Source organism: Sesamum indicum, linkage group LG5 (genome assembly GCF_000512975.1).
Source record: "Sesamum indicum cultivar Zhongzhi No. 13 linkage group LG5, S_indicum_v1.0, whole genome shotgun sequence".
NCBI lineage: Eukaryota > Viridiplantae > Streptophyta > Magnoliopsida > Lamiales > Pedaliaceae > Sesamum > Sesamum indicum.
The window spans coordinates 18,304,513-18,367,909 of NC_026149.1; the positions used below are offsets into that span (position 1 = coordinate 18,304,513).

Sequence of the window (63,397 nt, forward strand, 5' to 3'; positions counted from 1 at the left end):
AAAAAAAAAAAAAAACAATTGCAGGCCTCGCTAAACCAGTAACCTTGCCCCCTCAAAACTATTTGCATTGCAGTCGCCACACCCAAACCACCATTCCTTCCACTCCCTCTCGCTATGCCTTAACCCCTTTCCCCAACTCTCCGATATCACACCTCCCTCCCCCGGCCCTTTTTCCGTAGTCGCCACACCCAAACCCCCTCCCCAACTTGTGCCATCACCCCTTTACTCTTTTGCTCTCTCTCTCTATATATATATATATATGTATATCCATATATATAATGGTAATTATATAACATTCACTACATATAACATATTTTAAATCAATATCAATATTTAAATAAATATATATAAGGTAAATTTATAGTTGTAAATCTAGACCGTTGATTTTGAATTAAGTAAGGTTTAAGCCATTGATCTTAAATTGAATTTGGAGCTTGGTTTCAAATTAGATCCAACGATTCTTAAATGATTCAAATTAAAAACTAAAAATAATATAAAAGGCGCCTGTAAATTGCTCTTTTTTCACAAACACGGGGAGGTAATTTGGTATTTTTTCATAGGGGGTAATTTACTCATTTCTAATATTACCGGTGGTAATTTGCATTAAACCCTATATACATGCATATAACTTAAAATTATATTTTTTTTATATTATATTTTTAACGGTAAATGCTATATTTGATTCCTAAAGTTTTTGTTTAAAATATTTTTAGTCTCTTAAGTTCATTTCTTGATTTTAACATTCTTAAATTTTAAGTTTTGTCTCTGTTTTGTCACTTTGACAATTCTTTGGTGAAAATATGATTGGAGTTTGACTTTTTTGAGGGCAACTGGTCGGTTTAAGTTTTATTTTATCACTTTAGTTCCTTAAATTTTTAAAATTATCGAATTAGTCACTTTTGTTTTTGTAAAGGAAACCATTTTTTTTTTATATCTTTATATGGTATGATGTAATTATCTTGTATGAAAAATGAGAACTTTGAACTTTTCTGGACATAATATTAACATATTGCTTAACTTAAAATAAAATAGTCTCTTTTTTTAATTTTCGAAAGGGACAAAAAATATCAAAATTATAAATAAAATTATAAAGTTTATCTAATCTAAAAATATAATAAAAAAATTGATGTTGGTTCTTTAATCTTAGGAGTTAAAGATATATCTAATAAAAATAAACATTAACATCTACAATTTTGAAGAAGAAATTGGTTAAATATACTTTTAATTAGATTATTAAGTGGATTTCAAATATATATATAATTTATTTTAAGAGGGTTTTTAAATTTATTTTATAGATCTTTTTCTATATTAAGGAATGATTTTGGAGCTACTTTAGGAACGGTTAATTTTATCTTCATGTTAGGAATGGATTGTTTATACATTTAGGCATAGTTTTCTTTAAATTCATTTTAGGAACGGTCAAATATTTAAAAATTATTTCTATAGTTGATTTTCCTTCCACTTTTCATTTGGCGCGAAATTAAATTTGTTTGGAACTGATTTAGGAACAGTCAATATAAATTGCCGTTCCTATATTTTGATTTTCCTCATTTTTTCTGTAGGATATTGTAATATATTTACGCACGTTCTTTTTTACTGTTTCTGTTTGAAATTTAATATTTTTCTCAAATATTAAAGAACAGTTATATTTAGGAACGATTTTAAATGTGACTGTTCCTAGTAGGAATGGTTTCGGAACGGTTTTTTCTATCAATGATCATTCCTAAATAGAACAAATACTTTATAAAAATACATAATTAATCATTAATTTATACAAAGGTTATCTGGAGATGTCTGATTACAGAAATGCTTAACTGTCATTCATAATTATTAGCTTCTTCAGTCTAGTAATCCTCATCAAAGCTATCTTTGTCAGACTCGTCATCAGATTCACAATTCCCTGATCAGGATGCACCTGCTCCTTGTTGATTAGCAACAAAAAGCTCAACGACTAATTGATACAATTTAGGTCATGCAAGTCATAATTATAATTGTCCGTCACAATTTATGGAATAGGCATTGTTTCATCCTCTTGAAATGCAACTTCAGTCCATTGAAAGTCATCAATGACTCTTTTGGCTTTTGTTTTGCAGACAGACATCTACTCCACTTCATCTTTGTTCATGCAAGGGTATTCCGTGTAGTAGACTTGTACTGCTTGTTATGCCAGGCTGAAAGATTTGTTTTTTTGGTATACTTTTTTGAAGTTAACATCAACGATGTGATAATGAGGATGTACCTTCATACCTCCCACGAGATCGACCCAACGGCATTTAAACAGAACGATCTACATGTTTGGAATAAGTGGGTAATCTAACTGAATTATCTCTTCGAAAATCCCATAAAAATCACAATCTGTGTCTTTATATGATGAGCTTTTGACACACACCCCATAGAAGTTCTGTTCCTAATGTGTTTTTTGAAACGAGTTTTGAAACGATCTTATGATCCTTGCTAAATTCCACCTTTTTTTTTGTAATGATGATTTCATTGAATTGTTAGACATATTTGCATGCTTAATTTTGGAGGTGTTAGTTCGATAAAATTGAACAGATGAACCAAATCGAGCTGAAATATCGATATGCAAAAATATTATATGAAATGCTTGCCGCAAAGGAAAGATCTTCTATGATTGATTGCACGGTCCTCCAGTAGTTATATGCAGGAAGACAACTCAAACGAGAGAGAGAGAGAGAGAGTTCTTCAACTAAAAACATAGAAATCACCACAAATTCCTTGTGGTCAAGATCCATCAAACTGTTTACGAAGCCAAATTACAACTAAAATTAAAGCTATAAAAATTCGTTAAATCCCAGAAAATCATTCTATGAACAAGTAAAAAAAGAAAAAAATAGATCGAACAAAGTTTTCTTTAAACCAAATCTACCTTAATCTATCTATTTATTCTAAAATTTCCTTGGAACCAAAGTTGCTCCCGACTCCACAATGTAATCGTAACGCCCGGGATCCGATTTAATGAAGAAGTCAGCACGACAGGAAGGACATTGAAACTGAAACCTGTAAATCTCTACGCCAAAACACGAGTCCTTTCCAGCTTTCTCTTTCAAACCCCAAAATCTGTCACCTTTGTACGTTTGCCGCCCACACTCGTTGCAGCAAAGCTCAAACGGAATACGCATATTCACAGGTGCTGCGGCAGTGCTCTTCACCGATTTCTCCATTTCGAATTTTGCTACGTAGTCAAAATACTTGCTGAAGGTAAAAGGATAGATATGTTTTCTGTCTGTAGATGGTATTGGTGTATATATATATAGATACGTATATGGGCACCAGCGGAGAGGAGAATTTCATGTTGACTCAGATTCTAACTCTGCTGGAGTTGTCCTATTTGAATTGCAGTCTCCTCCGTCCGAAGAGTATTAGGATTAGGAATACATGATTACAAGAAACATGTAGTCCACTGTAGTAGTAGGCTTAGAAGACATAAATTATGATGAAATATTATTTTTTTGAATGAAAGCTCTGAGTTTCTTGTTTCATGATACTAGTAAATACACGTGTGTTTGCGTGGGACGTAATTTTTTATTTTTCATTATATGTAAAATAGATTTTGTATAAAATAAGATTTATGTCAGTATTTCATTCTTTTTTCCAATCTATTATATAAATTGTATTCTACAAAAATTAAATATTCAAGAAATTAACTTATGGCTTCTCTCGTTAAATAGTTATCCCACATGAATTATGGAATAATACTAATGATTGAATTAAAAACCCATTCCGTATTTATGTTTTGTTTTGATTTATAGACTAGTCAAGATAAAATAGAAAACGGTTAGCCTGATTTTTGGACAACTTTTAACTACTCATGAAATTCTCGAAAGTCAAAAATAGTCCTACAACTTGTAAAAAAAGTCTTTTTTTGGACCTTTCTACCAACTTCACTAGAAAATTAACGGAAAAATCATGTGTAAGTTAGGTGGTTGTTATCTTTTAAAGTGGATGGGAACAACCACATTTTCAGAACAAAAGGAAATGGCCACAAGACTTACGCGATTTTTTCAGTCAATTTTCTAATGATAGTTGATAGAAATACTGAAAGTAAGAATCCTTTAAAATTGTGAGAATAATAGAACTGAAAGTGTGTAGAGCATAAACTATAAGATGAAAAGTGAAATTTATCCTTCAATTTCTCTTCCTCTTTACTCTTAAAGGTAAAAGTTATACTTCGTAAGGTGAAGCAAACTTGGGGAATATATCTGCGTGATGAAAACATGGATAGTGCAACATGCTTTATTAAAATCTCCTATTGTATCAAAAGGAGAAATCATATTTTTTGTACCATAATTTTTAAAAGAAACATTTTTGGTCCCATAATAAATTTTTGTAAAAATTTTAATGAAAAATGCTACGTGCTTAGCACGTGTATATTAGGGCCTTTACTTAAAAAAGTAACATTCTATACACTTAACAGCCAGTGAACTGAATCATTATTTAAGACATGATGCATGAATATAAACCCAATTTTATCACTTTAGTTATTATCAAATTTTATTGAAGTCCTAATTCCAGCAATACAAACCATTACCCTCTGGCCGTTACCAAGGGAAACGACTACATGACTTATACGTTGTTTTTTTGGTCAATTTTCTGATAAAAGTTGATAGAAATACTGAAACTGAGAATTTTTAAAAAATTTTGTGAGATTTTTTTCAGATTTTCTGTAAATAATAGAACTCAAAGTATAATCCGACAATCAATAAGATCAAAAGTAAAAAAGTCCTAAGTTACGTGACGAAAAATACTATTTGCCCGAAATCCAAATATTCTTAAATTCATATATGCATGTAATAATTGTAACAACATTACTTGAGTTTAATATTCGAGCAGGATAATTATTGGTACAAGCTGCCAAGCGAAAATGTCTAATTAGTATGGATTAAAATATTGGTTTAATGATGACAAGATGCATTAGCGTAATTAAGGTTTGGTGTCACTTTCCATTTCCGTAATTAAATATTAAAATTTTAATAATTTTGAAAAAGAAAGAAATAAAAACATATGTACTACGATATTGCTCCTATATAAATAGGTCTAGAAATGAGCTAGTGAGCACCACATCAGTACACTAGCAATAAGAGAAAATCCTTAATTGTGTACTTAAGTTGGTAATTCCCTTCGACTTATAATGGGAATTCCAGTTGTTGATTTTTCAAAGGTTGATGGGAAGGAAAGAGCTGATACTCTGGCTCTAATTGATCATTACTGCCAAGAGTGGGGATTTTTTCAGGTACTCAAATGACGATAGTATGGCTTACTCTATTACTGTATGGTATGTTAATTGATTCGTTTCTTGATTTTCGCAGTTAATCAATCATGGCATCTCTGAGGACCTCCTGGACAGGGTGAAGAAGGTGGCCACTGAATGCTATAAGCTAGAAAGGGAGGCATGTTTCAAGAACTCAAAACCAGTCCAGTTGCTAAATGAACTGCTAGGAAAGAATAGTGATGAGAAAATAGAGAATGTGGATTGGGAGGATGTTTTTCTGCTCTCGGATGAGAATAATGCCGAGTGGCCATCAAAAACCCCTGGTTTCATGTAAGCACAACTTTATTTTAATTATGTTCCATAAGATTTACTTTAACTATAGTTTTCGTTTACATATGAATAGCTATGTTTTGGTTGATATGAAAATATATGGAACCAAGATAACATATGCATACAATAAACTAAATTTTTCTTAGAGTAGGAACTAGTCCATGCATACATCAAATGAAATTTTTTTTCTAATTGTTTAACTAATTATGTTCCTTACAATAGAGAAACCATGAAGGAATACAGAACTGAGCTGAAGAAATTAGGACACAAAGTCATGGAAATAATGGATGAAAATTTAGGTTTGCCAAAAGGCTATATTAAGAACACTTTTGATGGTGGAGTAGAGAATACTGCATTTTTTGGTACCAAGGTGAGCCACTATCCACCATGCCCCCACCCAGAGAAGGTTAATGCTCTCCGAGCCCACACTGATGCTGGGGGCGTCGTCTTGCTCTTCCAAGATGACGAGGTGAAAGGCCTTCAAATGTTGAAAGATGGGGTTTGGACTGATGTGCAACCTATGAAAAATTCTATAGTGATCAACACTGGTGATCAGATTGAAGTTTTGAGCAATGGGAGGTACAACAGTATTTTACATCGTGTTGTGCCCCAAACGGATGGACAAAGGAGGTCAATTGCTTCATTCTACAATCCGTCTCTCAAGGCAACCATAGCACCTGCTCCACAACTACTCGGTCCCAAAGTGGAGAATAAGGTGAGCGAAGTTGCCAAGTACCCTAAGTTTGTGTTTGGAGACTACATGTCTGTTTATCTTGAACAAAAATTTCAACCTAAAGAACCAAGATTCCAAGCTGTAAAAGCTGTGTCAGAGTCTTAAACAATTGATGGAATGTTGCATGGGACTTTAGGAATGTGTATTGAGAAATGATGCAGTGTGTGTGTGTGTGTGCACGTGTGTGTTTGTGTTATGAAGATGGGTGCAGGGTTTGTCCTTATAGCAAAATAATTTATTTGAGCATATGCTTGTACGTTTATGAATGATGTGGTAATAAATAAAGTTCCTATCTTATCTTTTATCTGGAATAGTTCAATTGTTAATGTTCAATTGTTGCTATATTTTCTCAATAAAACCTAGTAGTCCTTATTCAGAACTTATTCGTATGTCAAAAGTTCTTCAGGCATGGACTCCTCCAGCAATATCCGAGATAGAGATTTATTCAGAACATAAGTTTGGTTCTCGAAATCGATGACTATCCTCAAATTTCTCAACCAATAAGAATAGTTTGTTCCATCAAAATTATTTACCTCAAGTATGAAATTAAGTGGATTCTTAGACATCTACAATATACAGAAAAATCATAATAGAATATCATAATATTGTGTTCTAGTTAAGGACTTGGACTTCCGTCATTAACTCTTCAAATATTCCTACAAAAGCCAATTACTCTCAAATGGGGTTTCGAAAAATCTTTTCCTAGTGGGCTTGAAATTCTACATACTCCGATTTTACAATTTATATGGAAATAGCCTCATGGGAGGTATCCATTTTTATTCTCGATCTATGAGATCCCAACATATTTTGCCTCACTTTTTTTATGCGATTCTTAGGACTCCAAGCTAATCAAGATACCTGGTGTTAGACTCAATCCATCAATCAAATCATAGCGCAAACTATCCCCCATGACTCATGAGACAGAGAAATAAAAGTGTATCATCTTTGTTCACAATAATAGTACAACTTAATTTCAATGCAGACGTGCTAGGATTCGTGAGACCACATATGAATGAAATCAACTTTCTCACTACATTACTGTGGGTACAAGGAATGGAAATTACATTACTTGGCATTTGATCTAATCCATCAACAAAATTATAGCGTAAACTATCGGCCTCCACGACTCATGGGATAGGGAAATAGAAGTGTATTCTCTTTGTTTACAATAATAGTGCAACTTCATTTTAGTCCAACCATGCCATGAGATCACGTATAGGTGAAATTAGCTTCCTTACTACATTATTGCAGATGGAAGGCATGGAATAATAAGCCTTTATTTATTTTCATTTTTACTGTCTAATATTTAACTTGGTTTAATCAAGTGAGAGTTATTTATTTATATGATCGAGACCTCATCCAATTTTAGTATTTTGCATGCATAATATTCTAAATACTAAAAGCATTAATAGAAATGCATCCCACGCAAAAATAAAAACGTAGCACATCCCTGTTGGATGATCACAAATCCAAATACCTGTGCGACCCACTAAGCCCGCAGTGGATCTATGGTTAGTCTAAGTGTGAGCATACACTATTACAAGCTTTTTAACCCATTAACATGCAATGATCCTTGTAACACCTTTTTATTTTTTCGTCTCCATCGTGGGCTCCATCCTTTAGACCTCTTCTCCGAAGATCTCATTGGCCAAACCATGGCCCTCTCCATATGCCTTCACGTTTGAATTTGCTCTTTATCATTATTATAAAAAATAAGAAAATCTCTCTATAACCTATTACACTCATTACAATTTAAAAAAAAATTCGAATCAGCAGTTTAGGGGAGTACATAAATAGGGATAAATCAAGCCTTAAAAATTTTAGGCTGAAAACAAAGAGATAAGAAATAAGAGGCGCACATGCTCCAACCCAACAGAAAATAAACCATCAAAAAAGTCCAATGGACTTCATGATCATCCATGTTAATCCAATTAACATATAAGCATGAAATATTTCAAATAATCACACCAACATATAACGCAAACCATACAGTACATAATAATTAAGCATGAAATATTTCAAATAATCACACCAACATATAACGCAAACCATACAGTACATAATAATATCTAATATCTTATATTAATTACACATCCAATCTAAGAAATATATAAAATAATGCAACTTAATTATGGACATACGTGCAACCTATGCAAATACTAATCTTATTTGAAAAATCAATTCAAATTAATTTTAGTAATTTAATTTTGAAAAATACCAAATCTCAACCAAAATTAACTATTTTAAAAAAATAAGCAAAATATCAAAAAAAATAAAAATTTTGAAAAAATAGAGAAAATCGGTCAAGGCCGGCCGATAGCCAGGCATGAGTGTGCATAGGTGGATGAGCATGCATGATTCTTGCCATGCCCACGCTCTAGCCACTGCCCGCGTGCCAGCCACCCGGCAGGTAGCGACTGTTTTATGTGTTTTTCGAGTTTTTTTTTTCCTGCAAATTCTGAAACAACAAAAAACAATAAAATTTCAAAAATTTCAAATTTTAAAAAATTTCTCATGCCCCGAATTAAATGAAAAATTAAAACATATAAACCCTAGATTTAAATATGAAATTAAGCACACGAATCATGCTTCCAGAGTTGATAAAAACATCTAAAAATGCCGATTCATGCAATACATGTTAAGTTTTAGGCCTAGACACCAAACCAGGCTCTGATACAACTTGAAGGGAGCAGGTCGACCCAGGAACTGCTGAAAAAGAGCGAAAAATTAAAAATTAAGGATTTATCCATATAAAATCTTAATCAAGGGTTGTACCCTTGATCTTTCCTCGCATCCAGTGTACAATATAAAATAAAACACGACGTTAGAACCCTAAGAAAAAAAGAGATGCAAAAATATAAATAGAAATTTACCCTCATCATTTTTCTTGTACGGCTGCAAGAGTTGACTCCTCTCCTTCTCTGAACCCGTTCACTTAGAGGGTTGAAGTGTAGAGCCCTTCAAAAGATAGTCCACATCAGATCGTGAGAAGATGGATCTAACCCTCTTGCTAGAAAGTATTAGATCCGGCGGAAGAAATCAAAACCATTTTGCATAATAGATTAGTGTAAACGATTTCTTCTTGTTCCCAACTTGAATCTAATTCAAGGAGAACTCAAAGTCCATAGAAATGGGGAAAATTTGCATAAGCTTATGTTGCAAAAAGAGAGAGAGAAAGAGCCTTTGTTGACATGGTGTTATGGTGTGCTTAAAAGACCAAGTCTTTAATACTCCCACACACCTAATATTTGGATTGGGCTTGTTTTAAATTGTCCAACAAATTACATCATGCCTAATAATAATCTATTGGGTTTATTATTTAATCTAATTAAATAAAATACCAAATAAAAAACCCAAGTGAAAATTTAATTAGTCCAACTAATTTAATTAAGCTATCTCCATTATTTAATGAGTTCAATTGGTTAATTAAACAAGCCCATCTAGCAATTAATTAATGAGTCCAATCCAAAAATTAATAGCTCAAGCATATTTTAAATTAATCCTAATTTAAAAAGTTGAGCCCAAAAATTTAATTAATCCAATCAATTAATTTGTTGGGTTATCCATTCAATGGATTATCCCAAATAGATGATCCAATCATTTATTTTCTCCATAAATTAATTTAATTAATTTCCTCCTTCCCACCTCACAAAGCCCTTTTCACTTAGTTTTCGACTTTTCGGTAATATCTTAGTGGATGAATTAGTAGTTGTTGTTCTTTTTTCATTAGTACCTTCAGTAGTTCCTATCCATGTCATGTTTCTTGGGTTATTTACAATTATCAGTACCCAACCAAAGAGCGACTGCGGTTATCCCTATCCCATAGGTACAGAATCAATAGAAAATATTTTGTTCTATATGAATCAATCTTATAACATTCGTTTCCGATACCTCCCAAGGAAAATGTCGAATTGGATCCCAAATTGATGGGTTAGTGTGAGCTTATCCATGCAGTTATGCACTCTTCGAGTAGGAATCCATTTTCTGAAAGTTGATATCTATCTACTGTGATGTATGTAAAATATGACAAATGTGGAGTGTTTCTATTGATCGGTCATATAGGCCAAGTTGGACATCCAATTGCTTCGATTTGAATTATTTGGAGAATGCCTTATACATATATCAAAAAGATGGCCAGTCAAACATATTTTATTTCTCAATTCAATAGAAGCAAATAGCAACAAATAAAAAACAGCGAAATGAAGAAGAAAAGGAACCCACAATTGGAAGAAATCTTGGCCGTGTGCCAGCATATTTTGAAAACTCCGGCATTTTTCACTTTTTTGGGATCACCACATCCAAGCCACATGGCTGCTGCGCCCGGAGTAGAACATTTGCTGATTCTAGGGCTTTAAGCCTGGTTTCCAAAATTACATCGAGCCTCACGTTTTCCATTAAGCGTGCATCAGTTTAGCGGCGGGGGATTACTAAGTTTTCTCCAAAGTATTGTAATTTCCTCGATCTTCCAAAAGACGACTTTCTAAGTTTCAGTATGAGTAATCAAACGGGATCTAAATAGAACACCTTTCAGGAGTATCAATACCGTGACATGAATCGTAAATGCATGGATTTGATGTACCAAAAAATCAATGGTTCCTAACGGAATAGGTAATAAAGCCACTTTGTCGCCCGTTGCTACAAAATCACCACCCACAGGTAAAGCACTGTTTTGGTGTGGGCCGCGAGAGCAGTACCAAATCAAGGCAAACTCTGAATACTAGATATGACCTCAAAATAATAAGGGTCAAAGTCGGTCAGTGAGACGATGGGGGATAAGCTTTATCGTCGAGAGGGAAAGAACCCGGGCTAGAACAGAACTCGGGTGAAAAGAAACTTTTTACAAATAGTTGGAGTCCGGACACGAGGTCAAATATTAAGAATGAATCATAGTTCAAATATTTCTTAATCTAGTTCATATAGTTTGTGTTCCGGCAAAGTAGAACCATCTCTATCGTGGTGACAGACCTATTCTCTATACTATCAATAGAATCAATTATAACACACCCTTCATGGGCGAAATTATAGAAGATATCCTTTAAGATCAAACAATTCCATTGAATTGAGTATGATTGTATGTGTGATAGTGTTTTCAAGGATAGAGGCTAAGTCATAAAGCTATAAGTAATACAAGGGGCGTAGCATGTAAGTTTCAGTAAGAAATAAGAAATTACTAGATTCGAGCATCCCCGTTTTGGTCAGAACAAATGTACTAATTCTTTGATTCCAGTTAATAAGAGGAATCTTGAACTAAAAGATAGACCTTAGAAGCTAAAAAAGGGTATCCTGAGCAATTGCAATAATTGAGTTCATTGATATTCCTGGTAAGCCCGTCAGCAACTTCCTTTAGTGGAACTGGTGGCTATCTAGGTCAATTGAATCTTAACCAGTTTCTTATTTGTTCAAAGCTAGTCCCACTCGACTATCAAGCAAAGTGCTAAAGCTTTTTTTCTCTGCCTTTGGACACGAATGGATCTAACTTTTACTCAAGAGTGACTCGCTATAAATAATGATGGAATTTTCCAACTCTTGTCTTTAAACATCAGCATAAAAGAATGACATTCATAATAAATTCTCCTCATGCTAATAAAACTGAGTATCCGTGCTTTCCTATTTTACACTTGTGAAGATTATTTGCTTTTCCTCATTGTCCTTTGATCATAAATCGGTACGTACTTTCTCCATTTTAACTTTCAGTGATGCCACAAGACTTTACTCATACATGTTTGTGGGCTTATTCATGAGAGTAGTCTCTTACTTTTTGTCACATAACACGTTCTCATGCACATGCATAGGTACACATTCTCTTGACTTCTAGCTTTTTTGTGCTTTGTTTAATTCTTTTTCCTCAAAGATGGACTTCGAGGATCGTACCGAACCGTTCCAAGCGTTGTTATCCGAAATGGCGAGGACAATATCAAGGTAAAAGGCACCACCTAATGCATTCATGAGCTGGCCAGCGCCATCCATCTTTCCATGTCTCAATATTTCTCCAAATCTTTGCACATCCACGAGTGGTCTGAAGAGGTGAGAGAGACACGCTTCACCCTTGTTCAACGCTTCTTCTCAAACTAATGTATTGTTGTTGAAAGTCTTCCATACACGGCATCAAGGCCGATACCGAATTATCTCTTTCAAATTGTCACATTGCTACTACCGAGACTTCATGGAGGACTCTGCAATCCAACTATAGCGAAGTATCCTTTTACACTAATTATTAGGAGTGGCCGAAGACATGCTAGGCCACCATGCAAACATCCTTCATGCCACTAAGATCCATGCAGTTGCGCATGCATCTCTTTTAACATACGTCTGCAACAAACATGCTTGAAACCTTCTTTTAGGACTTTGCGGGACATCCGTAGACTTTGCGGCCTGCTTGTACGTAAGGAGTTTTACGATGAGGCCATCCCTTCCTCCAAGGACTTGCTAGGCGGCGAAACATGTAAGCCTTACGTTCTATGAAGCTGCAAATATTTGCTCTTCGCTTACCACTATCTTCCCAAAGACTCAGGTGAAGCCCTCATTTCTTATTAGGTCGCCTTTTGGTTCAAGGGACCTCTCCACTATGCAACACCTCTCTAATTCTAGTGGTGATGTTGATACTTCCAATCTACCTCGCTGCAAGGACCGTGACGAGCTTTTTACTATACTGTAAATCCCCAACAGCATACTAGACGAGATCTATGTGGCAACTTTTCTCTTGTGTTGGTTATGTAGTTTGTCCTTCGACACAACAAAGCTGCCAAGGTACTTGCTTCGACTTTCAAAGTTGCAACTAGAATGGCTTATGGTGAATGTTTTTCTTTGGCTATCCCATTTTGGCGAATATTTACAAGGCTTTAGGAACATGTATACTTCATCCGACTTGTTCGAGTCTTTAGCCGTCTTCCCTATCCACTATGTGTATGGCTAGATTAAACAGTATTTCGAAACTCACTTTTCCCTCAAACTTGAACCTATCAGAGCTCAAATGGTGATGCAGGGGAGAACGTGGCCAGACATTTTGAACCAACCGAGGTGCGTGATCCATTTCAATGCATCAACCCTTCAAGACTTTTGAATGTTCATTTTCATCATCTAGGCACGAGTTTGGTGGTAGACAACACAAACATATCTTGAGGTAACTTTTCATAGTTTTGCACTCCAGCTACCTAACGCTTCGGATCGGAGTGGAATCCATTATTAAAGCTTACAATCTCCACCACTTTAGTCTTTAGTTTTGTTTCTGCCAAGACGTCCTTGGGAGTTTGAAGAAGGAGATTTTGACTTGCAGCTTGGAGGAATTTGGACGACTTAGGCAATCCTGCATTTTATCAAGTACCTCATCTAAATTCTTAATACCGAACAACGTTTCTTCATTTCCCCAAGTCATGAAGGAGTATGTGGATTGGTGGGCCAAGTGCAATAGGACTCCTTTAGAGAACAATAAAGGAGTCTTTTTTAAACTCAATCATCCTCCGGATTTGGAGAATGGATCTAAAGATAATCGAGCGGTATCGATTTTTTAGGCTGGTACGACAAAACCTATTGGACCCACTTCCAAAAGGAGATATAATGTGGTTGTAGACACTCTTGTTACCACTTTGTCAAAAATAATGGAGTAAATTAATACTTGATTTTCTCGTGCAATGAAGACAACACCTGCTCCCGCTCTGGCGGATCTTGCCGCCCCGTCAAAGAACATTGTCCATGTCAGAAGGATTTCAACAGAAAACACTTCATCGTCTAGAAAGTCATCGGATATCTCCTATTCAGCTGGCATAGGGTGGTCAACTAAGAAGTTGGATTGAACGCAATGAACCACTTTGCCAATATTCTTCCAAAGAGCACAAGTCTTGACATCACAAACTTGACTAGATCAACCTAAGATATAAGTCCTATGACGTAACCCATGAAATAATGCCTCAACTTCTTGATGATATAGAACATAGCCAAGCAAACACTCCAAATGGATGAGTACTTCAACTCATTTTCAGTCAAAGTTCTTATGACGTCCATAGAATTTTCTATATAATTGAGAGACTAACTGTTAATTATTAAAATAATTTAAATTTAGGTATAAATAAATCATAGGTTCAAATTTTAATATACTAAAACTTGAACGGAGAAAATTTGAGCTCACTATAATATTTGAGAGCAAACTATATTAATTAAGAAATTAGATGGGATGTAATTAAAACTTTTATAAAAGTTTAAATTTAAAAAAATAATAATAATCAAAAAGGGGGAAATTGGCAAGTGGGTTGCCAACCCACCGCTCACACCACCTTTCAATATAAATATATATATATATATATATATATTACTGATAGGGCTGGCCCAATGAATTACGGTCCAAGAACAAGTTAAAGAGCCCAATGCGCCACCCCCTGTGCATGGCCATGATAATAGAAAAAGCCCATTGCATACAGCCCAGCGCGTTCATCCCAAACACGCATAGCTGGCCCAGTCCTCATACACACTTCACTGCTTGAGGCTTGCATGGCACACACATGGGCCCTCTATGTAGGCTCTCCTGGCTGTCAAACAGTACACGTGGCAGGAAGGCCTGGCATTCAGCAAACTCCTTGCGCACTAGGTGTCCGTCCCCGCCTTGGACACACCTTCTCACGCAAATAATCCTATCCATTTGCCACAGGAATATGGAGCATTATTAGTTCCATGGTAGAGAAGGATACTCTTCTATAAATAGGGGATTCATCCCTAGGCGGAGGGATACCTTCACCCAACAGAAATTTGCTTGCTACTCTACCACGCTTCTACTGCATTCATATACATGATTTATTTTTATTGCTCTATCATTACATCTTATTCTTTTAATGCTTATCATTATTTTGAATTATTATTCTTCAAACTCAGTACTAATTTGGGCGTCACAGTGCTAACGTTTTATTTTGTAGGTCTCGTTCTTTCGAATTCTGCTTTAAGCAATCCAGGCCCCACGCTTAAGTCGGAGTTTGCTGGACTCGTGTTGAAATGGCACGCATCAACTGGCGCTCCATGAAGACCCCCAACAATCCTACTAACAAGCAGAAGACCGTGGAGACACACGGCAGCAATCAACCTTTGCAGGTTGTTCGGACACCTCTTTGACACCAGTAGGAGGGTCCATCCCATCCTTTCCAGCTCTGATACTGCCTCCCAAGGCGACGAAACCGTTGGTCGACCTTCCAAGGCAAAGTACCTCATCGGATATTACATCAGGCGAGCTTTCTCCATCCTTGTTGGGTTCAATCCATCAAGTAGTCGCAGCGATTGTTCGGGAACAAATGGCGATAATGGTACCTGCTCACTTAGCCCCTGCGCTGGGAGTTGGTACCATACAAGGAGGATTAGAAGGACGCCCCCTAAAAGAAGGAGTCGTTGTAACGAGGGCCCCACCTACTAAGGTATAAGGGCTCCCTCCAGCAATTCCCCCAGATGTTCCCCAACAGTGGTTGGCTCGATTGGTGTCCTTCAAAAGGGCCTCCAGGATGTGCAGCATCAGATAGTAGGAATTCCAGGAGAAGAACAATAGGGTGTCCCATTCACAGACACCGTGATAGCGGACGAGTTTCCTGCAAATTGTCGTACCGCCACTATCGTTGAGTATCATGGGTCGACTGACCCCTAAGAACATCTTTTGTGTTTTGAGAACTCAACTCTAGTGCACAGGTATATGGACGGGATCAAATGTCGAGTTTTCGCAACTACCTTCGCCCGAGCCATTTAGCAATGGTTTTACCAGCAATAGGGAGCTTCCAGGAGTTTAGATCTCTATTCCTGCACCAGTTCGCTAGTAGTTAGAAACTTAGGAAAACGGAGCTTAGCCTCTTCGCCTTGCGCCAAAGGGATAACGAGCCATTGAGGGAGTACCTTCGAAGGTTCAACTCTGCGATATTGGAAGTACCCTCAGCCACACAAGAAGTGAAGGCCAGCGCTTTCTCGCAAGGCCTCTTGGATGGGGACTTTTTCAAATTCTTGGCCAAGAAACCTGTTTCAAAATTTGATATCCTCTTGGTTTGAGAAGCCAAGTATATTAACATGGAAAAGAAAGAAAGCCGGGGAGAAAAGAGGAAGGAGGCTAGGAAGGAGACCCTCTTCAAGAAATAATTCACTGAATTTAAGGACAAGAAGACACCCATCCACAGGATCCATGCTGTTTACACTCGTCTCACAGTGCCTATTACTCAAGGCCTCATGGAAATTGAAGGAAAAAGCCTGCTCTCCCGCCCCCGATTGTGAAGTGAGAAACCTCAACGTCCTAAATCCGACAAGTTTTGTCGATTTCACAATGATTACGGTCATACTACTGAAGAATGCGGGTACTTAAAAAGGAAGGCTCATCCAAACGGGTACCTCTTGGAGTACGTCTATTGGGAAAAAGCCTGGAAAACAGGACCCTATATAAAACAAGAGGCGAACCAAGGAAAAGAAGTGAAGATCTTACCTTCGGAGTCTTCACTCAATAAAGAGCTTACAAATATCTTTGCAGGAAAACCTTAAGCCAACGACCCTCTCACGAAGGGGGTCATACAAATGATCGTAGGACGACTGCATGGAGACGATTCCCAATATGCTAGAAAAAACACAAGTCAGAGAAGTGCATAGCACAACCACAAAGGAAGTTTGGGATATCGGTGCTATGGAGGATGCCCCCCTCATTCAGTTTGAAAGGGCGGAACGTTAGGTTCCTAAAACCCCACAACGATGCTCTAGTCATCACCGCGTTATTAGCCAATTACGAAGTGGGACACATCTTCATATATTTGGGAAGTTCTGTGGACATATTATTTGGAGGGACATACAACCAAATGCAGCTAGAAGACACCCCTCTACAAATATTGAACACCTCCCTTCACGGATTTGCAGGGGAGGTAGTCCACCCAAGAATCATAGACTCACTCCCTCTGACTTTAGGCACTAGTGCTACTAGGAGAACGTGTCTGTTAAAATTCCTGGTGGTGGATACCCCTTCGGCCAATAATGTCATTCTAGGAAGGCTCACCTCAACACCTTCCAAGCCGTGATATCCACCTACCACACGAAAATCAAATTCCCTACGTCAAGACGAGTGGGAGAAGTATAAGGGGACCCTCTCCAATCTCGTAAATGCTATGCGGAAGCTGTACGCAGGGGACAAAAGAGGAGTATGGATGAAGATCCTAAGGAGGCACCCTCCACCCAACGCGATAAAGGGGTACCTCCCAGCAAACGTGAAAAAAGAGACAGTGAAATGAGTGAAAATGAGAAGAAACCCTCCAAGGTCCAGCCAATCAAAGAACTGATGAATATCAAGATTATACTTAAAGCTCCAGAAAAAGTCACACCTATTGGTTCTCAATTAAAAAAAGCAACACGCAAAGAGATAATCAAATGCCTACATCGTAACACAGACATTTTCTCATGGTCTCCTCAAGACTTAGTAGGGATCGACCATAATGTCATAGCCCACCATCTTAACATTGATGCTCGTATGAAGCCAGTAAAACAAAAGAAGAGGCATTTGGACCTAAGAAAGACAAGGTTATCCAGCCAGAAGTAGACAAACAACTGGCAGTTCACCATATCGAGGAAATACAATTCCCGAACCTATTCAACATGGTGTTAGTACCTAAGCCTAGAGGGAAATGGCGAATGTGCATCGACTTCAAAGACCTCAACAAGGTCTGCCCTAAACATTTTTATCGTCTTCCTCGAATTGACCATTTCGTGGACTCCACGTCTGGATGTGGACTCTTAAGCATGATAGACGCCTCACAATGGTACATCAAATAATGTTGGCTCATGAAGACCTAAAAAGAGTAGTTTCATTACATCCGCTGGGACCTTTTGCTACGTGGCCATGCCATTTGGCCTAAAGAATGCCGGAGCCACTTACCAACACTTGGTGGACAAAATATTCCTTCCTCAACTCAAAAGAAACATGAAAGTGTATGTAGATGACATACTTGTAAAAAATAAAGAAACCTAGGATCACGCGGCAGACCTGGAGAGACGTTTACCGTCTTAAGAAATACTGGTGAAGCTCAACCCCAGTAAATGCGCATTTGTAGCGAAAGGAGGGTGCTTCTTGGGATTCTTACCCAGAAGGGATTGAAGCCAATCCCCTTAAAATCAAAGTTATTTTGACATGAAGGCTCCTTCCAACATCAACGAGATACAAAGACTAAGAGGGAGGGTGGCTGCATTAAGCTCTTTTATCTCTAAATCGGCAGAAAAAAGCCTGTCTTTCGTCAAAGTTTTCTGAAAGGCGAAAGATTTCAACTGGGATGACTCCTGCGAACAATCCTTTGAGGGTTTCAAGCAATACCTATCAGAGAGCTCCTCCTATTGGTGAAGCCTTCCCTAGAAGACACTCTTTATGTATACCTGTCAACCACTCCTTAAGCAATCAGTTCTGTACTGATTCGAGAAGAGGAAGGAAAATAAATGTTGATCTATTACAGCTTAAGAAACCGGTCAACAATTTCCATTGAGGTTCGCTTCTTCGAGTAAAGTGGGCTTCTCACAGCGAATAATTGATTGTGAGAAGACTACTCTCTTCGAACAATGGAGATGGCTTCTTCTAGTATAGGCAAGTATGAAATTTAGGACTTAGGGTTAATTTGTCTCAAAAAACTAAGATAGTTTTTTGAGTTTTTTTTCATTTCTATTTGGGGGGAAGAAATTTTAATTTTGGAGTCTATTTTATCCTTTTACTACAATTAAAAAATATTATTAGAAAAATCTCAGAAAACAATATAGTTTGATTCACCTTCTTTTTTATTATACAAAATGATTTTTTTAGTATCAAAATACAATCATAGCAAAGAATTGAAACGACAATTGTTTTAATTAAAATTATTGTTGTGTATCGAAATCCATAGTAAAAAGCAAAATTTTTGTTACGGGATATTTCTCCATGGTTGATGGAGAGGAGACGGTTGATGGTTTGGCCCAAATTGATCGTTGTTGTGAAGAGTGGGGTTTCTTTCAAGTATTTGTAGTAATAACAACGACTTCTTATTATACTGAAAAATTATTTTAAAAGAATGGTGTAGGTTTGATATTAGGATTTGAGAGACAAAAATCACTGTTTATTGTCAAATTATATCTAGTTTATACATAACTATGAATATATATATATAAATATCGTATGTTTAATGTTATATTTTTAAAAGATAAAAAACACTGTTCATTATCAAATAATGTCTCTTTTATATTATATTTATATATATAAGTGCGTGTATATATATCATATATAGAAAGTTGAAAAATAAAAAATGCACAGTTAAGGTATAAAAAATAAAAAAATAAAAATATTGGGTATATTTTGTCTTGTCTGTGGAAATGCTCAAAAACGAAGCCAAACATGAGGAGGGTATTTATATTTTTATGCTATTTGTATTATTCTATTTGTTAAACCCTCAACAAATCAGAGTGGCGCAGCGGAAGCGTGGTGGGCCCATAACCCACAGGTCCCAGGATCGAAACCTGGCTCTGATACGGAGCGGCTTCCTTACTAATTCTTCTTTTCATTTTGGCATATTTCCAGAAAAGTTTTCAGCAACCCTTTGTGGCAACTGGGGAAGTAGCTCAAATGGTAGAGTTTCAATTTTAAGTTGTGTGATTGAGAATCTCCGAGGAGTAGTGTACTAAAATTGCAAAATTTTGAAAATACGATGGAGTATATATCTTTGCCATCTTGATCTTTGGATGTCCTGAAAATGCCATTCTTGCTAAATTGTAGGACCAAAAGTTCAATTTGACCAATTCAATGATCTATTTAGAGCATTTTTTAACCAAATAAATATGTACATATATTCAACTCTTGAATAATATTACACGAACAAGAACCAACATTTGACCATCACTCCAACATCCAATAAGGGATTTAAATTATTTTTGTTAAATAAATCAATCACGACTATATTAGAGATATCAATCATTAACAATTAGTATAAATTGCGGTGACATCCTCTAAGGGGTGTTAGCATAATATTTTTTAGGGTGTGTTTCTGTATAATCTTAGAGAAATGGGCACATGGCCTTGTTAACCAAGGCACTTGCTAACCTCATTAACCCCCAAACAAGAGGTTTCGGATGGGTACATGGTCTTGTTCCCAAATATAACACCAATTGATGTGGTTTGCGAGATATTGTCCGCTCTGATATCTTGAAAAATCATAGTTTTGTATAGAAAAGATGCCTTGCTAACGAAAAGACACTTTTGGGACATATAAATCACTCAAATTTCTCGTCTACAACTGATGTGGGATGCATGCCTACATAATCAACCCCAAGACAAAGGCCCCAAATGATGTGGCTTGCATCTTAATCGAGTGTTTTTGTATTTCTATTTTTGAAACTTCTTAAATTAAGTGGATTTAAGCGAAAAGTTGTAAACAACTCCCTACCAACTTGTGCAATTTATAGGTAAAATTGTGAATGTTAAGTTGTTTTTCCAACCTCAACTTTTTTTGACTTTTAATCTTTATTTTCAAATTAACACTCCCAACTTTTATTACTACTTGACTTATAAATTCTTTTATAACTTATTTTCATTACAAAAATAAAAGCAATTGCAAATACCCTTGACATTATTTCTACTTAAACTTTAAATATTGTGGATTATGAGAACAACGTCCATTGGTGCAAAGTAATGCAATTTACTTTGGACCTTTTGCAATGGGCGAATGGCAATACCCCGTAATATTGAAAATGAGCACATTATCCCCTTATAAAAAAAATATTATAATTTACCCCCCTATACTTCTTAAAATGAAGCAATTTACCTCTTTATATAAGGAGGTAAATTGCTTCATTTTAAAAATTATAGGGGGATAAATTATTGTATTTTAAAAAATATAGGGAAGTAAATCGCTATTTATTTTTTTATAAGAGAGTAATTTGCTCATTTGCGATATCGTAAGGGGATTGATTGCATTTTTTTCCCTTTTGCAATCATTGAAAGTCCACATTAATTCAAAATTTACTGCAACATTTGAGTGTAATAGAACAGAACTCAAATCCATGTTCAGCCATCCTGGACATTATCTCTTGTATTATATTTCTCAAGTAAATTAATGCATTGAGAGTACGTAGAGTATCTGTGTCAGCATTAAGCACTTGTGTTGGATAGGAATTGAATCATATTTTTTAAGGCAAGATGCATGAATATCAACCAAATTTGCACAACTTTATTGAAAATCAAATTCGATTGTCAAAAGTATCTTAATTTAAACTTACGAACTCGAGTTTAAAGAAATTAAAAATGAATATATATATGAGATTATAATATGTATTTGTCATAAATAATTATTATAAATTATTTATAAATAATTCAATAGCCATTGTAATTAATCTTCAAATACAACAACGTATTTCATCTGTTCGCTCAAAAACATAAAATAAAATAAAAACTCATCAAACGAATAACGAATTCAGTGGCTTCTACAAATCATCACTATTTATGATTTTTCTTGTTTATTATGGTAGGCCAAATAGGTACACAGGAGTGGCACCCCACAGACCTATTAGGAAGGAATGCAGCCCTGTAGCTGACTTCCTATCACTATGAGACAAGATTTAAATTTATGAAATCAATACACAAGTCAGGACGTATGTTTAATTCTATCTTCAATTATAACTATGATAATGCTCGACCCTAACCGTTAAATCATAATGATGGGTCGTTATTAAATTTACGGATAGGGCCAAGGAAAGTGATAATAATAATAGTAATAATGACCCATTTTACTAGCACCAAGGAGAAAAAGATTTTTGGTCTCAATCATGCAAGATGACATAATATATGACAGTAAGATGTATTTATTACCTTAATTAAGGTTTTGTGTCACAGTCCATTTCCTTGAGGTTTAAAATTTATAATTTTGAAGGAAAAATATATAAGTATATATAAAATTTAATGAATTTACTTCCAAGATGACGGAAAATATACTATATTGCTTCTATATAAATAGGCCTCGAGACGAGCTATTGAGCACCATATCAGCACACTAGCAATAAGTGGAAAGGGTTTAATAGTGTACTTAAAATTGGTTAATTTTCTTTGATTTATAATTAATGGAGATTCCAGTTGTTGATTTCTCAAAGATTGATGGAAAAGAGAGGGCCGACACTCTGGCTTTGATTGACCATTACAGTAAAGAGTGGGGATTCTTTCACGTATTCATTGTGATTAAATGGCTTATTATTTTACTGAACGTCATATTTTTTAATTGATTTTTTATAATGGCAGCTAATCAACCACGACATCTCTGAGGAGCTCCTGGACAAAGTGAAGAAGGTGGCGACTGAATGCTACAAGCGGGAAAGGGAGGCTGGTTTCAAGAACTCAAAACCAGTACAATTGTTGAATGAACTGGCGGACAAGAAGAGTGATGAGAAAATAGAGAATGTGGATTGAGAGGATGTGTTCCTACTTTCAGATGAAAATGATGATGAGTGGCCGTCAAAAACTGTTTGTTTCAAGTTATAAAAAAATTTGTTCTAATTATTTTCTATGAGTTTTACTTTCATAATAACTTTTGTTTAACAAATGAATGTTTCTATATATTTTAGTCACTTACAGATGGAAACTTCTGGAAAAAATTTAATTAGTCCATTGTAGTCCACATAAATGTTTGACAACCGGAATGAAGCATTGTAGAAACTTGTATTCAAATATTCTATTTTGGATGCAACCAAATATCCATAAAATAAATTTATTTTTTAAAAAACGTGAACATCTTCATGCAAACATGAAATTGAAGCATAAGTTAAGTACTTAACTAATTATATTTGTTTACGACAAGGAAACTATGAAAGAATACAGAGGTGAACTAAAAAAACTAGGGCACAAAGTTATGGAAGTAATGGACGAGAATTTAGGCTTGCCAAAACGCTACATTAAGAATGCTTTTGATGATTGAGTAGACAATGCAGCCTTTTTTGGCACTAAGGTCAGCCATTATCCACCATATACTTGGTTGCTCGAACCAAGAGGGCATTAGATTTTGAAACGGGGCCTTGTGAGAAGGTGTTGGCCTTCACTTTTTGTGTGGCGAAGGGTTACTCCAGGGCCGCAGAGTGGAACCTTTGAAGGTACTCCCTTTATGGCTTATTATCCCTTTGGCACATGACGAAGAGGCTGAGCTTCGTTTTCCTATTTTTCCAGCTACTAGTGAACTGGTGCAGGAACAAAGATCTAAACTCCTGGAAGCTTCCTATTGCTCCCGGGGCAGCTGGCTAAACCACTACTGCGAGGCTCGAGGGAAGGTAGTTATGAAAACTCGACATTTGATCCCATCTGTATACCTGTGCAGCAAAGCTGCATTTTTAGAACTCGAAAGATGTTTTTGGGTGTCAGTAGACCCATCATACTCAACGATACCAAGGGTACGACAATTCGTAGGAAGCTCATCCTCCATCACAGCGTCTCTGAAGGGGACACCCTATTGTTCTTCTCCTGGAATTCCTGCTATCTGATGTTGCACATCCTAGAGGCCCTTTGAAGACGTTGCAATCAAGCCAGCCAATGTTGGGGAACCTCTGTACTGCAGTAGGCCGACCCCCTGTTACAGTAACTCCTTTTGGGGGACTTCCTTCTAATCCTCCTTGTAGGGTACCTGCTTCCAGCGCAGGGGCTGAGCGAGCAGGTACCATTATCGCCATTTGTGCCTAAATGGTCGCTGCAATTGCTTGTTGGATTGCACCCAGCAAGGTTGGGAAAAGTTCACCTAATGTAGTATCCAAGGAGGTGTTTCGCCTTTGAGGGTCGAACATGGTTCAGTCACCCTGGGAGGCAGTATCGGAGCTGGAAAGGATGGGGCGGACCCTCCTATTGGTGTCAGAGAGGCTCCCATAACAACCTGCAAAGGCTGATTGCTGTCGGATGTCTCCACGGTATTCTACTTGTTAGCAGGATTGTTGGGGTTCTCCATGGTATCTCACGCCTTTAATTAATGTCGGCTCTTTAACTTGTTCTTGGGCTGTAATTCGTTGGGCCACCCACATTAGTAATATATATATTAAAAGTTGTGGTGAGGCTGTGGGTTGGGTACCTGCTTGCCAATTTCCCCCTTTCTATATTATTATTATTATTTTTTTAAATTCAAACTTTTTTAAAAATTTTCATTATAATGAGCTCCAATTTACTCCTTTCAAGTTTTAATATATTATAATTTGAACCTATGATTTATTTATAATTAAATCTAAATTTTTTTAATAATTAACAATTAGTCTCTCAATTATATATAAAATTCTATGGACGTTACAAGAACTTAACTGAAAATGAGTTGCAATACTCACCAGTTGAAAGAGTCTGCTTGGCGATGTTTTATGTCATCTAGAAGTTGAGGCATTATTTCAAAGGGTGGACATATATCTTGGGCTGATCTAGTCAAGTTTATGATCTCAAGACTAGTGCTCTTATTGGCAAAGTGTTCCATCGTGTTTGATATAGGGTCCATTGTGTTCAAACAATATGAGATAGAATATATACCCCAAAAGATGGTCAAATAACAAGCTCGCACCAACTTCTTAGTTGACCACCCTATGCTAGTTGAATGGGAGATATCCCACGAATTTTTAGATGATGACGTGTTTTCTGTTGAAATCTTTCTGACATGGACAATGTTCTTTGACGGGGTGGCGTGATCTAACGGAGCGGGAACAGGTGTTGTCGTCATTGCATGAGAAAAGCAAGTATTAACTTACTCCATCATTTTCGTAGGACAAAGTAGTAACAAGAGTATCTACAACCACATTATGTTTCCTTTTGGAAGTGGTTGCAACAGAGTTTGTTGCACCAGTCTCAACAGCCTGCATCACTCGATTATCTTTAAATCCATTCTCCAAATCCAGAGGATAATTGAGTTTAAAAAAGACTCTTGTATTGTTCTATAAAGGAGTGCTATTGCTCTTGGCCCACCAATCCACATACTCCTTCATAACTAGGGGAAATGAAGAAACGTTGTTGGGTATGAAGAGTTTACATGAGGAACCTGATAAAATGCAGGATTGCCTAAGCGTTAGGTAGTTGAAGTGCAAAACTACGATAAGGTACTTGAAGATATGTTTGTGTCGTTTACCACCAAACTCTTGCCTTGATGATAAAAATGAACATTTAGAAGTCTCGAAAAGTTAATGCATTGAAATGGATCATGCAGCTTGGTTGGTTCAAAATGTCTGGCCATGTTCTCGAAGCATGATTCATGTGCTTAATTTCATATCTAGATTTAAGGTTTATATGTTTTAATTTTTGTATTTAATTATGTGCATGAGAATTTTTTTAAAATTTGAAATTTTTGAAATTTAATTGTTTTTTATTGTTCTAGAATTTGCAAAAAAACAAAACAAAACAAAAAGTCGAAAAACACATTAGACAGTCACTACCTATCGGGTGGCTGGCACGCGGCGGCAGCTAGAGCGTGGGTGTGGCAAGCATCACGTGCGCATCCACCTAAGCGCACTCACACCTGGCTGTCGGTCGACCCTGACCGATGTTTCCTATTTTTTCAAATTTTTTATTTTTGTCTGAATATTCTGCTTATTTTTCCAAAATAATTAATTTTGGTCGAGATTTGGTATTTTTCAAAATTAAATTACTAAAATTAATTTGAATTGATTTTTCAAGTAAGAATTAATTTTTGAATAGGTCGCATATGTCCATAATTAAGTTGCATTATTTTACATATTTCTTGGATTGGATGTGTAATTAATTTAATATATTAGATATTATTATCTAACGTATGGTTTGCGTTATATGTTGGTGCATGATTATTTGAAATATTTTATGTTTATATGTTAATTGGATTAACATGGATGATCACAAAGCCTTTTAGACTTTTTGGATGGTTTATTTTTTGTTGGGTTCGGGCATGCGTGCCTGTTATTTCTTATCTTTTCATTTTTAGCCTAAAATATTTAAGGCTTGATTCATCCCTATTTATGTACTCCCCTCAACTGTTGATTGGGATTTCTTTTTACGTTGTAATGAGTGTAACATATTAGAGGTAGGTTTTCTTTTATTTTTTGTAATAATGGTAAAGAGCAAACCCAGAAGATGAAGGCGCATGGAGCAGGCCATGGGTTGGCCAACAGAGATCCATGAAGAACAGGTGTGAAGGATGGAGCCCACGAAGAAAATGAAAAAATAAAGAGGTGTTACTAATGACAAGATATAGAAATATTAAATGAAGGATAAAATTGAAAGTTATATATTTTCTTTTATTAACATCAATATTTTCTATCCAAACTCTGATGTAAAAATGAATTCGTATTTTTAGAGAAAGTTTACGTGTAATTGACCCTTTAATGTAAATAGTAGTGATTAGTCATGTTCTACTTTCTTAATTAATAATAATGATCTCCTTGTCTCGATTTGTGGCTTTTTTTTTTTCTTTTTCCTATAGTGAAAATAAGGATCAAATATATTATTAATGTATCTTAATGTTAATAGATCATGAATTAATAATTATCTATATATAATTTATAATATTCAACTGTTAATAATTAATCACTACAATAAATCAGTGTACTGATGACAAGATATCAAATGAAATTAAAATTTTAAATTGTTACTAAAATTATATATTATATCTATTGATAATAATTTTGATCTTGTCATAATATAATCATTATGGTGAAGAATTTTGCATTAAATTATTGCCATTGACAATTTATAGTAACGACTTAGTGAAAACAACAAGGGTATCGATATTCCTAAACTCATTCAAAATACATATTTGATACAATTTAGAATTACGAATACCAATTCAGTCACAATTTAATATTCATGTACATATGTAGCTATAACTCCTGACTCAAAATGACACTGCTGACCCGCCTACAAGTCTTACAACTGCATACGATCTAACATCAATATAATAAATGAGTCGCTGCGATCAATCCCTTGAAAAAAAAAACGTGGCAAAGAATGAGCTGTCAACTCAGTAAGTATAGCTAACTAACTTCTATATATATTTATATACACATATGCCACGTACAATAAAAGACCAATTACATGCAATGATTCTAATCAACCAATATTTGTTATGTAATTACAAAGCACTCAATGCCCATAGTCATGCAAAACCAATACGAGAATTGAACATCAACCACAACATAATATTTGATGTTATCGTTATTTTCTTAGGGCCCTACTTAACCAAATTAGAGTGTATCACTCAATGGCATTTGCCGGCAATCACACAGCACATAGCTTGTGACCATATCACCACTGATACCACACAACACACAGCTCGTATGGTATCTCACCATTTGATATCTCATCATCAATCATACCACACAGCTCGTATTATAATACATACCATATATCGTTGTATTATTTATTGTCGATATTATGCTAAAGTATGTGAATAATAAATTAAGAAAAATAAATATATAAAAATATTCAACAACATATATTATAGAATTATAACTAATTTAACATTTTAAAATCATAAATTATAGAACTAAAATTGTCAGTGCGTTACTTACAGAATCACGGGTTATTTGCTACATTAATAGCCATTATAAAAATATTTCGTGGCTTTTAGCCTCAACAAATGGTTTAAACATCCTGGCAAAACCTACAACAATTCACGAGTTGATAATTTTTGCAGCCTATTGGAATCTTATTATTATTTATATTACTTTTCTTTAGTGTTACTTATTGTTTAATACAGAGTATTTTAGTCATATATAATTAAATTAAAATGATGAAAATTTTCTAATTATATGCCCTTTTACAAGATATAAATATAGATTGATACATAGGAAAACATAATAATGTTAATGATGGTAATAGAACAAATAATATAATAGATATTATGAAAATAACATAAATAACTTTATGTGTATGACATATTAATGTTCGAAGAGAAAATATTAATACTCAATAATTAGTTAGCTATAAGAATTTTTCGAATTGGTTGATATAAATATAAATAGATCTTTTAGAAGCTAATTAATAATAATTTTAATTTACTTTTTTCTTAAAACAATTAATGAATTCTACGAATTATGTCATTCAAGAAAATATAGCAATAATTCAAATTACATCCAAGAAAAAAAAAAGATTAGGCACTTTATTTATTTCGATATCATTCATAGACGTACAACCGAAGAAGCATACGCTCAAATAAAGCATTTTGCTACAAGGACAAACCCAAACACATCTCATAACACAAACACACACAAGTGCGCACACACACACATTGCATCATTTCTCAACACACATGCCTAAAGTCTCATGCAACATCCCATCAATTGTTTTAGACTCTTACACAGCTTTTACAGCTTGGAACCTTGGTTCTTTAGGTTGGAATTTTTGTTTAAGATAAACGGACATGTAGTCCCCAAATACAAACTTTGGATACTTGGCAGCGTCGCTCGTCTTGTTGTCCACTTTGGGACCGAGCAGTTGTGGAGCAGGTGCTATGGTTGCCTTGAGTGATGGATTGTAGAATGAAGCAATTGACCTTCTTTGTCCATCCGTTTGGGGCACAACCCGATGTAAAATACTCTTGTACCTCCCATTGCTCAAAACTTCAATCTGATCACCTGTATTAATGACTATAGAATTTTTCAAAGGTTGCACATCAGTCCAAACCCCATCTTTCAACATTTGAAGGCCTTTCACCTCATCATCTTGGAAGAGCAAGACGACGCCCCCAGCATCAGTGTGGGCTCGGAGAGCATTTACTTTCTCTGGGTGGGGGCACGGTGGATAGTGGCTCACCTTGGTGCCAAAAAATGCAGTATTGTTTACTCCACCATCAAAAGCATTCTTGATGTAGCCTTTTGGCAAGCCTAAATTCTCATCCATTATTTCCATGACTTTATGTCCTAATTTCTTCAGCTCAGTTCTGTATTCCTTCATGGTTTCTCTATTGTAAGAAACATAATTAGTTAAACAATTAGCAAAAAATTTCATTTGATGAATGCATGGACTTGTTCCTACTCTGAAAACATTCAGTTTATTGTTTGCATATGTTATCTTGGTTCCATATATTTTCATATCAACCAAAACTAAGTTATTCAAAATTATTCATATGTAAACAAAAACTATTATTAAAGTAATCTCATGGAGCATAATTAAAATAAAGTTGTGCTTACATGAAACCAGGGGTTTTTGATGGCCACTCAGCATCATTCTCATCCGAGAGCAGAAAAACATCCTCCCAATCCACATTCTCTATTTTCTCATCACTATTCTTTCCTAGCAGTTCATTTAGCAACTGGACTGGTTTTGAGTTCTTGAAACCTGCCTCCCTTTCTAGCTTATAGCATTCAGTGGCCACCTTCTTCACCCTGTCCAGGAGGTCCTCAGAGATCCCGTGATTGATTAACTGTGAAAATCAAGAAACAATTTAGTCAGCATACCATATAGTAAAATAGCAAGCTACTATTGTCATTTGAGTACCTGAAAGAATCCCCACTCTTGACAATAATGATCAATTAGAGCCAGAGTATCGGCTCTCTCCTTTCCATCAACCTTTGAAAAATCAACAACTGGAATCCCCATTATTTATAATTCAAAGAAAATTACTAACTTAAGTACACAATTAAGGACTTTCTCTTATTGCCAGTGTACTGATGTGGTGCTCAATAGCAAATCTCTGGACCTATTTATATATGAGCGATTTCGAATTACAAATGTTTTTATTTGTTTCTTCCTCAAAATTATGAAAATTTTAATCCTTAAATACGGATATGGAAAGTGACACCAAACGTTAATTAAGCTAATGCATCTTATCATCATTAAACCAATTGTTTAATCCATACTAATTACGCATTTTAAAGGATTCTTATTGGGTTCATATTCATGCATCATGTCTTAAATAATGATTCAATTCCCATCCAACAGAATTTCGTAATGCTGACACAGATGATGTATACATACTCTCAATGAGAATTAAAGACAAACATGTCCAGAGTGGCTGAACATAGATTTGATATTATGCTCTTCTTCTTTCTCTTTTTGGATTGTCTTTGCACTAAAATAAAATTGCTTTAGTTTGGACCAATGGATTTGATTCTTACACCCAATTTTATGTTTTATTTAGAAAAAGAATGGTCCCAATTTATTGGACCGTACAATCAATCATAGAAGGGAAGAAAGATCATTTCGGTCCTTTAAGTTTTTATGCGATTAATTTTAGTTCTTTAAGTATACGCATTTTCAATTTAATCCTATAACTTTTAAAATGGCTTAAATCGGGACCACAGATGGATGTTTGGACATTTTTACCCTTGAGCAGATTTTAAAGTGCTATTTTAGTCCATTTACGTTAAAATTTTAATTTTCACACATGCTCACCTACAATGGTATCAAAGCCTAGATTTATTTAAAAAATATATGATTATATTATATTTTAATATTATTTATCCACTAATGGAGGAGACTCTTTGAGAGAAAATGGAACCGAACGAAAGTTCGAGTTACTCTGAAAACAGGGAATATTTCCAAATTTTGGAAATACAAAGAAGAGAATTTCTCATGGAAATTCTTGACAAGTGTTACCACGGTCCCAAGAGGATTGATCCAAGACTTCTCATGCCAGAAGATGAACAAGAATGGCTAAGAAATTTTAAAGTTCGACAAATACTATAAGGGAACGCAGTGAGGTGTTTACTCTCCACTGAACACCATGGTAGAATCCCAGCCAGGAGAAACGGAACGGGTAAATTCCTACATAATTTCAGTTCTAAAAATTATGATTAAAGGAACTAACTGAAAAGAACTTGGACGGGGTACATCAAAGATCTCCCAAGATTTGAGGGAGATACAAAAGACAGTTCAAAACTATGGACATAGGTTAATTCACATACTTATGAAAATATAATCTTTGAACGAGAAGGTGGACGAAGTTTTTAAGATCCTTACCGATCTAAAGAAGAACCTTACAGATCTGAAGGCAGAAACTGCAGATCTAAAGAAGAACCAAAGAGAGAACCCTGAGACATCAAAATCCACAAAAGAGCGAATTAGGGGCGCCCTTGGAACAATACCTCTTCTACACCAGAAGGGGAAGGCCACAGAGATTTCAAAGCCAAAGTCCAAAGAAGATCTGATTATTGCATCTATCAGATCTATAAAATAATGGAGGTAAAGAGAGAAGATCTATCATATCTACAAGAATTGGCGGAATCCTTCTCCCAACTCGGGATTGTGTAATTAGTCAATATCCAAATAAATGAAATCACTCCAGCACTACCACCACCGGAGGGAAGAAAATGTTCTAATGATCCTCCACAGGATCAACCGATGAGATAAAGTGCGGATTTTCACACTAATGTCACTCCAACATGTGTGGGAACCAGGCTAAAGGAAAATCCAAAGAGAGTGCCTGAAAATACACCTTGGGCAAGGACCATGCTCCAGCCCTTACATCCATATGGCGCTATACTGAACCTGGATATTATCAATTTTCGAAATACCGAGAAATTGATAGACGAATGAGTTGTAGACATCAAGATAGCAGCAACTACCCAAGAGCTCGACAAGGAAAACTTCATAAAGTTTGTGGAATTGAGCATGGAGGGATTTGTGAAGATCGGAAGGGATAATACCCCAAAAGATACCAAAGCCAGCACCCTTGCCATTAAATATATCTTATTTTTTATATTTTAAAAAAGATAAAAATATCTCTTGAAAAGAGTCCCAAAAATATTAAATACGTGCACCATTAGTTAATTTCTTGCATATTTAATTTTTGTAGAATACAATTTATATAATAGATTGGAAAAAAGAATGAAATACTGACATAAATCTTATTTTATACAAAATCTATTTTACATATAATGAAAAATAAAAAATTTCGTGCCACGCACCACACACGTGTATTTTACTAGTGTCAAGAAACAAGAAACTCAGAGCTTTTATTCAAAAAAATAATATTTCATTATTATTTATGTCTTCTAAGCCTAATACTACAGTGGACTACATGTTTCTTGCAATTATGTATTCCTAATCCTAATACTCCTCGGACGGAGGAGACTGCAATTCAAATAGGACAACTCCAGCAGAGTCAGAATCTGAGTCAACATGAAATTCTCCTCTCCGCTGGTGTCCATATATGTATCTATATATATATACACCAATACCATCTACAGACAGAAAACATATCTATCCTTTACTTTCAGCAAGTATTTTGACTACGTAGGAAAATTCGAAATGGAGAAATCGGTGAAGAGCGCTGCCGCAGCACCTGTGAATATGCGTATTCCGTTTGAGCTTTGCTGCAACGAGTGTGGGCGGCAAACGTACAAAGGTGACAGATTTTGGGGTTTGAAAGAGAAAGCTGGAAAGGACTCGTGTTTTGGCGTAGAGATTTACAGGTTTCAGTTCCAATGTCCTTCCTGTCGTGCTGACTTCTTCATTAAATCGGATCCCGGGCGTTACGATTACATTGTGGAGTCGGGAGCAACTTTGGTTCCGAGGAAATTTTAGTATAAATAGATAGAGTAAGGTAGATTGGTTTTAGAGAAAAGATGCCATTTTTCTTTTGAGAATCACTGAAATCTTTGTTCGATCTATTTTTTTTTTACTTGTTCATAGACTGATTTTCTGGGATTTAATGAATTTTTATAGCTTTAATTTTAGTTGCAATTTTGCTTCGTAAACATGACGATAAGGAATTTGTGGTGACTTCTATGGTTTTAGTTGAAGAACTCTCCCTCTCTCTGGTTTGAGGTGTCTTCCTGCAAAAGACTATCACCCCTAAAGAACTACTGCAAAAGATTTTGCTGGAATTACGACTTCAATTTGACAACAACTAAAGTGATAAAATTGGGTTCTTAAATAATGATTCAATTCCCATCCAACAGAATTTCGTAATGGTGACACAGATGATGTATACATACTCTCAATGCATTAATATTAATGAGAATTAAAGAGAAACATGTCCAGAGCTAAAATAAAATTGCTTTAGTTTGGACCAATGCATTTATAAGAGCCCTGGACGAACAACTGAATCAAGAGTCTGCTCCTGTCAAGTAAATAAAGCTCTGCTTGGTCCACCTTCTGGGGGGATTCTAGCGGGCCTCTCAGTATGGAGCTAAGCTGTTTCCCCCGAGTCTGAAAGCTAGACGGGAATGTCCAGCCGTTGGGGTTATTGTTAAAGGCAGATTTATTTAGACTAATGGTTCCAATTTATATTGGACTGTACAATAAGAAGGTTGAAATTAAGACCTTTTACAAGTTATAGGACTATTTTCGACTTTTGAGAATTTCATGAGTAATTAACTGAAACTATACGAGGTCTAAATTATGGAATAAAAGTATAATTTTTCCAAAAATCAAGCTAACAGTTTTCTATTTTATGCTTGACTAGTCGATAAATCAAAACAAAACATAAATACGGAATGAGTTTTTAATTCAACCATTCGTTTTATTCCATAAAAAATTGTGTTTCATGTGGGATAACTATTTAACGAGGGAAGCCATGTGGTATGCTAACTTTTGGAGCTGGAGGGTACACTACAAAAAAAAGTGAGATTTGGAGTGGGTTTATGAATGATTTTTTGTGTGTTTGGAACAGTTTGCAGGACAATGGACTTATTTGGAGCGGTTGAAAATCCGTCCTTACAAATGGCGTTACAAAATTTTAGGAACAATTCAGGCCAAACCATTTTTATTTGGGACAGGAACTGTAACACTTTACGAAAATCGTTCCTAATATTAAATTTGTCAAAACAATTTACTTTTTTTAATTGGAACTGTATTAGGAATGATCAGTCTTACTTAGGAACACTTGTATAAAACTGTTCTAGTAATGGTATTAGAAATGATTTTTTTGAGTTTGGAACGCATACTTAAAACTGAAATAGCAATGGTATAGGTACGGTCAGCAACTATTTACAAATATATTTTTAATTAATTATGTTTATGAATTTAATTAATTAAATAAATATGAAATAATGGAATGTAATAAACAATATGAAACATGAATAATTAAGAAAAAATATTATATTAATATGAAAAATTATCTAATTACAAAAATAAAAAAAAATTAGAACCTAATCTAACCCCTCCTCGTCAGTGACATCCATATCGTCTTGGTTCGAGGCCTAGGCATATGTCGGAGGCGGTTCTGGAATGTCCCCTGCAAAACAAATAAAACTATTAGTACTTTTAATCAAGAATTATTTTTTTCTAAAACAAATAATATAAATAGTCTACTTACCTCCACCTCAGCCGCCCTGGGCCCACTTCAGCCGCCGTCCTTTTTCTTGTAGCATTTTTCAAATAACTCCATATACTAGGGCGCTCGACTGAGCTTTGTCTCCTATAGAAGAAAAAAACAATTGTCATCTTATTTATCAATATTGTCTTTTGTTGATAGATGAAGATGGATAAACCTAACTAGTTCTACTGAAAAATTCACTTGATGGTCTAAACAAGCTTAAAGGTATGCATCATCTGTTTGTATGTAGTTATAAAAGAGCTATACATTTTTAAACAATTATTAATTATTGAAAATATTGTCCTCAATTTGTTTTCTATTTTTGATGATTATGTAATTGTATTTTAATATGAAATATTACCTTAATATTGTTATTGTTGATATTATTTTATATTATTAGGAGTATTGATCTAATTTTGTGATTATTGACATTATTATATAAAAATATTATTACTGAGAATATTTTTTAATTTTGTGATTATAGACATTGTTATGTAAATCATGTTATTATTGGGAATATTTGCCTATTTTTTGTGATTATTGACATTGTAACGTAAATAATATTATTATTGGGAATATTAGCCTAATTTTTGCGATTATTAACATTATTATCTAAGAATATTATTATTTGAAATATTGGCCTTAATGGGTATAGCCGAACACATTTCGGCCCAAGAACAAGTTAAAAAGCCCAAACACTCCACCCCTTGTGCATGGCCACGACAATGGAGGAAGCTCACTACGCACGGCCCAAACGCGCTCAACCCAAATACTCGTAGTTGGCTCACTCCTCATACACACGTCAGTCCTTGAGGTTTGCGTGGCACACACAAGTGGTTGGACTTTTAATTTCAACTGCACCATGAGGAAAAATATGAGTCACAACAAAAGGTCCAATCCAACGAGAACATAGTTTACCCGGAAAAAGTTTAAGTTTGGAATGAAAAAGCAACACTTTTTTTCCAATAACAATGACTTTTCTTGAGAAGACTTGATCATGGAAAACTTTAGTCTTGTCTTTATAGATCCTTGAGTTTTCATAAGCATCATTTCAAATTTCCTCAAGCTCTTGGAGTTGCAATTTTCATTGACACCCCATCTCATCCATCGTCATGTTAAGTTGTTTGATTGCCCAAAAAGCCCTATTTTCAAGCTGAACAGGAAGATGACAAGGCTTACAAAATATCAAACGGTATGGGGACATACCTATTGGGGTCTTGTATGCCATGTGGAAGGCCCATAACGCATCATCCAAGTGAATGCTCCAATCCTTGTGATTGGGATTAACTGTCTTTTCAAGTATGGCCTTGATCTTACAATTGGAGACTTCGGCTTGACCATTTGTTTGAATGTGGTAGGCAGTGGAGACTCGATGAGTTAAATTATACTTTTTGAACAAAGCACTTACCATCTTATTGCAAAAGTAGGTCCCTCGTTCACTAATGATAGCTCTAGGCATTCCATACAGAAAAGATGTTAGTCTTCATAAAATCTATGACAGTTTTAGCATCATCTGTACGTGTGGCTTTTGCTTCAATCCACTTAGATACATAATCTACCCCAAGAATGATGTAAGATTTACCAAAAGATGAAGGAAATGGTCCCATGAAATCAATTCCCCATACATAAAAAAATTCACACAAAAGTATAGAGGTTAGGGGCAGTTGACCACGGGGATCGAGATTTCCCGTCATTTGACAATTCTTTCAAGATTTGCAGAATAGACAAGAATCCTTAAACGAACTTGGCCAAAATAAACCATATTCCAATACTTTCAATGCTGTTCGTTTAGGCCGAAAATGCCACCCACAAGCATGAGAGTGACAAAATTCAAGAATAGATGTAACTTCGGATTTGGATACGCACCTCTTTATGATTTGATCTGAGCAATACTTCCAGAAATATGGATCATCCCACACAGAGTATTTTGCATCACTTCTAATTTTTTCTCTCTTTGCTCTAGACAAATCATTAGACAAAGTGTTAGTAGCGAGAAAATTTACTATATCAGCGTGCCATGGGATTGCCCCTTGTGTGGCGAGGAGATGTTCGTACGGGAATTCATCTTTCAAGGGGAGTGAATCTCCTTCAACTATCAATCGGCTGAGATGGTTGGCAACGAGATTTTCCAACCCCTTTTTGTCCCTTGATGGTTAAGTCAAACTCTTGAAGAGTATCCACCATGCCTTGGCTTTGCGTCCTTTTTTTACAAGAGATACTTCAGTCCTGCATGATCAGAATAAATAATCACTTTTGTACCAAGCTAATAAGAACGAAATATTTCTAATGCAAAATAGCCAATAGTTCTTTTTCCGTGGTGGTGTAATTGCTTTGAGTGTTGTCTAATATCCTTGAGGCGTAGTAGATTACATGAGGGTCCTTTCCAACTCGTTGGCCTAGAATGGCGCCAATAGCATGTTAGTTGCATCACACATGACCTCAAATGATAGTTCCCAATTTGGAGGATGAATTATTGGTGCGTAGGTCAAAGAATCTTTCAACTTACCGAATGCTAGTTTGCACTAATCTATAGTGCAAAACTGTTTTGATTTCTTCCACCAGATCTAATACTTTCTAGCAAGATGGTTAGATCCATCTCTCCACGATCTGATGTGGACTATATTTAGAGGGGTTCCACACATGAACCCTCTAAGTGAATGGGTTCCAAGAAGGAAAGCCATACAAAAAAAATGATGAGGGTAAATTTCTATTTATATTTCTACATCTTTGTTTTTCTTATGGTTCTAAGGTCGTGCTTTATTTTATATTGTACACCGGACGCGAGGAAAGAATCAAGGATACAACCTTTGATTGAGATTTTATATGCCTTAATCCTTAATTTTCAATTTTTCGTGCTTTCGCCGCAGTTCCTGGGCCAATCCTCTCCGTTCAAGTGGTTTCAAAGCCCGATTCACTATCTAGGCCTAGAATCTAGCATGTATTGCATGAATTAGCATGTTTAGATATTTTTATCAGCTCTGGAAGCATGATTCGTTAGCTTAATTTCATATCAAAAACTAGGATTTATACGTTTCAATTTTGCATTTAATTTTGAGCATGAGAATTTTTTTAAAAATTTGAAATTTTTGAAATTCTTTTTTTTTGATGTTTCAGAATATGTAGAAAAAAAATTAAAAATTTGAAAAACACAATAGACAGTTGCTGTGGCTAGCACGGGCGCGGCAAGCATCATGAGTGTTCATCCACCTACGTGTACTCATGCTTGGCTGCTGGCCGGCACTGATAGACTTTTTCTATTTTTTCAAAATTTTTATTTTTCTGAATATTCTGCTTATTTTTCCAAAGCAGTTAATTTTGATTGAGATTTAGTATTTTTTAAAATTAAACTACTAAAATTAATTTGAAATGATTACTTAAATAAGAAATAATTTTTGCATAGGTTGCACATATGTCCAAAATTAAGTTGCATTATTTTACATATTTTAGATAGTTAGTGTAATTAATTTAAGATATTAGATATTACTATATAATGCATGATTTACTTTATATGTTAGTGCATGATTATTTGAAATATTTCATGCTTATATGTTAATTGGATTAACATGGATGATCACGAAGACCATTGAACTTTTTGGATGGTTTATTTTATGTTGGGTTGGGGCATGCATGCCTCTTATTTCTTATCTCTTCGTTTTTAGACTAAAATATTTAAGACTTGATTTATCCCTATTTATGTACTGCCCTCAACTGCTGATTGGGATTTCTTTTTAAGTTGTAATGAGTGTAATAGGTTGGAGAGGTTTATTTTTATTTTCTGTAATAATTGTAAAGAGCATACCTAGATGATGAAGGCCCATGGAGGAGGCCATGGGCTGGCTCGCAGAGATCCATGGAGAAGAGGTATGAAGGATGAGCCCTCAAAGGAGATGAAAAAATAAAGAGGTGTTATAATGCCCATATCATGTTAATGGGTTAAAAAGCTTGTAATAGTGTAGGCTCACCCTTAGACCAATCATAGATCATTGTAGGATCAGTGGGTCGCACAGGTATTTGAGTTTGTGATCATCCAACAGGGGTGTGCTAGGCTTTTATTTTTGTGCACGATGCATTTTTATTAATGATTTTTGTATTTAGAATATTATGCATGCAAAATACGAAAATGTGATACGGTCTCGATCATATAAATAAATAACTCTCACTTGGTTGGACCAAGTTAAATATTAGACCCTAAAAATAACATAAATAAAGGCTTGTTATTCGATGCCTTCCATCCGTAGTAATGTAGTAAGGAAGCTAATTTCACCTATACGTGGTCTCATAGGTCGAGAATATCTTGGGAGGCAAAATATCTTGGGATCTCATAGGTCGAGAATGATAATGGATACCTCCCACAAGGCTTTTTCTATGTAAATTATAAAAGTGGAGTATGGAGAATTTCGCTTGTGGACTTCAAGCACACTAGAAAAAGATTTTTCGCCATTTGATAGTAATGGACTTTTTTAGAAATAGTGCAAGAGTTAATGACTAAAATCCAAGTCCTTAACTAGAACACAATATTATGATAATCTACTATGATTTTTCTGTTTATTGTAGATGTCTAAGAGTCCACTTAATTTCATACTTCAGGCAAATAATTTTGATAGAACAAACTATTCTTATTGCCTGAGAAATTTGAGGATAGTTATCAATTTTGAGAACCAAACTTATGTTCTGAATAAGTCTCTACCTTGAATATTTCTGGAAGGGTCCATGCCTGGAGAACTTTTGATATACGAGAAGTGGCATGAGGACAACCGGAAAGTACACAGTATTGTACTGGGCTTGATGAGTAATGAGATCTAAAAACAGTACGAAGTGTACGAAGACTTTTGAACGATAATGCACAGCATGAAAGAACTTTATGAGGTAGCAAACCGACATATCAAACATATCGTGAGGAAGGCATTCTTCAGTGCTAGAATGATTACATCCATCCATTTATATTACAAACAATGCCTTTCATTATGATCCATCCGTTTTTACATAGTATATATTGTATCTATTGATAATAATATTGATCTTGTCACACTATAACCATTATGGTAAAAGAATTCTGCATAAAGTTATTGTCGTCGGCAATTAATGCCATTTATAGTAAAGACTTAGTCAAACAATAAGGTATAGGTTTCCTAACTCATTCCAATTACATATTTGATACAATTTAGGATTACGAAAATCAATTCAGTTACAGTTTAATATTCTTGTAAATATGTAACTACAACTCCTAACTCAAAAAGACATTGTTGACCCATCTACAAGTCTTACGATTGGCATACGATCGAGGTAGATGAGTCATTCCGATCTATCTGTTGAAAAAATACATGGCAAAGAGTGAGTTGCCAATTATACATATATATATACACATATGGCACGTACAATAGAAGACCAATTACATGCAATGACACCAATGAACCAATATTTGTTATGTAATCACAAAGTACTCAATGCCCATAGTCATGCAAAACACGAAATAATATTTGACGTTATCTTTTATTTTCTTAGGGTCCTACTTAACTAAACTGGAGTGCATCACTGAATATCCTTTCCCAGCTATCATCATCATTATCTCAATCATAATACTCCTTTTATTTTTTTCCCTTCAAGATCACACAACACATAGTTTTGTATGACCCCATACCTCTGATAGCACACAACACATAGCTCGTGTGGTATCCCACCATCTAATATCTCATCATCTATCATATCACACAGCTCGTATGATAATACATACCATATATTGTTGTATTATCTATTTTTGATATAAATGCTAAAGAAGGTATAATAAATTAAAAAATAAATATATAAAAATATTCAACAATATATATTACTATTTAAAATTGACCATATAATTAAAATTATTTAATCAATATTATATATTTTATTTGGATAATAATAAATTATGGTACTTTTATTTATACATTTAATCTTTATACAAAAATAAATTTAATAAACAACTTAGTAAATATAATATTTTTGTAATTAAAATTATTATTTAATATGACATATATAAACTTTATGTTATATTATAATATATAATTGTATTATGTTATACTTTTTTTAAATTGACAAGTAATTCACTTATAATTTTTTATGTATTTTTGAGTTTTATATTTATATTAGGATACATACTATGCATTATGCAATCTATTTTATTATTTATATGTCAAAATTTAGTGATTCCTATGAATTAATCTAGAAATAATGATATGATAATAATAGTGATGGTTGAATATTTTTAATTATTTTAATTATTATTTTATTATATATAATGAGATAAAAAAATTTAATCTACAATTACGATTTCTTAGAATCTGGCATTCGATTCACACCAAATTTAAATATATATAAGACCGTGTCCATAAGATTATATCGGACTGTTTGATTTAAAATCACGTGGCCTGATTCTACGATACACCGACTTGAATGATTATTCTTATGTTCCGAGTACGATATCTTGACATCCGTATATCCAATAAGTCTAAAACTTTACCAAGTGTATTTTTCTGTAAGTTTGATCATTTCTAATGGTTTGATGTGAATTTTAATCGTACGATTAACCCATGTTGTTCAACAATGTAAAATGATAGTTACATCAATGTAATACTAACATTTATAAATATATAAATTTACTGCAGATTGTGAACATATATTAATCTCAACTATCAAATATTTCTATGTATTTCAATTGTATTATTTCAGATAATTAATACTTTTCTATAACTTTAAACTGTTCATTATGATTTTTTTTTGTATATTTTACTAATTATATTACTACTAAACTAATCGGTAGTTTATATTTATAACAATAAATTAGAATTTTATACTATATTTTCGTATATTTATTATATAGTATACATTATACAATCTATTTCATTACTTATGAATTATGTAAAAAATTGGTGCTTCCCATTATTTAATCTAATAATAATAATAATAATATAGTATGCATCATACAATCTATTTTATTACTTATAAATTTATGTAAAAATTTGGTGATTCCCATAAGTGCAAAAAGAGAATTTGTGAAATGGGTGTAAGAAAATGAATTCGCATTTAGAGGAGGTTTACTTGTAATTAATGTTTTAATGTAAATAGTAGTGATCAGTCATGTTCTACTTTCTTAATTAAAAATAATGATCTCCTTGTCTCCATTTGTGGCTTCTTTTTTTCTTTTTCCCATAAAATTTTAAATTGTTATTTAAACTATATATTATATCTACAAGAAGGTTAATGCCATTTATAGTATTTTGTGGTGAAGAATTTTGCATAAAATTATTGCCGCAGACAATTAATGCCATTTATAGTAACGACTTAATGACAACAAGAAGGTTATAGGTATTCGTAAACTCATTCCAATCATATTTGATAAAATTCTTATATAATTTTTTCGTTCGTATCACACAGCACACAGCTTGTATGACCCCATCACCACTGATACCACACAACACATAGCTCGTATGATAATACATACCATATATTGTTGTATTATCTATTTTTGATATATATGCTAAAGTATGTAAATAATAAATTAAAAAATTAAATATATAAGAATATTCAACAATATATATTATAGAATTATAATTAATTTCACATTTCAAAATCGTAAATTATAGAACTAAAATTGTCAGTCCATTACTTACAGAATGACGGATTATTTGCCACAGTTATAATAGCTCTTAGCCATAACAAATGGTTTGGACATCCTGGAAAAACTACAACAATCATTGCATACTCGTGGTCTATGATGATTTGTTACTATTATTTATTATTAATTATAGCATTTAGCCATAATTATATGTTATATTTCTTGTACTAAAATTATTGCATTTATTTTCACGAGTTGCTAATTTTTGCAGGCTATTGGAATCTTATTATTATTTATATTACTTTTTTTTTACTGTTATTTGAGGTTTAATACGGAGTATTTCAATCATATATAATTAAATTAAAATAATGAAAACTTTCTAATTATATGCCCTTTTACAAGAGTTTTAGCTAGTACAGATATAAATATAGATTGATACATATATAATAAATAATAATAATGTTAATGATAGTAATAGAACATATAATCTAATATATATTATTGAGAAAATATAGCAACAATTCAAATTGCATTCAAAAAAAGAAAAAAAAAAAGAACAATTGAACTATTCCAGATAGAAGACAAGATGGACACTTTATTTATTTCCATACCATTCATAGACGTACAAGGGAAGAAGCATATGCTCAAATAAAGCATTTTGCTACAAGGACAAACCCGAACCCATCTTCATAACACAAACACACAAGCGCAAACACACACACACATTGCATAATTTCTCAACACACATCCCTAAAGTCTCATGCAACATCCCCAGCAATTGTTTTAGATTCTTACACGGCTTTTACAGCCTGAAATCTTGGTTCTTTAGGTTGGAATTTTTGTTCGAGATAAACGGACATGTAGTCCCCAAATACAAACTTGGGGTACTTGGCTGGGTCGCTCGCCTTGTTCTCCACTTCGGGACCGAGCAGTGGTGGAGCGGGTGCTATGGTTGCCTTGAGTGATGGATTATAGAATGAAGCAATTGACCTCCTTTGTCCATCTGTTTGTGGCACAACTCGATGTAAAATACTCTTGTACCTCCCATTGCTCAAAACTTCAATCTGATCACCTGTATTGATGACTATAGAATTTTTCAAAGGTTGCACATCAGTCCAAACCCCATCTTTCAACATTTGAAGGCCTTTCACCTCATCATCTTGGAAGAGCAAGACGACGCCCCCAGCATCGGTGTGGGCTCGAAGAGCATTTACCTTCTCTGGGTGGGGGCACGGTGGATAGTGGCTCACCTTGGTGCCAAAAAATGCAGTATTCTCTACTCCACCATCAAAAGTGTTCTTAATATAGCCTTTTGGCAAACCTAAATTTTCATCCATTATTTCCATGACTTTATGTCCTAATTTCTTCAGCTCAGTTCTGTATTCCTTCATGGTTTCTCTATTGTAAGGAACATAATTAGTTAAACAATTAGCAAAAAATTCCATTTGATGTATGCATGGACTTGTTCCTTCTCTCAAAAAAATCAGTTTATTGTTTGCATATGTTATCTTGGTTTCATATATTTTCATATCAACCAAAACTAAGTTATTCCAAATTATTCATATGTAAACGAAAACTATTATTAAAGTAAATATGATGGAATATAACTAAAACAAAGTTCTGCTTACATGAAACCAGGTGTTTTTGATGGCCACTCAACATCATTCTCATCCGAGAGTAGAAAAACATCCTCCCAATCCACATTCTCTATTTTCGCATTGCTATTATTTTCTAGCAGTTGATTTAGCAACTGGACTGGTTTTGAGTTCTTGAAACCTGCCTCCCTTTCTAGCTTATAGCATTCAGTGGCCACCTTCTTCACCCTGTCCAGGAGGTCCTCAGAGATGCCATGATTGATTAACTGTGAAAATCAAGAAACAATTTAGTCAGCATACCATATAGTAAAATAGAAAGCTACTATTGCCATTTGAGTACCTGAAAGAATCCCCACTCTTGACAATAATGATCAATCAGAGCCAGAGTATCGGCTCTCTCCTTTCCATCAACCTTTGAAAAATCAACAACTGGAATCCCCATTATTTATAAGTTGAAGGAAATTACCAACTTAAGTACACAATTAAGGACTTTCTCTTATTGCTAGTCAACTGATGTGGTGCTCAATAGCTCATCTCTGGACTTATTTATATAGGAGCGGTGTCGTATTACATATGTTTTTATTTGTTTCTTTCTCAAAATTATTAAAATTTTAATCCTTAATTATGGAAATGGAGAGTGACACCAAAGCTTAATTAAGCTAATGGATTATATCATCATTAAACCAATTGTTTAATCCATACTAATTACGCATTTTCGCTTGGCAGCTTGTATATCACAATACAAATAATTATCCTGCTTGAATTTAAACTCAAGTAATGTTGTTACTACTTAGCTTAATGTTACAATTATTACATGCATGTTATGAATTTATGAATATTTTGATTTCGGCAAAATAATATTTTTGGTCATGTAACTTAGAATTTTTCTACTTTTGATCTTATCAGGGTTAACTTTTAGTTTCGTAATTTTAAAATAAAAAAAGCAATTTTGGTTCAATGACACATTTTCGTTAGATATCTAACAGAGAAGACCACGTAGCCATTAAGTGTTTGGGACCAAAACTGTTACTTTTTTAAGTAAAGACTCTAATAGAAACGTGTTAAGCATGTAGCATTTTTTATTAAAATTTTAACGAAAATTTATCATGGGACCTAGAGTCATTATTGCTGGAATTAGTTACGACTTCAATACTTGGATTTTTTACATTAAAATTTGACAACAACTAAAGTGCTAAAATTGGGTTCATATTCATGCATCATGTCTTTAAATAATGATTCAATTCCCATCCAACAGAATTTCGTAATGCTGACACAGATGATGTATACATACTCTCAATGCATTAATATTAATGAGAGTTAAAGAGAAACATGTCCAGAGTGGCTGTACATAGATTTGATATTTTGCTCTTTTTGGATTGTCTTTGCACTAAAATAAAATTGCTTTAGTTTGGACCAATGGATTTGATTCTTACAATCCACTTTTATGTTTTATTTATAAAAACAATGGTCACAATTTTATGGGACCGTACAATCAATCATAGAAGATCTTTCCTTTGCGGCAAACATTTCATATAATATTTTTGCGGGAGAAAGATCATTTTGATCTTTTAAGTTTCCATACATTTAATTTTAGTCCTTTAAGTATGTGTATTTTTAATTTAATCATGTAACTTTCAAAATGGCTCAAATCGGGACCATAGACGGATTTTCGGTCATTTTCATCCTTGAGCAGATTTTAAAGAGCTATTTTAGTCCATTTACACTAAAATTTTATTTTTCACACATGCTCACCTAGAATGGTATCAGAATTTAGGTTTAATGAAAAAATATATGATTATATTACATTTTGATATTATTTATCCACTAATGGAGGAGACTCTTTGAGAGAAAATGGAACCGAATAAAAGTTCGAGTTACTATGAAAATAGGGAATATTTCTAAATTCTGGAAATACAAAGAAGAGATTTTCTCATGAAAATTCTTGACAAGTGTTACAACGTCCCAAGAGGGTGGGTTCCGAACAACTATAGTAGTTGAACCTAATAAGATAGCAATTACAACCCAAGAAGTAATAAATACTTGGCCATGGACTTGGAAACCCCCTATTTGCCAATAGAAATGTTGGCCTACTTCCACACCGGATATATCGTATAACCCTTTTAGTGTGTTAATGGAACATGATAGCACATTCATATTGCCCTATGAAAAAAAATAGAACTTTAACCAAGACTTCTCACACCAGAAGAAGAACAAGAATGGCTGAGAAATTTTGAAGTTCGACAAATACTACCAGGGAATGTAGTGAGGCGTCTACACTTCACTGAAGTCCATGGTAGAATCCCAGCCAGGAGAAGCGGAATAGGTAAATTCCTACATAATTTAGTTCTAAAAATTATGATTAAAGAAACTGACTAGAAAGAACTCGAGCCGGATACATCGAAGATCTTCTAAGATCTGAGGGAGATACAAAAGACAGTTCAAGACTATGGACATAGGTTAATTCACATACCTATGAAAATAGAATCTTTTAATTAGAAGTTGGAAGAGGTTTTTAAGATCCTACCCGATCTACACAAGGACCTTACAGATCTGAATGTAGAAATTGCAGATCTAAAGAGGAATCAAAGAGAGAACCCTAAGACATCAAAATCCAGATAAGAGTGAATCAGGGACGCCCTTGGAACAGTACCTCGTCTACACCAAAAGGGGAAGGCCACGGAAATTCCAAAGCCAAAGTCCAGAGAAAATCTAATTATCGCATCTATCAGATATATAAACTAATGGAGGTAACGAGAGTAGATCTATAAGATCTACAAGAATTGGCTGAATCCTTCTCCCAACTCGGGATTGTGGATTTAGTCAATATCCAAACAAATGAAATCACTCGAGCACTACCACTGCTGGAGGGAAGTACATGTTCTAATGATCCTCCACAGGATCAACCGATGATAGAAAGTGCGAATTTCCACACTAATGCTACTCCAACGTTTGTGGGAATCAGGCTAAAGGAAAATGCAGGAAGTACACCTTGGGCAAGGACCATGCTCCAGCCCTTACATTCATATGGCGTATTATTGAACCTGGATATTATCGATTTCTGAAATACCGAGAAATTGATAGACGGATGGGTTGCAGTCATCAAGATAGCAGCAACTACCCTAGAGCTCGACAAGGAAAGCTTCATAAAGCTTGTGCAGTTGAGCTTGAAGGGATATGTGAAGATCGGATGGGATAATACCCCAGAAGATACCAAAGCCAACATCCTTACCGGAGATTCGAAAGGCGCGATAGTAGACCGGCTAGGAAGGCTTATCAAGATACACTTCATCGGAGATGGATACTTCGAAGGAAGTAGAGCAGAAAAGGCTAGAAAATATGCACAGGCTCTCTTCAGCCTTGAATTAAGAAGTATTTAAGTAGTAGATGAATATATCTATTGGTTCCGCAAGTATTTCTTCCAAAGTGGAGTAGCAATGAAAGTAGCAGCACCAATGTTCTTTGCAAAAATATGCAGCCCATGGAGGGAAATGTTGATCCAGTCATATAAAGTACCTTAAGGGCAGCTAGATTCAGTTGCAAGAAAAATATCTTTCCTTAAAGACAAATTAAAGGATTGGTGTTATCAAGCATCCATCCAAAAAAACATGGAAAGACTGAGAGGTCAAATTAAACGAACTCTTCTCTGTTGTGATAATAATGATTTTTCAACTATTATAAAAGAATTAAACTAATGCATCTTATCATCATTTAACCAATCGTTTAATCCAATACCAATAATTATCCTTCTCGAATCTTAAACTCAAGTAATGTTGTTACTACTTAGCTTAATTTTACAATTATTACATGCATGTTATGAATTTATGAATATTTGGATTTAAGGCAAATAGTATATTTCGTCAAGCAACTTAGGATTTTTCTACTTTTGATCTTATTGATTACAAAATTAACTTTTAATCTCGTAATTTAAAAAAAAAATAGCAAGTTTGGTTTCATGACACCTTTTCGTTAGATGTTTAACAGAAAAGGCCACGTGGCCGTCAAGTGCATGGGACAATGTTACTTTTTTAAGTAAAGGCTCTAATATGCACGTATTAAGCACGTAGCATTTTTCATTAAAATTTATCATGGTACCAAAAGTGTTTGTTTTAAAACTTATGGTACAAAAAAATATGATTTCTCCTTTGGATACAATAGGAGATTTTAATAAAGCATGTTGCACTATCCATGTTTTCATCACGCAGATATATTCCCCAAGTTTGCTTCACCTTACGAAGTATAACTTTTACCTTTAAGAGTAAAGAGGAAGAGAAATTGAAGGATAAATTTCACTTTTCATCTTAATAGTTTATGCCCTACACACTTTGAGTTCTATTATTCTCACGATTTTAAAGGATTCTTACTTTCAATATTTCTATCAACTATCATTAGAAAATTGACTGAAAAAATCGCGTAAGTCTTGTGGCCATTTCCTTTTGTTCTGAAAATGTGGTTGTTCCCATCCACTTTAAAAGATAACAACCACCTAACTTACACATGATTTTTCCGTTAATTTTCTAGTGAAGTTGGTAGAAAGGTCCAAAAAAAGACTTTTTTTACAAGTTATAGGACTTATTTTTGACTTTCAAGAATTTCATGAGTAATTAAAAGTTGTCCAAAAATCAGGCTAACCGTTTTCTATTTTATCTTGACTAGTCTATAAATCAAAACAAAACATAAATACGGAATGGGTTTTTAATTCAATCATTAGTATTATTCCATAAAAAAAATGTTGTTTGTTCGTAAAGAAACATTCATGTGGGATAACTATTTAACAAGAGAAGCCATAAGTTAATTTCTTGCATATTTAATTTTTGTAGAATACAATTTATATAACAGATTGGAAAAAAGAATGAAATACTCATATTATAACGACTTCATTTTGACAATAACAAAAGTGATAAAATTGGGTTCAGATTGTGGAGTAAAATTGAGTTTAAACTAGTACAGATATAAATACAGATTGATACATAGGGAATAATAATAATGTTAATGATAGTAATATAACATATAATATAAATATATTATGAAAATAACATAAATAACTTTATGTGTATGACATATTAATGTTCGAAGGGAAAATATTAATGCACAATAATTAGTTAGCTATATGAATTTTTTGAATTGGTTGATGTAAATATAAATAGATCTTTTAGAAGCTAATTAATAATAATTTTAATTTACCTTTTCCTTAAAACAATTAACGATTTCTACGAATTATGTAATAAAAAAAGGACAGCTAGGTTTTATTCAGAAAATATAGCAACAATTCAAATTGCATCAAAAAAAAAAAAAAAAGAAAACAAGAACAATTGAACTATTCCAGATAGAAGACAAGAAAGGCACTTTATTTATTTCCATATCATTCATAAACGTAGAAGCACATGCTCAAGTAAAGCATTTTGCTATAAGGACAAACCCGGCACCCATCTTCATAACACAAACACACACGTGCACACACACACAGATTGCATCATTTCTCAACACACACATCCCTAAAGTCTCATGCAACATTTTATCAATTGTTAGAGACTCTTACACGGCTTTTACAGCTTGAAATCTTGGTTCTTTAGGTTGAAATTTTTGTTCAAGATAAACGGACATGTAGTCTCCAAATACAAATTTAGGGTACTTGGCAATGTCGCTCGCCTTATTCTCCACTTTGGGACCGAGCAGTTGCGGAGCAGGTGCTATGGTTGCCTTGAGTGATGGGTTGTAGAATGAAGCAATTGACCTCCTTTGTCCATCTGTTTGGGCACAACTCGATGTAAAATACTCTTGTACCTCCCATTGCTCAAAACTTCAATCTGATCACCTGTATTGATGACTATAGAATTTTTTAAAGGTTGCACATCAGTCCAAACCCCATCTTTCAACATTTGAAGGCCTTTCACTTCATCATCTTGGAAGAGCAAGACGACGCCCCCAGCATCGGTGTGGGCTCGGAGAGCATTTACCTTATCTGGGTGGGGGCACGGTGGATAGTGGCTCACCTTGGTACCAAAAAATGCAGTATTGTCTACTCCACCGTCAAAAGCATTCTTGATGTAGCCTTTTGGCAAGCCTAAATTTTCATCCATTATTTCCATGACTTTGTGTCCTAATTTCTTCAGCTCAGTTCTGTATTCCTTCATGGTTTCTCTTTTGTAAGGAACATAATTAGTTAAACAATTAGAAAAAAATTCCATTTGAGTATGCATGAACTTGTTCCTACTCTAAAAAAAATCAGTTTATTTTATGCATATGTTAACTTGGTTCCATATATTTTCATATTAACCAAAACTAAGCTATTCAAAATTATTCATATGTAAAGGAAAACTATTATTAAAGTAAATTTCATCGAACATAATTAAAATAAAGTTGTGCTAACATGAAACCAGGGGTTTTTGATGGCCACTCAGCATCATTGTCATCCGAGAGCAAAAAAACATCCTCCCAATCCACATTCTCTATTTTCTCATCACTATTCTTTCCTAGCAGTTCATTCAACAATAGGACTGGTTTTGAGTTCTTGAAACCTGCCTCCCTTTCTAGCTTATAGCATTCAGTGGCCACCTTCTTCACCCTGTCCAGGAGGTCCTCAGAGATGCCATGATTGATTAACTGTGGAAATCAAGAAATAAATCAGTTAACATACCATACAGTAAAATAGTAAGTCATACTATCATCATTTGTGTACCTGAAAGAATCCCCACTCTTGACAATAATGATCAATTAGAGCCAGAGTATCGGCGCTCTCCTTTCCATCAACCTTTGAAAAATCAACAATTGGAATCCCCATTATTTATAAGTCGAAGGAAATTACCAACTTAAGTACACAATTAAGGACTTTCTCTTATTGCAAGTGTACTGATGTGGTGCTCAGTAGCTAATCTCTGGACCTATTTATATAGGAGTGATATCGGATTATATATGTTTTTATTTGTTTCTTTCTCAAAATTATTAAAATTTTAATCTTTAATTATGGAAATGGAAAGTGACACCAAAGGTTAATTAAGCTAATGCATCTTATCATCATTAAACCAATTGTTTAATCCACACTAATTACGCATTTTAAAGGATTCTAATTCGGTTCATATTCATGCATCATGTCTTAAATAATGATTCAATTCCCATCCAACAGAATTTCCTAATGCTGCCACAGACTATGAATACATACTCTCAATGCATTAATATTAATGAGAGCTAAAGAGAAACATGTCCAGAGTGTCTGTACATAGATTTGATATTTTGCTCTTTTTGGATTGTCTTTGCACTAAAATAAAATTGCTTTAGTTTGGACCAATGGATTTGATTCTTACACTCCACTTTTATGTTTTATTTAGAAAAATAATGGTCCCAATTTTATTGGACCGTACAATCAATCATAGAAGATCTTTCCTTTGCGGCAAACATTTCATGTAATATTTTTGCATACCGAAATTTCAGCTCGATTTGGTTCATCTCTTCAATTTTATCAAACTAACACCTCCAAAATTAAGCATGCAAATATGCCTAATAAAAATGGTGGGATTTGACAAGGATCAGAGGATCAAAAAAACTATTAGTGGGATAATGAAAGATCAAAAAAATCCGAGAGTGATTGAGGAAATAGAGATAAAATAAGAAAAATGGAAGAAGATAGTGAGATTAAATGGAAAGACAGGAACATATATATAGAAAAATTTGAAATGGTCTTTCGAACGGGTATTGGAACGCATAATTAGTCGTTAAGTAGTCGTTATTTTATATTTTGAAACCATCATTGGACTAGATTTAGGAACGATTATTCTGACTATTGAATTATAGCCGTTGTACTTTATTTGGAATGGTCATAGTAATACAATATTAATTAAACAACACAACCATTCCAACTTTTACCGAATTTTGAAACAGTAATTGTAACACATTACATCTTAAGTAAAACTCATAATTAGCAACGATTTTCCCTATAATTGCTTATGTGCCTACTTAAACCGTTTCAAATTGCACCTCATTTTAGAATACATTTACTAACTGTCATCTTTTGGACATCCATTGTTGCACATACAGGACCGGTCATTGCAAGAACGTCCCTAATTCTAATAATGCTTTCCAAACAGAGTCCAACTATTTACCGTTACCATGTTGGAACGACATTTGGAACAGATTTTATAACTGTTTATTTGGAACGGTTTGGCCATTCAAAAAATATAATTCATAAAAAATGGGGATCTACCAAGTTCCGTTTCTAATGTGTTCCTTGAAAGAAATTTTGAAACGATTGTTTGAGCGGTGCCAAATTTCACCTTTTCTGTAATGATGATTTAATTGAATTGTTAGACATATTTGCATGCTTAATGTTAGAGGTGTGTGTTCTATAAAATTGAACAGATGAACCAAATCGAGCTGAAATTTCGATATGCAAAAATATTATATGAAATATTTGCCGCAAAGGAAAGATCTTCTATGATTGATTGTACGGTCCAATAAAATTGGGACCATTGTTTTTCTAAATAAAACATAAAAGTGGAGTATGTATACATCATCTGTGTGCAGCCACTCTGGACATGTTTCTCTTTAATTCTCATCTCAATTAATATTAATGCATTGAGAGTATGTATACATCAGCTGTGTCAGCATTACGAAACTCTGTTGGATTGGAATATGAACCCAATTTTATCACTTTTGTTATTGTCAAATTTTTATATAAAAAATCCAAGTATTGAAGTCGTAATTCCAGCAAAATCTTTTGCAGTAGTTCTTTAGGGGTGATAGTCTTTTGCAGGAAGACACCTCAAACCAGAGAGAGGGAGAGTTCTTCAACTAAAACCATAGAAGTCACCACAAATTCCTTATCGTCATGTTTACGAAGCAAAATTGCAACTAAAATTAAAGCTATAAAAATTCATTAAATCCCAGAAAATCAGTCTATGAACAAGTAAAAAAAAAATAGATCGAACAAAGATTTCAGTGATTCTCAAAAGAAAAATGGCATCTTTTCTCTAAAACCAATCTACCTTACTCTATCTATTTATACTAAAATTTCCTCGGAACCAAAGTTGCTCCCGACTCCACAATGTAATCGTAACGCCCGGGATCCGATTTAATGAAGAAGTCAGCACGACAGGAAGGACATTGGAACTGAAACCTGTAAATCTCTACGCCAAAACACGAGTCCTTTCCAGCTTTCTCTTTCAAACCCCAAAATCTGTCACCTTTGTACGTTTGCCGCCCACACTCGTTGCAGCAAAGCTCAAACGGAATACGCATATTCACAGGTGCTGCGGCAGCGCTCTTCACCGATTTCTCCATTTCGAATTTTCCTACGTAGTCAAAATACTTGCTGAAAGTAAAGGATAGATATGTTTTCTGTCTGTAGATGGTATTGGTGTATATATATATAGATACATATATGGACACCAGCGGAGAGGAGAATTTCATGTTGACTCAGATTCTGACTCTGCTGGAGTTGTCCTATTTGAATTGCAGTCTCCTCCGTCCGAGGAGTATTAGGATTAGGAATACATAATTGCAAGAAACATGTAGTCCACTGTAGTATTAGGCTTAGAAGACATAAATAATAATGAAATATTATTTTTTTGAATAAAAGCTCTGAGTTTCTTGTTTCTTGACACTAGTAAAATACACGTGTGTGGTGCGTGGCACGAAATTTTTTATTTTTCATTATATGTAAAATAGATTTTGTATAAAATAAGATTTATGTCAGTATTTCATTCTTTTTTCCAATCTATTATATAAATTGTATTCTACAAAAATTAAATATGCAAGAAATTAACTAATGGCTTCTCTTGTTAAATAGTTATCCCACATGAATGTTTCTTTACGAACAAACAACATTTTTTTATGGAATAACACTAATGATTGAATTAAAAACCCATTCCGTATTTATGTTTTGTTTTGATTTATTGACTAGTCAAGATAAAATAGAAAACGGTTAGCCTGATTTTTGGACAACTTTTAATTGCTCGTGAAATTCTTGAAAGTCAAAAATAATCCTATAACTTGTAAAAAAAGTCTTTTTTTGGACCTTTCTAGCGACTTCACTAGAAAATTAACGGAAAAATCATGTGTAAGTTAGGTGGTAGTTATCTTTTAAAGTGGATGGGAACAACCACATTTTCAGAACGAAAGGAAATGACCACAAGACTTACGCGGTTTTCTCAGTCAATTTTCTAATGATAGTTGATAGAAATACTGAAAGTTATAAGATGAATAATATAACTCAAACTGTGTAGAGCCTAAGATATAAGATGAAAAGTAAAATTTATCCTTTGATTTCTCTTCCTCTTTACTCATAAAGGTAAAAGTTATACTTTTAAGGTGAAGCAAACTTAGGGAATATATCTGCATGACGAAAACATGGATAGTGCAGCATGCTTTATTAAAATCTCCTATTGTATCAAAAGGAGAAATCATATTTTTTGTACCATAATTTTTAAAAGAAACACTTTTGGTCCCATGGTAAATTATTGTAAAAGTTTTAATGAAAAATGTTACGTGCTTATCACGTGCATATTAGAGCCTTTACTTAAAAAAGTAACATTGTCTCATGCACTTAACGGCCACGTGGCCTTTTCTGTTAAACATCTAATGAAAAGGTGTCATGGAACCAAACTTTTGCTATTTTTTTTAAAAATTACAGGATTAAAAGTTAATCATGTAATCAATAAGATCAAACTAGAAAAATCCTAAGTTGCATGACGAAAAATACTATTTTCCTGAAATCCAAATATTCAGAAATTCATAACATGCATGTAATAATTGTAACATTAAGCTAAATAGTAACAACATTACTTGACTTTAAGATTCGAGCAGGATAATTATTGGTATTGGATTAAACAATTGGTTAAATGATGATAAGATGCATTAGCTTAATTCTTGTATAATAGTAGAAAAATCATTGTTATCACAACAGAGAAGAGTTCATTTAATTTTACCTCTCAGTCTTTTCATGTTTTTCTGGATAGACGCTTGATAACACCAATCCTTTAATCTGTCTTTAAGGAAAGACATTCTCCTTGCAACTGAATCTAGCTGGCCTTCAGGTACTTTGTATGACTGGATCAACATTTCCCTCCATGGGCTGCATATATTTGCAAAGAACATTGGAGCTGCTACTTCTGTTGCTACTCCACTTTGAAAAAAATACTTGCGAAATCAATAGATATATTCATTTACTGCTCAAATGCTTCTTAATTCAATGCTGAAGAGAGCCTGTACATATTCTCTATCCTTTTCTGCTCTACTTTCTTCGAACTATCCATCTCCATTGAAGTGTATCTTGATAAGCCTTCTTAGTCGGTCTGCTATCACGCCTTTCGAATCTCCGACAAGGATGCTGGCTTTGGTATCTTTTGGGTTATTATCCCATCCGATCTTCACAGATCCCTCCAAGTTCAACTCCACAAGCTTTATGAAGTTTTGCTTGTCGAGCTTTAGGGTAGTTGCTGCTATCTTGATGGCTGCTACCTTGATGGCTGCAACCCATCCATCTATCAATTTCTCGGTATTTCGAAAATCGATAATATCCAGGTTTAGTATAACGCCATATGGATGTAATGGCTGGAGCATGGTCCTTTCCCAGGGTGTAATTTCATGCACTCTCTTTGAATTTCTTCCTGAATTTTCTTTTAGCCTGATTCCCACAAACGTTGGAGTAGCATTAGTGTGAAAATCCGCACTTTCTCTCATCGGTTGATCCTATGGAGGATCATTAGAACATGTACTTCCCTCCGGCAGTGGTAGGGCTGGAATGATTTCATTTGTTTGGATATTGACTAAATCCACAATCCCGAGTTGGGAGAAGGATTCTGTTATTTCCTGTAGATCTGATAGATCTGCTCTCGTTACCTCTATTATTTTATATATCTGATAGATGCGATAATTAGACCTTCTCTGGACTTTGGCATTGGAATCTCCGTGGCCTTCCCCTTCTGGTGTAGAAGAGGTATTGTTCCAAGGGCATCCCTGATTCTCTCTTATTTGGATTTTGATATCTCAGGGTTCTCCCTTTGGTTCCTCTTTAGATCTGCAATTTTTGCCTTCAGATCTGTAAAGTCCTTGTGTAGATTGGAAAGGATCTTAAGAACCTCATCCACCTTCTGGTGAAAAGATTCTATTCTCATAGGTATGTGAATTAATCTATGTCCATAGTCTTGAACTGCCTTTTGTCCGACTCGAATTCTTTCCAATCAGTTCATTTAATCATAATTTTTAGAATTGAAATTATGTAGAATTTATCCGTTTCGCTTCTCCTGGCTAGGATTCTACCATGGACTTCAGTGGAGTGTAGACGCATTACTGAATTCCCTGGTAGTATTTGTGGAACTTCAAAATTTCTCAGCCATTCTTATTCTTCTTCTGTCGTGAGAAGTCTTGGATAAATCCTCTTGGGACGTTGTAACACTTGTCAAGAATTTTCATGAGAAATTCTCTTCTTTGTATTTTCAAAATTTGAAAATATTTCCTGTTTTTAGAGTAACTAAAACTTTCGTTCAGTTGGGATAAATAATATCAAAATGTAATATAATTATATATTTTTTTCAATAAACCTAGGTTCTAATACCATTCTAGGAGAGTATGTATGAAAAATAAAATTTTAATGTAAATGGACTAGAATAACTCTTTAAAATCTGCACAAGGATAAAAATGTTCGAAAATCCGTCTATAGTCCCGATTTAAGCCATTTTGAAAGTTACACGATTAAATTGAAAAAGCGCAAACTTAAAGGACTGAAATTAATCGTATAGAAACTTAAAAGATCAAAATGTTCTTTCTCCCGAAAATATATTATATGAAATATTTGCCGCAAATATATTATATTGATTGCACGGTCCAATAAAATTGGGACCATTGTTATTCTAAATAAAACATAAAAGTTGAGTGTAAGAATCAAATCCATTGGTCCAAACTAAAGCAATTATATTTTAGTGCAAAGACAATCCAAAAAGAGACATAAGAAGAGCAAAATATCAAATCTATGTACAGCCACTCTGGACATGTTTCTCTTTAACTCTCATTAATATTAATGCATTGAGAGTATGTTGGATGGGAATTGAATCATTATTTAAATACATGATGCATGAATATGAACCCAATTTTATCACTTTAAATTTTATTCAAGTCCTAATTCCAGCAATACAAACCATTACCCTCTGGCTGGGAAATGATCACATAACTTATATGTTGTTTTTTTAATCAATTTTTTAATAAAAGTTGATAGAAATACTGATAGTGAGAGTTTTTAAAAACTTTTGGAGATTATTTTCAGATTTTCCATAAATAATAGAACTCAAAGTCTGAAGAACCTAAGTTATGAAATAAAAGATAGTCTTAAAGGTAAAAGTTATACTTTGTAAGGTGAAGCAAAGTTAGGGAGTATATCTGCATTATGAAAACATGGATAGTGCAACATGCTTTATTAATGTTCTGTAATTTTTAAAAAAAAGTACTTTTGGTCCCACGATAAATTTTCGTTAAAATTTTAATGAAAAATGCTACATGCTTAACACGCGCCTAACTTTCTAATATATGTACATAATATATATATATGTGTAGATATATCATTTACTAATATATATATCTGTATATATTACTTTCTAATATATATCATTTACTAATATATATATCTGTATATATTACTTTCTAATATATATATATATATATATATATTATGTACATATATATATTATTATATATTTTGTTATTAAATTAGAATTTTCTCAAAATACCCATTACGTCCTTCCTAATTTTTTTAATTAATATAAATTGTCCCAAAATATTATAACGAACTACAATTTAATTCGTTCAAGTTCTATTATATCCCAAATTCAATCTATAATTTATTTATTAACTAAATTTAAATTTTTAATAATTACCAATTAGTCTCCCAATTATATATTATAATTTTTGGGGCGTTACATAGAAGCATATTTTCTTCGTTTACAATAATAATGCAGCTTTATTTTAGTCCAAACGTGCCACGACTTGTGAGATCACATATAGGTAAAATTAGCTTCCTTACTACATTACTGTGGATGGAAGGTATGAAATAATAAGACTTTATTTATTTCCTTTTTTACGATCTAATATTTAGCTGGTCGAATCAAGTGAGAGTTATTTATTTAACCTCATCATATTTTAGTATTTTTCATGCATAATATTCAAAATACTAAAAGCATTAATAAAAATGCATCGCATGCAAAAATAAAAGCCTAGCACACTCATGTTGGATGATCACAAACCCAAATACCTGTGCAACCCACTAAGCCCGCAGTGGATCTATGGTCAGCCTAAGGGTGAGGCTACACTATTACAAGCTTTTTAACCAATTAACATGATATGGGACTTATAACACCTCTTTATTTTTTCATGTCCTTCGTGGGCTCCATCCTTCAGACCTCTTCTCCATGGATCTCCGTGGACCAACCCATAGCCTGCTCCATGCGCCTTCATTCTGGGTTTGCTCTTTACCATTATTACAAAAAGTAAAAGTAATCCTCCCTCTAACCTATTACACTCATTACAACTTAAAAAGAAATCCCAATCAAGCATACTAAGCGGAACCCGAATATTCTAGCTAGCTTAATTGTGGAGGAGGTTAGACGGCGTATACTTGGCATTACCTTAGCTAGCTCTGTTAGTACACATGCACTTTATATATTGTAACATATCCCTTGGCCTGTCGAAGGAAACACTACTTGATTCATGATTGTTGTATTATATCTTTTTCTATTTATGAAAATTACATTTACCGAAAAAAAAAAAAAAAAAGAAATCCCAATCAACAGTTGAGGAGAGTACATAATAGGGATGAAGCAAGCCTTCAATATTTTAGGCTAAAAATGAGATAAGAAATAAGATGCACGTAGGCGCCAACCCAATAAAAAATAAACCATCCAAAAAGTCCAAAGGGCTTTGTGATCATCCGTGTTAATCCAATTAACATATAAGCATGAAATATTTCAAATAATCATGCACCAATATATAACGCAAACCATGCATTATATAATAATATCCAATATCTTAAATTAATTATACATCCAACCTATGCAAAAATTAATTCTTGTTTGAAAAATCAATTCAAATTAATTTTAGTAATTTAATTTTGAAAAATATCATATCTCGACCAAAATTAACTATTTTTTAGAAAAATTAGTAGAATATTAAGAAAAAATAAATTTTTGAAAAAACATGAAAAATCGATCGGGGTCGGCCGGCAGCCAGGCACGAGTGCGCATAGGCAGATGCCCGTGCACAATTTTTGGAAAAATTGTACTTTTATTCCATAATTTAGGAATAACAACTTTTAATTACTCATGAAATTCTCGAAAGCCGAAAATAATCCTATAACTTGTAAAAAGTCTTATTTTGAACCTTTCTACCAACATCACTAGGAAATTAACAGAAGAAAACATGTGTAAGTTAGGTGGTTGTTAACTTTTAAAGTGGACGGGAACAACCACATTTTCAGAACGAAAGGAAAATACCACAAGACTTACGCGATTTTTTCAGTCAATTTTGTACATAATTTTTGAAAGAAACACTTTTGGTCCCATGATAAATATTTGTAAAAATTTTAATGAAAAACGCTACGTGCTTAACATGTGCATATTAGAGAACATTGGAGCTGCTACTTTTGTTGCTACTCCATTTTGGAATAAATAGTTACGGAACCAATAGAATATTCATCTACTGCTCAAATACTTCTTAATTCAAGGCTGAAGAGAGCCTATGCATATTTTCTAGCCTTTTCTGCTCTACTTCCTTCGAAGAATCCATCTCCGATGAAGTGTATCTTGATAAGCCTTAGTAGCCGGTTTGCTATCGCGCCTTTTTTATTTTCCGACAAGGATGCTAGCTTTGGTATCTTCTGGGGTATTATTCCATCCGATCTTCACAGATCCCTCCAAGTTCAACTCCACAAGTTTTATGAAGTTTTTCTTGTCGAGCTCTAGGGTAGTTGTTGCTATCTTGATGGCTACAACCCATCCGTCTATTAATTTCTCGATATTTCGAAAATCGATAATATCCAGGTTCAGTATAGCGCCATATGGATGTAATGGCTAGAGCATGGTCCCTTCCCAAGGTATAATTTCATGCACTCTCTTTGGATTTCTTCCTGAATTTTCTTTTAGCCTGGTTCCCACAAACGTTGGAGTAGCACTAGTGTGAAAATCCGCACTTTCTCTCATCGGTTGATCCTGTGGAGGATCATTAGAACATGTACTTCCCTCCGGCAGTGGTAGTGCTGGAGTGATTTCATTTGTTTGGATATTGACTAAATCCACAATCCCGAGTTGGGAAAAGGATTCCGCCAATTCTTGTAGATCTGATAGATCTGCTCTCGTTACCTCTATTATTATATATATTTGATAGATGCGATAATTAGATCTTCTCTGGACTTTGGCTTTGGAATCTCCGTGGCCTTCCCCATCTGGTGTAGAAGAGGTATTGTTCCAAGGGCGTCTCTGATTCGCTCTTATCCGTTCCGCTTTTCCTGACTAGGATTCTACCATGGACTTTAGTGGAGTGTAGACGCCTTACTGCATTTCCTGGTAGTATTTGTCGAACTTCAAAATTTCTCAGCCATTCTTATTCTTCTTCTGTCGTGAGAAGTCTTGGATCAATCCTCTTGGGACGTTGTAACACTTGTCAAGAATTTTCATGAGAAATTCTCTTCTTTGTATTTCCAGAATTTGAAAATATTCCCTATTTTCAGAGTAACTAAAACTTTCGTTTCGGTTCCATTTTCTCTCAAAGTGTCTCCTCCACTTAGTAGATAAATAATATCAAAATGTAATATAATCATATATTTTTTTCAATAAACCTAGGTTTCGATACCATTCTAGGTGAGTATGTGTGAAAAATAAAATTTTAGTGTAAATGGACTAGAATAACTCTTTAAAATCTGCTCAAGGATAAAAATGTTCGAAAATCCGTCTATGGTCCCAAGTTAAGCCATTTTGAAAATCACATGATTAAATTGAAAATGCGCAAACTTAAAGGACTAAAATTAATCGTATGAAAACTTAAAAGATCAAAATGATGTTTCTCCAGCAAATATATTATATGAAATATTTGCCGCAAAGAAAAGATCTTCTATGATTGATTGCACGGTCCAATAAAATTGGGACCATTGTTTTTCCAAATAAAACATAAAAGTGGAGTGTAAGAATCAAAGCCATTCGTCCAAACTAAAGCAATTATATTTCAGTGCAAAGACAATCCAAAAAGAGACATAAGAAGAGCAAAAGATCAAATCTATGTACAGCCACTCTGGACATGTTTCTCTTTAACTCTCATGTCAATTAATATTAATGCATTGAGAGTATGTATACATCATCTGTGTCAGCATTACGAAATTCTGTTGGATGGGAATTGAATCATTATTTAAGACATGATGCATGAATATGAACCCAATTTTATCACTTCAGTTATTGTCAAATTTTAATGTAAAAAAACCAAGTATTGAAGTCGTAATTCCAGCAAAATCTATGTATTATTTTTACAGTAGTTATTTAGGGGTGATAGTATTTTCAGATTTTCCATGAATAAAAATCCTCAAAGTGTGTGGACCCTTTAATTTCTTTTCCTCTTTACTTTTAAAATCTCCTAGTGTTCAAAATGAGAAATGACATTTTTTGTACTGTAATTTTTAAAAAGAAGCACTTTTGGTTCTGTGATAAATTTTCGTTAAGATTTGAATAAAAAATGCTACATGCTTAACACGTACCTATTAGAGTCTTTATTTAAAAAAGTAACAGTTTTGGTCCCATACACTTAACGGCCACATGGTCTCTGTTAAATATCTAACGAAAACGTGCCATGGAACCAAAATTACTTTTTTTATTTTAAAATTACGGAACTAAAAGTTAATCTGTAATCAATAAGATCAAAAGTAGAAAAATTCTAAGTTATGTGCTGCAAAATATTATTTTGCCGAAATCAAAACATTCATAAATTCATAACATGCATGTAATAGTTGTAACAACATTTCTTGAGTTTGAATTATTGGTATTGGGATATACAAGCTGCCAAGCGAAAACACGTGTAATTAGTATGGATTAAACTATTGGCTTAATTAACGTTTGGTGTCACTTTCAATTTCCGTATTTAAGGATTAAAATTTTCATAACTTTGAGGAAGAAACAAATAAAAACATGATATCGCTCCTGTATAAATAGGTCTAGAGATGAGCTATTGAGCACCACATCAGTACACTGGCAATAAGAGAAAGTCCTTAATTGTGTACTTAAGTTGGTAATTTTCTTTGACTTATAAATAATGGGGATTCCAGTTGTTGATTTTTCAAAGGTTGATGGAAAGGAGAGAGCTGATACTCTGGCTCTGATCGATCATTACTGTCAAGAGTGGGGATTCTTTCAGGTACTCAAATGGCAATAGCATGGCTTGCTATTTTACTATATGGTATGTTGACTAAATTGTTTCTTGATTTCCGCAGTTAATCAATCACGGCATCTCTGAGGACCTCCTAGACAGGGTGAAGAAGGTGGCCACTGAATGCTATAAGCTAGAAAGGGAGGCAGGTTTCAAGAACTCAAAACCAGTCCAGTTGCTAAATGAACTGCTAGAAAATAATAGTGATGAGAAAATAGAGAATGTGGATTGGGAGGATGTTTTTCTACTCTCGGATGAGAATGATGTTGAGTGGCCATCAAAAACACCTGGTTTCATGTAAGCACAACTTTGTTTTAGTTATATTCCATCATATTTACTTTAATAATAGTTTTCGTTTACATATGGATAATTTTGAATAACTTAGTTTTGGTTGATATAAAAATATACGAAACCAAGATAACATATGCAAACAACAAACTGATTTTTTTGAGAGTAGGAACAAGTCCATGCATACATCAAATGGAATTTTTTGCTAATTGTTTAACTAATTATGTTTCTTACAACAGCGAAACCATGAAGGAATACAGAACCGAGCTGAAGAAATTAGGACATAAAGTCATGGAAATAATGGATGAGAATTTAGGCTTGCCAAAAGGCTACATCAAGAATGCTTTTGATGGTGGAGTAGACAATACTGCATTTTTTGGCACCAAGGTGAGCCACTATCCACCGTGCCCCCACCCAGAGAAGGTAAATGCTCTCCGAGCCCACACCGATGCTGGGGGCGTCGTCTTGCTCTTCCAAGATGATGAGGTGAAAGGCCTTCAAATGTTGAAAGATGGGGTTTGGACTGATGTGCAACCTTTGAAAAATTCTATAGTCATCAATACAGGTGATCAGATTGAAGTTTTGAGCAATGGGAGGTACAAGAGTATTTTACATCGGGTTGTGCCCCAAACAGATGGACAAAGGAGGTCAATTGCTTCATTCTACAATCCATCACTCAAAGCAACCATAGCACCCGCTCCACAACTGCTCGATCCCAAAGTTGAGAACAAGGCGAGCGACCCAGCCAAGTACCCCAAGTTCGTATTTGGGGACTACATGTCCGTTTATCTCGAACAAAAATTCCAACCTAAAGGACCAAGATTCCAGGCTGTAAAAGCCGTGTAAGAATCTAAAACAATCGATGGGATGTTGCATGAGACTTTACGGATGTTTGTTGAGAAATTACGCAATGTGTGCGTGTGTGCGCGCGTTTGTTTGTGTTATGAAGAAGGGTTCGGGTTTGTCCTTATAGCAAAATGCTTTATTTGAGCATATGCTTCTTCCGTTGTACGTCTATGAATGATATGGAAATAAGTAAAGTGTCTATCTTGTCTTCTATCTGGAATAGTTCAATTGTTCCTTTTTTTTTTTTTTTTTTTT

At 34.3% G+C, this 63,397-nt stretch overlaps 5 protein-coding genes, 1 non-coding gene and 1 pseudogene across 7 annotated transcripts in view; 4 read left to right on the top strand and 3 right to left on the bottom strand.

Annotated features, from left to right (window-relative positions):
* The window catches only part of LOC105162966 (1-aminocyclopropane-1-carboxylate oxidase 5-like), a 26,773-nt gene extending 20,200 nt beyond the window's left edge, over positions 1-6,573 (top strand). Inside the window, exons 1-3 of one of the 2 annotated variants that reach the window (XM_011081148.2) lie at positions 5,097-5,251; positions 5,328-5,560; positions 5,783-6,573. In XM_011081148.2, the coding sequence (XP_011079450.1) occupies positions 5,150-5,251; positions 5,328-5,560; positions 5,783-6,398 (951 nt within the window). In that variant the 5' untranslated portion in view covers positions 5,097-5,149 and the 3' untranslated portion in view covers positions 6,399-6,573. Of the gene's footprint in view, positions 1-5,096; positions 5,252-5,327; positions 5,561-5,782 lie in introns of those variants that run through there. The other variant, XM_020693719.1, reaches the window with a different exon arrangement.
* On the top strand, positions 19,689-19,760 carry TRNAM-CAU. Its single transcript has one exon. It is a non-coding gene; the product is annotated as a tRNA-Met (tRNA).
* LOC105162967 lies at positions 22,341-23,269 on the top strand (annotated as a pseudogene).
* Positions 28,328-29,878, bottom strand: LOC105162916 (1-aminocyclopropane-1-carboxylate oxidase 5-like). The gene is made up of 3 exons (XM_020693975.1): positions 29,686-29,878; positions 29,379-29,611; positions 28,328-29,149 (listed from the first exon to the last, which is right to left on the bottom strand). The coding sequence occupies exons 1-3, from the start codon at positions 29,785-29,787 to the stop codon at positions 28,543-28,545; spliced, it is 942 nt and encodes a 313-aa protein (XP_020549634.1). The 5' UTR covers positions 29,788-29,878; the 3' UTR covers positions 28,328-28,542.
* On the bottom strand, positions 42,569-44,123 carry LOC105162918 (1-aminocyclopropane-1-carboxylate oxidase 5-like). Its single transcript, XM_020694004.1, has 3 exons — positions 43,971-44,123; positions 43,664-43,896; positions 42,569-43,433 (listed from the first exon to the last, which is right to left on the bottom strand). Exons 1-3 carry the CDS (start codon positions 44,070-44,072, stop codon positions 42,827-42,829), a joined length of 942 nt encoding a protein of 313 aa, XP_020549663.1. The 5' UTR covers positions 44,073-44,123; the 3' UTR covers positions 42,569-42,826.
* Positions 48,957-50,478, bottom strand: LOC105162919 (1-aminocyclopropane-1-carboxylate oxidase 5-like). Its single transcript, XM_020693761.1, is given in 4 exon segments — positions 48,957-49,386; positions 49,389-49,768; positions 49,998-50,230; positions 50,307-50,478. Coding segments are annotated over 4 exon segments (939 nt in total). The 5' UTR covers positions 50,409-50,478; the 3' UTR covers positions 48,957-49,162.
* LOC105162920 (1-aminocyclopropane-1-carboxylate oxidase 5-like) lies at positions 61,814-63,355 on the top strand. Its single transcript, XM_011081093.2, has 3 exons — positions 61,814-61,996; positions 62,073-62,305; positions 62,536-63,355. Exons 1-3 carry the CDS (start codon positions 61,895-61,897, stop codon positions 63,140-63,142), a joined length of 942 nt encoding a protein of 313 aa, XP_011079395.1. The 5' UTR covers positions 61,814-61,894; the 3' UTR covers positions 63,143-63,355.

Coding starts and splice junctions, on each gene's coding strand:
- LOC105162916 (XM_020693975.1), bottom strand. CDS start 29,787: ATGGGGATTCCAGTTGTTGATTTTTCAAAGGTTGATGGAAAGGAGAGA. Junction 29,612..29,685: donor AAGAGTGGGGATTCTTTCAG/GTACTCAAATGA, acceptor TGATTTTCACAG/TTAATCAATCACGGGATCTC. Junction 29,150..29,378: donor TCAAAAACCCCTGGTTTCAT/GTAAGCACAACT, acceptor TTCTTACAATAG/AGAAACCATGAAGGAATACA.
- LOC105162918 (XM_020694004.1), bottom strand. CDS start 44,072: ATGGGGATTCCAGTTGTTGATTTTTCAAAGGTTGATGGAAAGGAGAGA. Junction 43,897..43,970: donor AAGAGTGGGGATTCTTTCAG/GTACTCAAATGG, acceptor TGATTTTCACAG/TTAATCAATCATGGCATCTC. Junction 43,434..43,663: donor TCAAAAACACCTGGTTTCAT/GTAAGCAGAACT, acceptor TCCTTACAATAG/AGAAACCATGAAGGAATACA.
- LOC105162920 (XM_011081093.2), top strand. CDS start 61,895: ATGGGGATTCCAGTTGTTGATTTTTCAAAGGTTGATGGAAAGGAGAGA. Junction 61,997..62,072: donor AAGAGTGGGGATTCTTTCAG/GTACTCAAATGG, acceptor TGATTTCCGCAG/TTAATCAATCACGGCATCTC. Junction 62,306..62,535: donor TCAAAAACACCTGGTTTCAT/GTAAGCACAACT, acceptor TTCTTACAACAG/CGAAACCATGAAGGAATACA.